Source organism: Anas platyrhynchos, chromosome 2, assembly GCF_047663525.1.
Source record: "Anas platyrhynchos isolate ZD024472 breed Pekin duck chromosome 2, IASCAAS_PekinDuck_T2T, whole genome shotgun sequence".
Lineage (NCBI taxonomy): Eukaryota > Metazoa > Chordata > Aves > Anseriformes > Anatidae > Anas > Anas platyrhynchos.
This window is the reverse complement of record NC_092588.1, coordinates 59,759,593-59,831,681: the sequence shown is the minus strand read 5'-3', so window position 1 is coordinate 59,831,681 and position 72,089 is coordinate 59,759,593. Positions and strand designations below refer to the sequence as shown.

The window sequence follows — 72,089 nt, the reverse complement described above, 5'->3', positions numbered from 1 at the left end:
TTTACAAGTAAGCAGATCTTAGTTCTGACCATACTTACTGTGATCAGGATGTTTCTAGTGGCTGTAATAAAACTGTATTATGGCAACCAGTCTGATATAGTTGCACACTCTGTAAGCTCAGTACCATCCTATAAAGCAAATTTGCAGTTCAGTACTTGTTACAGCTTTGTACTTCCCATGTCTGTTTCCTCTGTTCTTCCTAAAATGTATTATGAGAGTCAGTTTCTTCATAAGTGAGTTGCTCAACCCTGGCAGTCCTTGTTGGTGCCATTATATCTAATGGATGTCAAAGGAAGAAGCTCGCTGTGTCTGTATCTTGATAGAGCTAGGCACCTGCTCCCTCTTTTCTAGTTGAGCTTATTTCATGTTATTAAACTGTCTTATATGGTTATGGAGTCCTTCATGAATCAGTCATCTCTGTTATAAAAGCAGTGGTTGCAGATCAAAGGTAGTCATGACAATCAACTCATTCATAGCATGTAGATTTGAAGGTTTTGGTTGTAGTAATGGAGACTTGCAGCATGGTTAGAAACCTGCAGCTTTCCTGCATAGTGAGGTCCATAAAAAAATTATAGTTCTAATTCACTGTTTTCTACAGTGAATGGAGGCTGAACAGAGCAGATGGGTTTTACATAGCTCCATGGGATTTTGCCCTCGCTGAGTAGCAGCATTCCTCTCTCCAACTTTGTCTCAGTGATAACTTAATTTATTAAAACAATGAAAATATTCAGTAACAAGGGAGACTGCTTGAGACTGAACCTTCACCAGAGTCAAAATCATACGGTAATAATATATTTCGTAGACACTGAGATTAGTACAAAACCTAATTTGTCACTCAAGATTTCTTTTTTCAAGCACAGCAGTGTCATGGGTTGAGCAGACAGTTCCACATATACTTAATCTGAATTAATATCTTTTTCCTTATGAACACTAGTCTGATTATTTAGGATTTTTACTTAAAAAAAAAAATATATATATATATAGAAAAATAGTTCTCAGGAGACAGATTTACCTTGCTTATTTTCTGTCTTCCTTCAGGTTGTTTCTCTGAAAGTTATTCAGAATCTATCATTTTTAATCGCTTAAAAAAAAAAAAAAAAAAAAAAAAAAAGCTAAATTAGGAAAAAGTTATCCTTCCAATATTCTTAAAGTGCATCTAAATGTAACGTTTTCATATACTGTTGAAAAACTACTATTTGAACATGAAAATAGAACCTGTTTTGAAGCATGGTTAGGCATTTTTCAGCTAAGCTTTTGTAATGTTTCACCCTGATGGACAACTAAACTCCACCACACTGCTTTCAATCCCCCTCCTCAAAGGAAGAAGGAAAGAAAATATGATGGAAAAGAGGAGCTCAAGGGTATAAGGACAGGGAGATCACTCACCTTTTACTGTCATGGGCAAAACAGACCCAGTGTAGAGCAATTAATATAATTTATTGCCTATCACTAACAGACTTTAACAGTGAGAAACTGAAAGCAAAATAAAAAAAATCTTCCCCTCATCCTCCCACTTCTACCTTCTTCCCCTGTGTGGCAAAGGGGACTGGGGATTGCGGTCAGTCCATAACACTTCTTCGCTTCTGCTCCTTCTTTCTCACTCTCTTCCCTTGTTCCAGTGTGGGGTACTTCCCACAGGACAATATTCTTCCCGAATTGAACCTTGTCGTGGTTTAACCCGGCCGGCAGCTAAACACCACGCAGCCGTTCGCTCACCCTCCCCCCTCCCTCTCTGGGACGGGGGAGAGAAATGGAGAGTGAAGCCCGTGAGTTGAGATAAAGACAGTTTAATAAGACAGGAAAATAATAATAACAAAATAATAATAACAATAATAATAATAATGATACAATGGTGATAATACGAAAGTAATAGTATGTACAAACAAGTGATGCACAATGCAATTGCTCACCACCCGCTGACCGATGCCCAGCCTAACCCCGAGCAGTCCGGCCCCCTCCCCCCGGCTAGCCACCCCTATATATTGTTTAGCATGACGTCAGATGGTATGGAATACCCCTTTGGCTAGTTTGGGTCACCTGTCCTGGGTCTGTCCCCTCCCAGCTCTTACTGCACCCCCAGCCTGCCCGTTGGCAGGACAGAGCAAAAGGCTGAGATGTCCTTGGCTTAGTATAAGCACTGCTCTGCAACAATTAAAGCATCGGGGTGTTATCAGCACTCTTCTCATCCTAAGCCAAAACACAGCATTCCACCAGCTACTAGGAAGAAAATTAATTCTGTGCTAACTGAAACCAGGACATCTATCCACCCCTTATTCCATACCATTTATGTCATGCTCAGGTTACACTCTTTTCCATACATTCTAATTAGTCACCTATAGTAATCATGGTAGTGATAACATACAGTATAATATACTAATTAACATGGTACAATTCAGTTCATGGGCTATTCTCACCCAGTATTAAATCTCCTTGAGGTACACACCGGACCTCTCCGTTCTTTTGCATCACCCACCAAGTGTATCCAGGTCCCTGAGCGAAAACAATTCCACGAATAGGTTTGCCTTTTCCTGAGGCAGGAGTAGCCCAGACTGTTTTACCCAGCATATTTTTTACATGCACTACAGGAACTTTATCCCCATCTACAGTACGTAACAGGTTTGATTGGGCAGGTCCAGCTCGGTTGGTAGATCCCCTAGTATTGACTAACCAGGTGGCCTTTGCCAAATGCGTATCCCAGTTTTTGAACGTCCCAGCGCCCATTGCTTTCAAGGTAGTCTTTAACAGGCCATTGTATCGTTCAACTTTCCCGGAGGCTGGTGCATGATAGGGGATGTGATACACCCATTCAATACCATGTTCTTTGGCCCAAGTGTCTATAAGGTTGTTTCGGAAGTGAGTCCCATTGTCTGATTCTATTCTTTCTGGGGTGCCATGTCGCCATAGGACTTGCTTTTCAAGGCCCAGGATGGTGTTCCGGGCGGTGGCATGAGGCACAGGATATGTTTCCAGCCATCCGGTGGTTGCTTCCACCATTGTAAGTACGTGGCGCTTGCCATTGCGAGTTTGAGGGAGTGTGATGTAATCAATCTGCCAGGCCTCTCCATATTTATATTTCAGCCATCGTCCTCCATACCAAAGAGGCTTTGACCGTTTGGCTTGCTTGATTGCAGCACATGTTTCACAGTCATGAATAACCTGTGCTATAGCGTCCATGGTCAAGTCCACCCCTCGATCACGAGCCCATCTGTATGTTGCGTCTCTACCTTGATGGCCTGAGGTGTCATGGGCCCATCGGGCTATAAATAATTCACCTTTATGCTGCCAATCCAAGTCCACCTGAGCTACTTCAATCTTAGCAGCCTGATCCACCTGCTGGTTGTTTTGATGTTCTTCAGTAGCCCGATTCTTGGGCACATGAGCATCTACGTGGCGTACTTTCACAGCCAGGTTCTCTACCCGAGCAGCAATATCTTGCCACAATGCAGCAGCCCAGATGGGTTTGCCCCTACGCTGCCAGTTGTTTTGCTTCCATTGCTGTAACCATCCCCACAGGGCATTTGCTACCATCCATGAATCGGTGTAGAGATAGAGAACTGGCCATTTTTCTCGTTCAGCAATGTCTAAAGCCAGCTGAATGGCTTTCACTTCTGCAAACTGACTCGATTCACCTTCTCCCTCAGCAGCTTCTGCAACTCGTCGCGTAGGACTCCATACAGCAGCCTTCCATCTCCGATGCTTCCCCACAATACGACAGGACCCATCAGTGAACAGGGCATATTTCTTTTCATTCTCTGGCAATTGGTTGTACAGTGGGGCTTCTTCAGCACGACCCACCTCCTCCTCTGATGATATCCCAAAGTATTTGCCTTCTGGCCAGTCCATGATCACTTCCAATATTCCTGGGCGACTGGGGTTTCCTATTCGAGCCCGCTGAGTAATCAGTGCAACCCACTTGCTCCATGTAGCATCAGTTGCATGATGCGTAGAGGGGACCCTTCCCTTGAACATCCAGCCTAGTACCGGCAATCGGGGTGCTAGGAGGAGCTGCGCTTCAGTACCGACCACCTCCGAAGCAGATCGAACTCCTTCATATGCTGCCAATATCTCCTTTTCAGTTGGAGTATAGCGGGCCTCAGATCCTCTGTATCCCCGACTCCAAAACCCCAGGGGCCGACCTCGAGTTTCCCCAGGTTCTTTCTGCCAGAGGCTCCAGGTGGGGCCGTTCTCCCCGGCTGCAGTGTAGAGCACATTCTTTACATCTGGTCCTGTTCGAACTGGCCCAAGGGCTACTGCATGGACTATTTCCTGCTTGATTTGTTCAAAGGCTTGTCGTTGTTCAGGGCCCCATTCAAACTCATTCTTCTTACGGGTTACTTGGTAGAGCGGGTTTACAATCAGACTGTAATTTGGGATGTGCATTCTCCAAAACCCCACAACACCTAGGAAAGTCTGTGTTTCTTTTTTGTTAGTTGGTGGAGACATAGCTGTTATTTTGTTGATCACATCCATTGGGATTTGACGACGTCCATCTTGCCATTTTATTCCTAAAAACTGGATCTCTCGTGCAGGTCCTTTGACTTTATTCTGTTTTATGGCAAAACCGGCTTTCAGAAGGATTTGGACTATTTTCTTCCCTTTTTCGAAAACTTCCTCTGCTGTGTCACCCCACACAATAATGTCATCGATGTACTGCAGGTGTTCAGGAGCTTCCCCCTGCTCTAGCGCAGACTGGATCAGCCCATGGCAAATGGTAGGGCTGTGTTTCCACCCCTGGGGCAGCCTATTCCAAGTATATTGGACTCCCCTCCAAGTGAAGGCAAATTGTGGCCTGCACTCTGCTGCTAGAGGGATGGAGAAAAATGCATTAGCGATATCAATTGTGGCGTACCACTTGGCTGCCCTCGATTCAAGTTCATACTGAAGTTCCAGCATGTCCGGCACTGCAGCACTCAGTGGTGGCGTGACTTCGTTCAGGCCACGATAGTCCACTGTTAGTCTCCACTCGCCATTAGACTTTCGCACTGGCCATATGGGACTATTGAAAGGTGAATGGGTCTTGCTGATCACTCCTTGGCTCTCCAATTGACGAATTAGCTTATGGATGGGAATCAGGGAGTCTCGGTTAGTGCGATATTGCCGCCGGTGCACAGTTGTGGTAGCGATTGGCACTTGCTGTTCTTCGACCCTCAGCAACCCCACAACAGAGGGGTCCTCTGAGAGACCAGGCAAGGTAGATAATTGTTTAATGCCCTCTGTCTCTAAGGCAGCTATACCAAAAGCCCACCGGAACCCTTTTGGGTCCTTGCAATATCCTCTTCTAAGATAGTCTATGCCAAGGATACATGGAGCATCCGGGCCAGTCACAATACGGTGCTTTTCCCACTCATTCCCAGTCAGACTCACTTCAGCCTCCAATACAGTCAACTGCTGAGATCCTCCTGTCACTCCACAAATATAGATGGGCTCTGGTCCTTTATAGCTCGATGGCATTATAGTACATTGTGCACCGGTGTCTACTAAAGCCTTATACTTCTGTGCGTGTGATGTGCCAGGCCATCGAATCCACACAGTCCAATAAACTCGATTGTCCCTTTCCTCCCCCTGGCTGGAGGCAGGGCCCCCCTAATCCTGGTCAGAATCTTCTTCGTTTCTGTGTTTGAAGGATTGTCTGCTGGAAGTTGGAGCAGCAAACTTTTCGGAGAATCCTTTTTTCCTGATTGTTTTCTTTTGCAACTCACGTACCCGTGCCTCTAGGGTCGCGGTAGATTTTCCATCCCATTTTCTCATGTCCTCTCCATGGTCTCGTAAGTAAAACCACAGGGTGGCACGGGGTGAGTACCCACCATATCGTCTTCCTTGTGTGGGTGAACGCCTACCCCTGACAGCTGAGACACTGCTTTGTACAGGTGCGGAGGAGAATAATCTCTCTTCAAGTTGGTGAACCTTTTCAGAAAGTTTCTCCCAAGTGTTCTCTTTTGGTCGGTGGGCACTGGTTGGTTCAGGTGGGGAGGACAATAGATTCTCTTCAAGTTGGTGAACCTTTTCAGAAAGTTTCTCCACAGCTGAGACGCAGGCCTGTAAGGAAGAGGAGAGACTTTCTTCGTACTGCCGGAGTTGTTTAGCCGCTTCATCCACTGTGGGTTCCTCATCCTCTTTCCAGGCCATTATTGCCAATGAACTGGCATATGATGATGGTGCACTCCGTACAAACTTCCGCCACATGGGTCGTGTACACTTGACTTCATCTGGATCTTTGGATGTTTGTCTGAGGTCTGGATCCTCATAAATCACTTCCCGTACGGCTAATTCCCTCAGGTACTGGATTCCCTTCTCCATAGTGGTCCACTTGCCTGGTAGACATAAAATATCTTCCTTGAAGGGATACCTTTCCCTCACAGCTGAGAGGAGACGCCTCCAGAGGCTGGTGGATTGTGCTCCATCTGCAATTGCTTTGTCAATGCCGGCGTCTCGAGCAAGGGATCCCAACCGTCTGGCTTCCCTGCCGTCTAATTCCACACAATTGGCTCCAGAGTCCCAGCACCGGAGCAGCCAGGTGACAAGCTGCTCACCTATACAGCGACCAAAATCTTTTCGCACATCTCGTAGCTCGCGCTCGTTTAGGCTTCGGGTAGTTACTGTTGCTTTTTCGGCATCCTCATCTTCCTCCTCCTGAATCCTTGATGGCCCAGCGTCGTCATCATCTTCGTCATCTCTATACTTAGTTTTGGCAGAAGCCTTACCTGGATTGGCAGAAGACTCTCTGCGTTCTAAACGACTTGAATTTCTATACCATATTTTCACCTTCTCTACAGGGGCAGCTTGCACTGCTACTGCTCGTTTCTCTGACTTTGTTACAGGGTCTGGCACAGGGGTTGGAATGCCCTCTGCAGGGTCAACTTGCACTGCTACAGCTCGTTTCTCTGACCCCGTTACAGGGATTGGAATACCCTCTGCAGGATCAACTTGCACTGCTACAGCTCGTTTCTCTGACACGGCCACAGGAGCTGGAGCAGTTGCAGGAACCGGAGCTGTAGCGGCTACAGGAGCTGGAGCTGGAGCGGCTTCAGGAGCTGGAGCTGGAGCAGCTTCAGGAGCTGGGACTGGAGCAGTTGCAGGAACTGGGACTGGAGTAGCGGCAGGAGCTGGAGCTGGAGCGGTTGCAGGAGCTGGAGCTGGAGCGGCTGCAGGAGCTGGGATTGGAGTAGCGGCAGGAGCTGGAGCTGGAGCAGTTGCAGGAGCTGGAGCTGGAGCGGCTGCAGGAGCTGGGATTGGAGTAGCGGCAGGAGCTGGAGCTGGAGCAGCTTCAGGAGCTGTAATTGGGGCGGCTGCAGGAACTGGAGCTGGAGTGACTGCAGGAGCTGGAACTGGAGTGACTGCAGGAACCGGAGCTGGAGCGGCTGCAGGAACCGGATCTGGAGTGGCTGCAGGAGCTGGGACTAGAGTGGCTGCAGGAACCGGATCTGGAGCGGCTGCAGGAACCGGATCTGGAGTGGCTGCCGAGTCCACCGTAGGGGTCACAGTGGCCGTTGGATCTGTCACAGGGCTTGGAGTGGCCGCAGGGTCTGTCACTAAGTTGATAGCAGTATCAATGGCAGCTCGATAGGCATGAGCCAGGCCCCAGCACGTTACAATGATTTGTGTTACTTTGGAACTGCCAGCATCATGACACCTTTTTTTCAAGCATTCTGCCAGTTTTTGAGGATTTTGCCATTGCTCAGGGGTGAATTTCCAACACACTGGGGGTGCCAACTGCTCTAGATGCCTGCCCATATCCACCCATACTCCCTGCCACCCACAACTATCCTGCCTCCGGGCAGATCTCCAGATGAGCTCCCCAAGTAGTTGTTTAACTTTAAGCAGAATCTGAAGTGCATTCATGAGGCAGAACAACAAGACTATGGTATTCCGAGTATCCCAATAATATTCAATATCTTGGAGAGCTATTTTGACAAGCTCAGGGGATAAGAGGGTGGTGAAGGAGGAAGGCAGATATTTTGAGGGAGAAGGCAGAGTGATCCAGGAGGATACAGGGGTGGTGAAGGAGAAAGGGAGAGTAATCAAGTAAGAAAAATTATCTTCCCCTTTTCCCTCCACAGACTGACTCTCTAATGGAGAAAAACAATAGGTATAATTGCTAATAGTTCCCAAGATACTGTTTCCAAAGTACAGAGTCCACGATGTTACTGAGTATGAATACCAAGTTAGAGTCATGACCAGATATCTTATCGTCTCATAAGCCATTGCTATAATACTCAGTACCATAATGATCTGAAACCAGGGCCCAGAGAGGATAAACAACACGACAGAGAGAAAATACGGAAAATAATGTACTATAATACTCAATTTGGAAAACAGGCGCAGCAGAGTTGAGATTAAAGCAATCAGCATCATGACAAGTGACTATTAAGCAGGTCTAATCCTTACACCAATTTTAGTTTAACACACTCTGATCAGATCTGCCGTTATCTCAACCTTTCGGGCCCCACGTTGGGCGCCAAAAAGGCTGTCGTGGTTTAACCCGGCCGGCAGCTAAACACCACGCAGCCGTTCGCTCACCCTCCCCCCTCCCTCTCTGGGACGGGGGAGAGAAATGGAGAGTGAAGCCCGTGAGTTGAGATAAAGACAGTTTAATAAGACAGGAAAATAATAATAACAAAATAATAATAACAATAATAATAATAATGATACAATGGTGATAATACGAAAGTAATAGTATGTACAAACAAGTGATGCACAATGCAATTGCTCACCACCCGCTGACCGATGCCCAGCCTAACCCCGAGCAGTCCGGCCCCCTCCCCCCGGCTAGCCACCCCTATATATTGTTTAGCATGACGTCAGATGGTATGGAATACCCCTTTGGCTAGTTTGGGTCACCTGTCCTGGGTCTGTCCCCTCCCAGCTCTTACTGCACCCCCAGCCTGCCCGTTGGCAGGACAGAGCAAAAGGCTGAGATGTCCTTGGCTTAGTATAAGCACTGCTCTGCAACAATTAAAGCATCGGGGTGTTATCAGCACTCTTCTCATCCTAAGCCAAAACACAGCATTCCACCAGCTACTAGGAAGAAAATTAATTCTGTGCTAACTGAAACCAGGACAATGGGCTTCCCATAGAACTTCAAGAACTGCTCCAATAATGGGTCTGTACCATGAGGTCAATACTTTGGGAACACACTACTCCAAAATCGGTCCCCCATGTGTGCCAGACCCCCTGCTCCTGCATGGGATCCTCTCCGTAGGCTGCAGCTCCAGCCTGAGGCCTTCTCCTGTAGGTGCTCTCCATGGGCTGCAGCCTCCTCCAGGCCACATCCACCTGCTCCACCGGGGGCGCCTCCACAGGGTGCAGCGTGGAGATCTGCTCCATGTGGGACCCGTGGGCTGCAGGGGGACAGTCTGCTCCTCCAGGGGCCTCTCCACAGGCCGCAGGGGAACTGCTGCTGCGTACCTGCCCTCCTGCACTGAACTGGGGGTCTGGGGCTTGACTGCAGTTAGCTGTCAAAAGTAGTTACTCTTCTTTCCCACAGGTGATAGAACTGTGTTTCCCTGCTTCTTGAACCTCCTTTACCTACTACAGGAATGTTTACTGCACACCAGAATTAGGTGATGGGTTATTTTCAGATATTTGCTGTTTGTGACACTGCACGATTTTACAAAGCTTTCACTAATAATACTGTTAGATTTCTATTTTGAAAATTATCAATTATTTTTAATTTCCCATTAAACATGGAATTCTAATGCTTTGAATGGTGTTTTTTGTTTGTTTGTTTGTTTGTTTTCCTGGTTTAAACCTTTAAATATTCTTTATTCCCCCCCCCCCCCCCCACCACCACTTAATTATATACAATCAGTTGTCTGCTCGTTACAGATTTTCAGTAAGCCATGGTAAGAATCTTGACTCCACTGGTATTAAGTGAAGGAAAAGGATTTGACAAGTCTAGATATGAAATGAATGGTGACTTTCCTCTGAAAATATGTCAAATTAAAGCAGGTGAGGTGAGGAAAACAGCTACAGTATGTCAACTTTTACAGGCTTTGATTTATTTTTAATGATGCAGTGCACTTTAGGAAGCCTGAAGATTTGCTCATTCACAGCCCAGGTCTCATGGTGTGCTGTATTGTTCAGGTACTTCTTCTAAGTTGGGTGCAAGATGGTGTCATGACCTAGAACTCCTGTAAATAGCAATTACCTCTTTGGAAAAAGAATGATTATAGTTTAGTTGAATGTCAGCAAACTATTCACTCCTCTCTCTTCCTCCCTTCTGAAACTTATTTATATTCCTTAACCACACATCCTTCCAAAGTTTTTCTATGGCCAATTCTCTTGATGTTTTATTTATTTATTTATGTCTGATGGGTCACATAGAAAAATGTGAAAATATAAGACATTAGTAACTATTATATAAAAAATGGATACTTTCATGTTCAAGCTAAAAAATGGTGCTTGCAAAAGAAAAAAATAAATGTTTAAATACTTAATCAAAAGGATTTCATTAAAAAAAATAAATATGATGGAACCAAAAAAAAAAAAAAAAAAACAAAACCAAAAAAAAAACACGGTGATTCATATGTACTTCCTATTGACCAAATGAAAATCTTGGTATTCAGGTATTTAGGTATTGAAAATGAGAACACAGATAATTCAGCCAGGAAATGCATGGATTTTTATTTTTTTGGGTGGAGAAAACAAATATAATAAAACTCATCCATTTCAATGTCATGAAATAATTTATTACCAGAAATGTAAATTGGACAAGAATCTGGCTTAAGAACAGATTACTTTTAGTTACACCAAAAGGAAAAAGAAGTAGGAAAAACATTCTTCAGGATCTCCAAAAATAAAATATCTCAATACTGATATTTTGAAACATTCTAATTAATGACCTCAACAAAAAAATTAGAGTGTTCCGGTGAAATTTGCAGAAGATCATATTACAGAAAGCCTTAGTATTAAGAATAAACTGAGTGACCTTGAGAATTTCAGTAATGAATTGAGTATTCCTAGTTCAGGACTTTTCATTTAAGGCCAAAACTAATATTTCTGTTGTAAAGTGAGAGATCAAAGTAGAAAAAGGAGAACCCAGTATCCCAATTGACAATGATTAAGCAGTGATCAGAATACCTCCCTGAATACATAGATTTTTATGTGGTCATTAGGGATTAATATGAATCACCGTTGGTGAGACCTCATTAGAGGTGTAAGTAAGGTAATGATATTCAGGATTCTGTTACTAATGCTAAATAAAAATAAATAAATAAAAATAATCTGCAACAGGAACCAGAAAGCTTTCAGGAGAGCAGTGATTCCGTGTGATTTGTGTTCACCTTTCCTGCAGCAGGGACACACCTCATAGAGCCAAGGTAGAGACTGACAGAAGGGGACACAGAATCTCACTTACAATACAATTAAGTTTATTATTATTGTTGGTTTTTTGTTTTGTTTTATTTTCTCATTATCTAAAGAGATACAGTACTGCCTGGGAGTTACAAAATCAAATCAAGCAACTTGTGGAATTCCTGTAATCTCACACCTGATAGGCATGATGGTGTACCCCAGTCTGAGGATCTCATTGCCAGGCTCTGATAGGAATACATGTAAGTAGATAAGAGATAAATTGAAAAATAACTGGTATGAATTAGCATGACTGTCAGGAGTGTAAGGCAGAAGGATGTGTTGGGGTGCCATGTGAAGCATCAGATCATCACAGGAATGGGCTAGGGGGAGTACATCAGTCCACACCTCAGATGCAATAGTAAGAAAATTGCTGGGAAGTACCTAAAACAGGAGACGTACATGGAAGAGACTGAAAAAAAAAAACAAAAACAAAAAAGTGAATAAATGCATGTAGGCTAGGAAAGACAGAAAGCATGCATCTCTCCATTCAAGACTTTTAGTTAGAAATCTTTAGAAATGCTAGTTAAATTAATTGTTCAGTGAAATGATTATTGGACAACAGAAATTCCTGTGGAGTCAGGCACTTCTAACTGCTTTAAACAAGTAGCTTAAGATCTGTGCACAAATTAAATTATTCAGTATCTGAAAAGATGAACACATTATGACAAATAGTATTAGTGAGATATGATAGCTGCAACACAGTCATTCTCTAAATAACATAGTAAGGATTATCACGTTTCATTCAAAGCAGTATACATGTCATGGTATATAAGAAGCTTAAATAATCACAGCATAGAAAGCGAGAGTAAAAACAGCTGCACAGTTAGTGTTACATGAACATCTCTGAGATCATTTTTCTCTACTGAAACCATATCTGATCTTATTTTAGTGCTGTTTTCCTATGTGTTCCTGTCTAAAAAGATCTCGTGTTTGAAGATATATGAAGATTTGATGTCTTGAATAGAGAAACATAACTTAAGCAGAAGAAACTGTATACCTTAAGGAGCAAAGAACTTACACTGGAGAGCATCTTAATTGTGGGTAAGTCATAGCCAATGTATCTTAATTAAGGTCTTTTATCCACCTCTCAGCTGTGATTTGCAATAAGGAAGAAAATACATCACTTGGGCAAGTGAGCTGTTTAACTCTATGCTTCAGCATAAGCTACTATTCTCAGTAACTGCAGCATGGAGCAGAGCTAACTTTGTAATACATATTACTGACTCTTCTCTGTCATCAAACTGAAGAACAAATGCAGATTCAGTGCAGCTACTGATAAAAACCAACCAAACGCACAAACAAAACACACATATCTTTTAAAGAGAAAATTAAAATAATCAACAAAATCTCTTTTTAGAGTTGAGGAGGAAGGAGTTGCTGCTTACCAAAACAGTGAGTCAAATCATTGATAATTGCATCAGAAAAGAGAAGAAGGTTATTTGAAGTGTGGAGCTTTACTTCAGAGCAACCTAGATCTTATCATAGAATCATAGAATGATTCGGGTTGGAAGGGACCTTAAAGATCATCTAGTTCCAACCCCCCTGCCATACACAAGGAGGCCACCCACTAAGTCAGGTTTCCAGTCAGGTTTCCCTGACTTTGTTGTTGTTGTTGTTGTTGTTGTTGTTGTTGTTGTTCTTTCTTATTTCTTTGTTTTTAACTTTTTCATGATTATGTATCTTTTAAAGAGAGGAGTGACTGGGTAAACTGTATCACTTGTGAACAGAGGGGACTTGCCCTTCTGTATTGAGCAGTCAAGCAGGATGAAAAAACTTTGAGATGTAGCAAGTAGGAAATTCACAACATGGAGCTGCAAGCTTGCAGCTCAAGCAGAGGAATTGACAGCAGAATGGAGCAGTAAACCTTAGAGCTAATGAAAAGGACTGTCTGAGGGACAACAGGGAACTGCAGCACTGTTTAGCTCAGCTCAAAAAGTAATACAGTTATGTAAAACTAAGCCTGGGAGCAAACATCTGCCTGAAAGATCCCGATAGGCAGCTAAAGCAGGTACAGATCTTCTCTACTTTTATTCTCTCAAACCTGCTAACTTCAACTTTTTTTTTTTCTAAGTTTTCCTTTATGTTTATTTTATTTTATTTTATTTTATTTTATTTTATTTTATTTTATTTTATTTTATTTTATTTTATTTTATTTTATTTTATTTTATTTTATTTATTATTTCATTTTAGAAGCATTCCAGTATTCTTTAGAGCATACAGAATTAGGAAAAGGTCTAGACATATTCAACTCATAGTTGTAGCTGACTCAAGGTCCCATTCTCTAGGGTTAATGAACTTTGATTAACACAATTTGCCCTGAAGGCAACTCTGTTCAGCATTCCTACCAGTCTTCACTGAAACATCAGTCATCAAATAATGTTGCTGCAGCCCAGATACAAAAGTGCACAGAAGGCACCAGGAGCCTTCACAATGTGTGACCAATAAGGTATTGTCAGAGTTCCATAAAGACACTTTGATAAACCATAAGAATGAATTAGTGCCAAATCAGACCTATAGAATAAAAGACAAAAGAAGCTGCAAGTGACTTTGTCATTTCCACAGCTTGCCATGTCAGAGTTTTGTACATGTCAGAGCCCAAGAGATTGGTTCCAAAATAACAGATTTCATTATCAGATGTAGTTTCTGTAGGTTTCTTTGAAAAATCGTCACTTCATGTACATAATATATGATTACATAAAAGCATCTGTGGTGCTACACTGGACTACAGATTAATTTCCTGCTTTGCCAAAAACTTCCTTTATAGCTTTAAGTAAGTGATATTAAGCCAATGTATTGAAAGATATCTGGATGTCTGCCTACTCTTGAACTGATTAGGAGATAGACACATAATTTTGCATCTTATCTTATCTTAGTGCCCATCTTTTATATAAAATGTATTTTTTTATCTAGATTACTTCTGAATGTACCAAACTGTTATAGTCAAATGAATTTTCAGAAACATCTATTCAAACAAACAAACAAAAAACCACACAACAAACCATACAGCATCACAGAGAAATCTGTAGCTCCTTTACACTTTGTGCATTCATTTAACCAGTTGCATAATCTAAATACAGAATTAGAAGCCATTCTCAGCTAAATTTACCTTTAGTAGTTCACAGAGGGAAAAAAAAATATTCAAAATTATTCAGGCTTTTAAAACTGAATAATTACATCTTAAAATCTACCTGCAGATAATTTGAAAGCAGAATATTGACACAATATTGAAACCAAGTCAACCCACTGACTTTATGGTATAATACAAGAAGATACTTTTCTTTGATGCAATTTTATTTGTAAAATTTTCATGAGCTTTGACTTCTGTATTTTTTCATTTCTTTTCAAAATAAGGAATTTAAATTTACTTTTCTTCTTTTTTTTTTTTTTTCTGCAAAAATTGTCTTCATCCAGTAAATTTTGTTGTACATTTTTTTACATTTTTGACTAGGCAAATGTTGATTTTTTTTTTTTATTATCTCTTTTGCAATAATTTAAAATTATCTCAGACTTATACAACTGAGATGATTTTCAACAATGAAAAGAGATAATCTTCAATCTTAGAACATCTCTGTGTTTATTTTTTTTACTTTATTTTTATTATTTTTTTAATGGTGGCACTTTTAAACTTATGTATTATACTGTTGAGCCATTTGCTTGATACCATTGTAATGGCATTAGGTGTCTCTTTCTACCATCATAAAAATGTCTTAGCTTGGAATTCTGCTGGTAGAAGTGAGAAGATTGTTTGTAATTCCAGACATGACCAGAAACCTATCATATTTAGTGACTGAGACCAGAAACCTATCGTATTTAGTGACTGAGTCACAGTTATCTGTGACAATGAGATAGTCATGGTGTTTTTTGTTACAATCTTTTAGTTTTATTATTTTGCTTTTCCTTCCCAGTTCTGCAAAGCTGACATTGGCTTGTTCTGTGTTTGTCTATGATGTTTTTTTTGTTTGTTTGTTTTTTTTGTTTTGTTTTGTTTTGTTTTGTTTTGTTTTGTTTTCATACAGTACTTGATTTGGAAACCAACAATCCAAGTGTCTGTAGTACAGGTTAAATATTTACAGACACTGACCAACAACTATCAGAAATACTGGTGCTTTTTTTTTGAGCCCAAAATGTGTAATACTAAATCCATATTGTAAGCAATAACTGAAGTGTTGACATCAGTCCTTCAGTTTGTCATAATTTGTCCACTGTCACTTTGAGCTCTTCTGATGACTGAAGTAACAAATAAGCTGTCTCTTCTCCAGTTGATTTTGTTCCTTAGGGAAGAACTTGTCCTTTAGTCTCATTTAAAACACCTTAATCTGTTGCCAAACTAATGTTCGAGCACCTAGTTTTGCACTTGGTAGATTCCTTTTTCTTATACACTGTTTAGTACAAATCTGTATAACTGAGGTTAGACTATATGTCTGTATTGTATTTTTCACTGAACCACAAATATTTCTCACACTGAAGTTCTCTCAGAAATATTATTTTAAATGAAAGCTCATTTCCACAGCAGAAAAAAACTTAAACCAAAGTGCAAAATCATGTCTCAGTTTTGTAACAGTAGTTATAATTTGCTAAAGATTGTATGGTGAATGGTGTGCAGATTTTCAATGATGTAAGGTTATAAAATGATTTACATTATGTAAAAGTAGAATGGACTATCCATATCCCTATCCCCTTTCCCCCTCTCTCTCTTTCCTTTTCTCCTACTAGGCAAGATGATGAGTTTTCATCAGTTTTTTCCTCCAGTCATTTTGTTCCTGACCTACATCTTGTTAGTAAAGATTTTAGTTAATATGATAGATTTATACCACTCTTCAAGGTCTTAGCTTTAGGAAAAGATGCAAGCTTTTTGTTTTCATTCTTTCATTCTCTTCTCTCTCAAAGATGGATCCATCTTGTAAAACTTAAGAAAGTCTGTTTATTCAACTTCCATTATGTAGTGTTTCTGTGATGAGTAAAAAATTAAGAACTATCATATCAAGAAGAGAAAAAATAAAAATCAATATTTGGTTCAGCAGCAGTACAAAATGTTTAAATTCCTTTCATTTTTTAAAATGTGCCTACAAACAGTAGTTATAATTTGCTAAAGATTGTATGGTGAATGGTGTGCAGATTTTCAATGATGTAAGGTTATAAAATGATTTTACATTATGTAAAACTAGAATGGACTATTGTGATTAGATTTTTTGTCTTACTTGACTTTTGGATAATAAAAACCAAAGATTTCCCTTGGATTTTAAACTTTCATCATATCAAATTGAGTGTAGCTTTCTCTTTTTTCTTTTTAATAAATAAATACTTTAGAAATTAAATACGAGAATGATGACCTAGTATTGCTAAAGGTAACTTGTGGATCTTCTAGTAGATTTGCTAAGTAGCTTTCTGGTAATCATGAAGATCAATGCTAGCCATAAAGATGCAAACCTACTTTTCATCTAAACTAGCTGTGTGTGCTCTTATCATTGAATCAGAATGGTTTGGGTTGGAAAGGACATTAAAGGTCATCCAGTTCCAACCTCTGTGCCAAGGCAAGGGACAATTTCCATTAGATCAGGTTGCTCAAAACCCCATCCAACCTGGCCTTGAACACTTCCAGGGGTGGGACATCCACAGCTTCTCTAGACAACCCATTCCAGTGCCTCACCACCCTCAGAGTAAAGAATTTCGTCCTTCTGTCTAAACTAAACTGACTCTCTTTTAGTTTAAAGCCATTACTCCTTGCTCTTTCACCACACTCCCTGATAAAGAGTCTCTCCACAGCTTCTCTGTAGCTCCCCTTTAGGTATTGGAAGGCTGCTATTAGCTCTCCCTGGAGCTTTTTCTTCTCCAGGCTGAACAACCCCAGCTGTTTTCCTGTCAGCCTGTCTTCATAGAAGAGGTGCTCCATCATCCTTGTGGCCCTCCTCTGGACTCCTAAGTGGGATGGATGATCAGGAACTTGGGTGTGCAAGTCTTCTTCTCCATTCTCCCCAGTACTGATGGTGACAAGAACAGAAGTATAGCATCCATTAAAACGTGTCTCCATGGCTACTGTCATCACCAAAATTTCGGGTTCCTTTGCAACAGGAAGTCTTGCATAGTACCAGAGCTGGCAGGACTTATTGATCAGGCTTTAAACTAGATTCGACGGGGAAGGGGGATATCATCATGGATGCTGGAGATAAGGTACGGGATGACATGCCAACCCACTCGCACCAGCTGAACACCACAGCTGGCAAAGGATTCCCAGAACCTAGAGAGGGAACACAGGTTAACAAGAGAGCTACCATAGGCCCACATCGTTGAGTTATAGTTGCTCTATCCAGAAACACAGAAGTACTGGGAGCCCAACTCGAATGCCTCTATACATGTGCAAGTTGAGAGCCTATGGGTAAGGATTAAAGGGCAGGCCAACAGGGATGACTTTGTGTTGGGTGTTTACTACAGGCCACCAGATCAGGAAGAGGAAGTGGATGAGGCCTTCCACAGGCAGCTGCAAGTTGCCTGATGTTTGCATGCTCTGGTTCTTATGGAGGACATTAAACACCCTGATATTTGCTTGGAAGACAACACAGCTCAGAATAAACAGTCCAGGAGGTTACTACAGAACATTGTGGATAACTTCCTGATGCAGGTGATAGATGAGACAACAAGGAGAGGGGCGCTGCTGGACGTGGTACTAACAAACAGAGATGGTCTAGTTGGAAATGTGAAGGTTGAGGGTAGTCTCGGCTGCAGTGATCACGACATGTTGGAGTTCAAGATCCTGCAAGGAGAAAGCAGGGCAAGAAGTAGGACCACAACCCTGGATTTAAAGAGAAATAACTTTGACCTCTCCAGGGACCTAACTGGAGGAATTCCCTGGGACAGGGCCCTAGAGGGAAAGGGGGCCCAGGAGAGCTGGCTAATATTCAAGTACCACTTCCTCCAAACTCAGAGAAAGAAGTTGAGCAAGGGGGGCAGGAGACCTGTGTGTATGAGCAAGGAGCTCTTGGTAAAACCTAAACAGAAGAAGAAAGCATACATAATGTGGAAGAAGGGACAGACCACTTGTGTGGAATATAGGAATATTGTCAGAGAATGCAGGGATGCAATGAGGGAGGCCAAGGCCTAGTTAGAATTAAATTTAGCAAGAGACATCAAGGACAGCAAGAAGGGCTTCTTCAAATTCATCAGCAGCAAAAGGAAGACTAGTAAATATGTGGCTGTGCTGCTAAATAAGGTGGGTGCCTTGGTGACACTGTATACAGAGAAGACAGAGTTACTGAATGCTGTTTTTGCTTCAGTCTTCACTGCTAAGGCTAGCCCCTGCTCACTGCCAAGCCAAGAAACAAGAGAACAGGTCTGGAGAGAGGAAGACTTTTCCCTGTTTGAAGAGGATTGGGTTAGACGTTATGGAGGTAAGCTAGAAACTCACAAATATATCGACCCTGATGGGATGCACCCGAGGGTGCTAAGGGAGTTGGTGGATATGATTCCTAGGCCATCTTGAAGGTCTCTTCCAACCGTAATGACTCTATGATTCTATGACGATTCAAAATAGTACTATGTAAGTGATTACAGATGGCTAGTTTTTTATATTAGAAAAACTGAGTTTCTATATCTTACTAATTTTCTGTTATTACAAGTAGCATTGTGTGGTAGGTACCATTGTATTCTTTATTATTATTATTTTTATTACAAAACAGCCATTTTGGTACATGGTAACATCCATGTGCACATACCTGCTTACACCAGAAAGCACATATGCAAAGTGCACATGGGAATTAGGGCTGAAGATACATCCTGATTCTGTTCTTTTATATAAAGAATAGAATGAAATTACCTCAAAACCAATGTTAAAAATAAACCCAGAGCACAGGATGGGAAGTGGAGGGCAGTCCCTTGTGGCTGATGGGTAGCCTTTCTCTCTGGCAAACCAAATGGCTTGGGGGAGACAGCCCCAGAAAAGGGGTCCTTAGTCCCCCCCAGCCCTCCTCCTTCTTTCATATGAGGGCATCTTCCAGGCCACTCCCAACACAGCCGCCTTTGGCCATGTCTGGGCCACTCACGTTGTGCATCACAGAGGCTTGCTGAGGTCACAGTGGCCACCACTGCCCCACCTTTTCTCAGGGCCCTAGAAAACAGGACCCCTTGCAGCTGGCCCACCACTTGCTGAGCTCTAGGCCCTCTGACAGCCAGCTTGTGTGGCAGCAAGAAGCCCAGAAGCAGGAAGGCAAGCAGCAGCCCTTCTTGGCATGGGAGGACAGAGATGCAGTCCCAGGAAGCACTGAGAAGGAAGGCACCTAATGCGAAGGGAAGTGGCATTGGCAGAGGGATAGTGCCTGCAACACGAGAACAGACACCAGTGCTTGAGGGACCTCTGGTGTGCAGCCCATGGACACGTATGAGCGTGGCAAAGACACAAGGCCCTGGCATTACTACTGGCACTGCAACGGTGTGAGGCACGGGCTGTGATCACAGAAACTGCATTGCGGGAGTGCCCAGCCATATCCCTGCCTGGGGCTCAGCCTCTACTCTAAGCATTAGCTTGGAGCCACCAAACACTATGGACATACCGCAGGCTCACCTGCAAGATGTCCTGGCCATAAAGGTCTCTGTTGCCAATTCTCAGGGGTTGTGTGAGTGCATCCCCCAGCCCTTGTGCAAGAGGTAGCATCGATTCTGCACAGAGCCTTGAGGAAGAGCACAAGAGAGAACCCAGTTCCCTTCAGGCTGCTGTGCTGGGGTGACAGGAGGAGTCCCCAAAGGCCACCATGCACTTTTAACATTTGTGAAAATAGATTGAGGGGTGAAAATAGTAGTGTGTAAGCAATTATAGCTGGCTAATTTCTTATATTAGGAGTGAGTTTCTATATCTGAGTAATTGGTAATGACAGACATAGAGAAGGCTGAGGTACTCAACAACTTCTTTGCCTCTGTCTTCAGTGACAGACAGGCTTTCCAAATTTTTGTTTCCTTGAACCTGTAGATGGAGGCTGGGGGAGCACCCACTGTAAGTGAAGAGCAGGTTTGAGACCACCCATTAGTGATAATTCAAACTGGCAGAGATGAAATTGCTGAGAGAAGCCTGAGGGCTATCAAAAGGAACTTGAGGTGACTAGGGCAGTTTCTGGATGGAGTAGGTGCACAGGTGGTGTTTTCCTCTATCCCTTCAGTGGTGGAGAGGGATATTGAGCAGACCTGGAAGACCCAGCAGATTAATACATAGCTGAGAGGCTGGTGCTGTCGCAGAATTTTTTTGTTTTATTTTTTTTTATCACCGGGAGGTTTACTCAGCACCTGGTCTGATGGCTGCTGATGGGTCCCACCTGTCCCAAAGGGGGAAACAGACTCTAGCCCAGGAGCTGGTGGGGCTCATTGGGAGGGCTTTAAACTAGGTATGAAGGGGGAAGGAGGGGAAATAAGACTAGATAGAGTTGAGCCTGGGAGAGCAGTCCCAGGTTTGGGGGTGAGAGCAATGGTGTGACTCAAGAGCATCTACACCAATGCATGCAGCATGCACTACAAACAGGAGGAGCTGGAAGCCATTGTGCAGCGGGCAAACTATGACCTAGCCACCATCACTGAAACATGGTGGTGAAACATGACTGGAGTGCTGCAATGGACAGCTACAAGCTCTTCAGATGGTACAGAAAGCTAAGAAGGGGCGTTGTGGCTCTCTATCTTAGAGAGTGTTTTGGTTCTGTTGAGATTAGGTTTGGGAATTAAAAAGTAGAGTCCTTGTGGATAAGGATCAGGAGGTTGGCCAACAAGGCAGATCTGTTGGACAGATCAAGTGGGGATCTGTTATAGACCACCAAACCAGGATGAAGAGACGAATGAGGCATTCTATAAGCAGCTGGCAGAAGTCGCTCAATTGCCAGTGCTTGTCCTTATGGGCAACTTTAACCTCCCAGACGCATGCTGGAAATTCAATACAGCCCTGAGGAAGCAGTCTAGAAGGTTTCTGGAGTGCATGGAAGCTTCCTGGTTCAGCTGGCCAGTGAGCCTACCAGACAGGGTGCCTCGCTAGACCTGCTGTTCATGAACAGAGAAGGACTGGTGGGAGATATGGTGGTAGGGAGCTGTATTGGGCAGAGTAACCATGACATGGTAGAGTTCTCCATTCTTGGTGAAGTCAGGAGGGTTGTGAGTAAAACTGCTACCTTGGACTTCTGAAGGGCTGACTTTGAACTGTTCAGGACACTGGTAGGGAGGGTCCCTTGGGAGTCAGCCCTGAAGGGCAGAGGGGTCGAGGGAGGCTGGACACTTCTCAAGAAGGAAGTCTTAAAGGCGCAGGAGCAGGCTGTCCCCATGTGCCATAAGGTGAGATGGCGAAGAAGACGACCAGAGTGGCTGAACAGGGAACTTTTGCTGTTTATTTGGGAGAAAGAGTTTATGACCAGTGGGAGAAGGGGTAGGCAACTCAGAGAGATTACAAGGAAGTTGCCAGAATGTGAAGAAAAAAAAATCAAGAACGCCAAAGCCCAGCACAAGCTCAGCTTGGCCACTATGGTCAAGGATAGAAAAAAATGTTTTTATAAGTATATTAATGGAAAGAAGAGGGCCAAGGAGAATCTCCATTCTTTATGGGACACAGAGGGGAACATGACTACAGAGGATAAGGAAAAAAAAAAAAAAAAAAAAAAAGTTGAGGTTCTTAACACTTTCTTTGCATCTGTCTTTAATAGCCAGACCAGTTGTCCTCAGGGTACTGAGGATAAGGGCTGAGGTCACTGGGCCTGTTCAGCCTGGAAAAGAGGAGGCTGAGGGGGGACCTCATCACAGTCTACAACTTCCTCATGAGGGGGAGTGGAGAGGCAGGTGACCTTTTCTCTGTAAACACCAGTGACAGGACCCATGGGAACGGTGTTAAGCTGAGGCAGGGGAAGTTTAGGCTGGACATTAGGAAGAGGTTCTTCACCGAGAGGGTGCTTGCACACTGGAACAGGCTCCCTAGTGAAGTAGTCACTGCACCAAGCCTCTCTGAATTTAAGAAGGGATTGGACTGTGCACTTAGTCACATGGTCTAAACTTTTGGGCAGACCTGTGTGGTGCCAGGAGTTGGGAAAGATGAGATGTGGTGCTTAGGGACATGGTTTAGTGGGTAACATTGTTAGTAGGGTGATTGTTGGACCAGATGATCTTGGAGGTCTTTTCCAACCTTAAAGATTCTATGATTCTATGATCCTTATGGGTCCCTTCCAATTCTAGATATTCTATGATTCTATGAATCTGTGAACGTGAGCCGGCAGTGTGCCCAGGTGTCCAAGGAAGCCAACAGCATCCTGGTTTGTATCAGGAACAGTGTAGGCAGCAGGACCAAGGAGGTGATTGTCTCCCTGTACTCTGCTCTGGTGAGGTCACATCTCGAGTACTACGTACATCTTTGGGCCCCTGAGTACAAGAAGGACATCAAGGCCCTGGAACATGTCCAGAGAAGGGCTACAAAGCTGTTGAAGGGTCTGGAGCACAAGACCTATGAGGAGCGGCTGAGGGAACTTGGTTTGTTTAGTCTGGAGAACAGGAGGCTCAGGGGAGGCCTTATTGGTCTCAATAACTACCTGAAAGGAAGATGTGGGGAGCTGGGGGTTGGCCTCTTCTCATGGATAACTAGTGAGAACACAAGCGTGAATGGCCTCAGGTTACACCAGGGGAGGTTCAGGTTGGAAATTAGGAGACAGCACTTCTCAGGAAAAGTATTCAGGCATTGGAACAGGTTGCCCAGGGAGGTTGCGGATTCATTGTCCTTGGGGGGGGTTAAGGAATGTTTGTACCTGGTGCTTAGGGACATGGTTTACTGGGTGATATTGGTGGTAGGGGTATGGTTGGACCAGATGATCTTGGAGTTCTTTTCCAACCTTTAAATTCTATTATACTATGATTTATAAATATCTTATTTATGTATAGTGTGACCACTTCTGCAGCAGGGGCTGCTCAGGAGAACCATTGGAAACTTCACCCATAAAAAAATTAGATTAGATAGAGCAAGAGCATCTTCAGGAAATTTCAAGAACTGTCCAAAATTCGCATCAAGAGGGATCCTGTTGATCAGTTAAATACTTGATATTGAAGATTCATTCAGTCACCTTGTCTGTGATCCAGATCCTGTATTGTCACACCAATAGCGCATATTGCACCTTTATATTATAAATATAGTACAGTGGTAAAGCTAATTCCTGCTGCTTTCTTTATATTTATTTAGTTATTTCATTTTGCTCTGCTGCTCTTTAAAATGAAATGTAGTTCAGGAACTAATAGAGTCATTCTTGATCCTCAGAATCTTGAGAAGATTCTGTCTGTTTCCAAACATATTTTGATATATTTCCTTTGCTGTTTTAACACCAAGGCCAATGCTCAATTCAGCTATGTAGAAAAAATAATATCCATATGCTGTTTTTGTTGGTGTGTTGTTTTGTTCTTGTTTGTTTGTTTTTCACTATAATCTCTAAGTTGTCATTATGAAAAGTCACATTGATTCACTCACATTATACTTAACACCTGGAAAATCTTGGAATATCTAGAACCCAGAAAGAGTGAATTAACCAAGACTGAATAGAGCTTTACAAGACAAAGAAAGACAATGAGGTATTATTCTTGACTGTTCCTTCTCTGGGTACACAAAACTTTTACACACAAATGATCTCAAATGTACTGTTTTGTTGCTGTTTGTTTTGTTTTGATTTTCCTTGCTGGCAGTTCTCAGGGTAATCACAATACTTTTACTATTTTACATTTAAAAAAATGCTTTATCACAGAATTTTAATTGGTTTTAGGTATATTTTGGGTAGCTTGTTTAATTATTCTGAATCAAACTTTGTTACTGGTGTTGGAGAGAATTTACTACTGCAGGTAGTTTTGCTGACTTGGGAAAAGGTGGTGTCAATAAATAAGGAATATGCTTAACTACAATCCTCTACACCTTGTTCTGTAGATAAGCAAGTGTTGTATGTGGTGTTTTGTTTTTTGATTTTGTTTTTTAATCTTCTGTGCTCATACATCATCTGGGATGTTTGATGAAATAGTTTTTCTCTTGTTTTTCTCCAGAGACAAGTTATGAAATACTAAAGCAACTTTTTAGAATAGATTTAGGGGATAGTAGATATTCTTGCTTTCCCAGTCCTGTGGTGACTGTGTAGAGTGCATAACAGAGACCAAGTTCTGGCACACTGTGAATTTCAGAGACTGTATCTGTTAGAGCATCTCTTGTCAGCCAGTTCCCTAGAACTGTACTGATATTAATTCAGAGAAACTAGCTTTATCCTCTTGATTTAGTGGGATGATAGGAAAATGTTTGAAAAGAAGAAAGCAGTAATACAACAAAGGCAAACTCACAGTGAGCCTGTGAAAACAATGAGCTCTTCAAACTTAAATATAATAAACTAAATCCTCTTTTTGTGGAAATGCATACATTCAGTCACACATCTCTCATTTTTTTTTTTTTCTAGGAGACTCAGAGAGAACAATTTTTTCATAATTTGTGAAGAATATTCATGTTCTATTTTTGTGTATGACTCAAGGGATTTTGTGGCCTTCAGGACATGACAGTACTAGATGCCATGAACTATGCAACCTGATAATAAAAAGAAGACTGAGAAATTAACAGGTTGAATAAAATGTAAGGCACAGTCTCACGAGGTAAATATCTCCTTTCTGTTTCCCTTATCATGCCTTAGATCTGCCTAAATACTTAGGGAAGATGGTATAATCAAAAGGTACTTGAAATCCATGCTATTTATAGTTTTGCGTTTGCGATATTAATTTTATTTATTTTTGTAACTCCTAAACAGTGCCAGAAGGAAATTGTTCATTAGCAAACTGTATTCCTTGAATATACCACTCACTTAAAAAAAAAAAAAAAAAGTAATAAAATGATTGTGTGAAACAAACTAGCTCACAACTGTGACCAGATCCTTTCAGACTAGCACTATTAGCTCATTTTCTTTAGCTTTCTTTCACATAAAGAATGAAAAATCTGAATTTAAGATATCTTAAAAGATATATTAAAAAAGTTAAACAAATCTTAACATATGCTGGATTGTGGACACACAAATTTATCCCTTATTGTTCAGCCTAGGGCAAAGGAAGAGAGCAGAGGTTCTGTGAGGGTCAGAAAAGTCCATGATGTGTCCATTTCTAGCTTTCAGTTGTGAAGTGGAGCAAATTTTTGCATCAGTTCTTCCCTCAATAGAACAGGAGGTGTGAGATGCGTTGAAGACTTCAGTGAAGGTGAAAAGAAATGTGTTCAAGTAATCAAACAAAGTTAACAACAGATAGATAAAATAATGCTGGGAAGTAGTTTACAGTCCAAGACCTCCTCTGTTGTGTATGTTTTTTCCTGCTTTAGCATAATCTTTCAGAATTGCTGTGCTGATTACTGCTCATTCTCGTTGTCTCTGGAGATTGGTTTACTTCTGGCATATCTTTGCAGGAAAATTATTTCCTCAGGTGCAATAGATGGATCTCAAATTTGATATTCCATTAGTATGAGATTCCCTGTGGTGAAAGTGGGGAGGATTTATCTTATTTATTTATTTATTTATTTTTATTTTTTTTAATGCTATCAAAATTCCTTTTTATTCTGCAAAATAATATGACCAATGCATGAAAAAAGTCATATAATATTTGCTATGAAGTTGAAATACCTTGTAATTGATATACCAGCTATCAGTTCCTAAAATAAGTTAATAATTTCATCAAGAATTATTGTATTTCTATTACCTTAAAATTGTATTTCTATTACCTTAAATCAAAATAAATATTTTGGTACCTTCCGTTTATTCTGATTATTAATACATATCCTTACAATCTCTATTTATTCAAAACATATGCTACCCAGAATGTTTCCAAGTGCATGAAGACTGGAGGTTCTCAGATTTCTATCTTTTGTTTTATTTACAGTTTAAGCGTAGAATTAGAAATGCTCTAAAGCAGCTGCTTTTATTCTACACTTGTAACAATTTAACAATGGAATTTAAAAATCCTGTCTGACAACCTTTAATCAAATTATAACTGTGTCATGAAATCAAAAATAATATAAAAATATTGCTTTTGTCATTTAATGCTTGAGTGTGCAGCTATATCCGAGAGATTTTTGTAACTGATGAGACAATTCCGTTTCATAGTTGGAAAAGTCAGAAAAGGCAGTGACTTACCAAAATAATTGTGTCAGAGGGTAAATTCCAGTACCAAGCTTGAAAAGGTATGGTGTAATGAATTATTTCATTAAACTATGCTGTAAGAATATTCAACTCTGAAAAACAATGTTGAGTCCCTTCTGTATTTTTGGATGTCTAATGTAAAAATTATGCTTTTCCAATGCAAGAGTACAATTTCCTCATTTACACTGTACAAAACTTTATACTGAGTTAATAGGAACCCAAGATTTTAAACCCTGTGTTTTGTCAAATAATTGCTTTATTTTTACTACACTACTACACTGTATTTTCCTTGGATTTCATGGAGCTAAAAACTTAATAACTGTAACAAACCTTAGCTTGACAGCTATATACTGAATGTTATTGCTACTACTGTTTCTGCTTTATACTATCGGGAATACATTTTATGTGTTCAAAGCTCCTGTAATGTACTTCAGGGAATGAGCTTTGTGTGGTCAAATCTACCATAACGCAATAGCTTTCTAGAGACATGCACTTCAGCTCTCTAGAGGGTCCCTTTAATTTCTGTTAACAGAATATGTTCAAATACATCAAGAAATGCAATGGTATAGCAACATATTTTCAAATCAATGAAAATTTTACAGGTATTATTTCTTAGCTGACTCTTCTGTTTCAGCTGACCAAGGGTGTTTGGCAACTAATGTTAATTTTCAGTACTTTCTGATCACTGCAGAAAGAAACAAATATATGTTGATACCCTATTGATTCACTTCTGTGGGAAATTCTAGGAATTAGACAGAAATATGGTAAAATACGGTAAGTCTTTGAAATCTATAGCCAAAGGAATTATATAATTAAAATTTAACATTCAAGAAATTATTGTGAGCAACAAAAGCAAATATCATGTTAAGTACATGAGGTGGCTAAGAAAAAAATATTTTTACACAGTATACCAAATCTTAATTGAATCCTAATGTTGAGGGGTGGGGAGAGGTAAGATAAAAAGAAGTTAATTGAACAAAATGTTAACTTTTACATGAAATAGTCATTACCCATGGAAACTAGGGATCAATCAAGATATTTCATTGGATAATGTAATGGTAGTGAAGCTACTTAAATCAGCCATTAGCAAACTAGCTTCACAAGTACTAGATATTTTTCTTTGTGCATATCTCAAAAATCTGAGTGGATTTTAACTTTGGATAATAGAGATAAAACTCACATAGTGATCTGACATGACACCAGTGAACAACTGCAGAGTTTTCAGAGCAAGCAGAAAGACATTTTTCTAATCAGAGTTTAACCTCATGAGAACAACTTTCTTATTATTGCAACAATAGTGTTCTTTTAGTTGCATACTTCAGTGAATCTGGGAGACAAAACAATTAACAGTCAAGCTGGAGGTGAGCAACAAGAAACCCATGAGGAATTTATTCAACAGGATTTTATTTTGTTTTATTGTTTTATTTAGTTTTATTTTATTTTATTTTATTGTTTTGTTTTGTTTTCCATCTATTTCTACTCTGCCAGTTATCTTCCTATATAGATGACAGTAATCAGTGCAGTAACTGGTATTAATTATCCCAAGTACTGCCAAGAAACTCATGGTGCTATTGCAAAGAAAGATAAAGCATGAAAATTAAATGCAAAAGAAAGAAGTCCTCAGAACAAAGCACATTTGTTTTTAATTCCTTGAGCTCCTTTTCTACTTTTCATGTGTACAAGTCACTAATTAGTGTATCTCAGTAATAGGGGACTTATGATCAATAAATCTTTCCACATTGCACAAGGAATTGAGAAACATCCATAATCAGAGAAAAGATTGCCTGTTTTTCCACAAGGTGTTCATATGTTCTATCTGCATGATATAAAGTCCTCCTCTTAGCTAACAAAAGTGACATTAACTTTTAAGACTTTTATTTTTTTAATTAAATTTTAATTAATTTTTATTTTTAAATTAAAAAAAATGTAAACAACAACAAAAAAACATAGGCATGACAATTCTATAGGCAAAACTTTCTTCAAAACCTTGTAAAATAAGAATATAGACGATCTACAACAAAAAGGTGGCTCTGCTGCTCCGTAGATAGAATTTGGAGATAGAATTCAATGGAAAACTTGTGTTCTTCAAAAACAAAGTGTTGGTTCTGCACAGTACTTTCTGCCATGTTTATTAATTGTTTAAGGAATAACTGGCAATTTTACAAGTAGTTGATTAAAGATGTAAATAGTAAAAAAGAACTATCTTGAAAACAAGTTGCAACTTCCTAATTAGATACTGACATAAAACCAGGTTCACAATTGCTTAGTTAAGAGCTTTTGGTGTGTAGCAATTGTAATGTAAGGTGAGGTGGAACTTTTCAAGGAGAGTGAATTGATTCAGATGTCATAATTAATGGGGGGGGGGGGGGGGGGGGGGGGGGGAGAAGGGGGAATATGTATCTTATTATTTCTTTATTGTCACTGCTCTAATAACAGAGCTTTTCCCAATCTGAAGCTGAAGAGTCATCTGATTGTTGCAGCAACATGGGAACAACCTTTCTAAAACAAACCAACAAAATAAAAGAATGTCGGTTACAAAGGAAAAACAAATTTGTGAAAATGATCCTTTGGCAGCATTTCTCTCTCAGTCCACCTGCCTTCTAGTTCAGGGCTCCTCACTCCTGCTATAGAAGATGAGTTCTGGCACCAGGGAGCAGCTGCATTGACCTTTGCTCCCAAACACTTCATGCAGTGCTCATGCTTAGGAACTGTGCCAGCATGTTACAGCTGCTTTCTAATGCTGGGAAGCTGAGGTCATTTTCTGCAGAGGACAGGGGAATGGTGAAAACAATAGCCATCTCCATAAAGGGAATCTTCTGCAGTATTGTAAGAGGCATCCATGCCCAAATCTTAGTCAAGATTAAAACCCACACAAACTCACAAAAAAAAAAAAAAAAAAAAGACAAAACAAACAAAACAACAACAAAGCAAACAAAACAAAAATGGGGGGGTGAGGAGGTGGAGAGAGAACACAACAACACCAACAAAAAAAAACACAGAAACAAACAAAACCAAAACCAAAACAACAAAACCAAACCAATCAATCAACCCCAAAAAAAAAACTTAAAAAAAAAAAAACCCAAAAACCTTACAGCTCATTTAAAAGATGAGGAAAGTGGTAAGCAGTAGACAGCATACAGCACTGGACAGGATTATTTTGTCATGGATGTGCCTGCTTTTCCATTTGATTGCTAGAATAAATCCTTGGCATCCAGTCCCAGGTGCCTGAAATGACAGAAACTAAAGCCCAGATGCCATCGTTTGGTCCTAGTTAAAAATCAAAACAAGGTTGTAAATTGGTTCTTTTTTAGCATCCTCTCTTATTTTTTATATTAGTAAAATTGCTATTCTAGAAAATTTCATTTGATGAGTGTCCTGTTTTTTACTCAGATGTGTGATATTTTTCCCTTCCCTTTGTTATTTTCTAGCTGTATTTGTATATTTAAAGAAGTTGCTCCTTGGCCCGTGTTCAGCATATAGATGTTTTAAACAGAGAATGAAGAACAAACAGCAGCAGAAGTGATCTAATGTACTACAGTCATATACATAATGACTCTTTTAAACCTGGGAAATGCAGTTATCATCATTCTTAGCCCAGTATTTTGTTGCCTTAACTCTCTATTTATTTATTTATTTATTTATTTATTTATTTATTTATTTATTTATTTTCCCAGTTGGATAATTATCATTCTGAAGGTTGGTTGGCTTTTCTCTGTTCTCCATTTAATTGATGATGGGTGTGGGGGACAATGATGAGAATCTTACTATTTGTTCTCAGCAATACCTCTCACCTACTGTAAACTACACTAAGTAGTTTCTATCCGTTTTGAATTTACACTTTCATCTGATGACACTCCCCATAAAATTCTCTGTCATAGCAGTATATTTATTTCCTGCAAATTAACTCAAGGTGACAGGCAAATGTCACAGATATTTTACCATTTGGTGTCCAGCCTGAAAGAAGTGTTGCAGGCATGTAGCCACACACAAAGAGGTGCTGGTTTTCCCTTGCAAGGTTCTTCCAGACAGCACACTAGCTATTAAAAACTCTACACATGCATAAATTTATTTTCTTCTTGTAATAACCCTTTAGTCACTACTGTGAATGCTTACAATGAAGCTTTACTTTTAGGATTAAGAATCAACAGATCAAAGCATTTATTAGGAGGTTATTCCACTGTAGGGGCTCCAAAGTAAGGTTTTTATTCTGTTTTTAAGTCTGTGTTATATAATAAGTACTTTTTGTTAAACAATTTTGAGTGCCTTGTTTTAATTTTTCTAGGCTTCTGTTTTTCCCTTTGCATTTAATTAGCAATGTTTGAATTTGTGAGAGAAGAAACAACCAATCACCCATGAGTCTAATTTTCTATGAAACAGCTTAAATGATCACTGAAGTGGGGACGTTTTTTATATAGCTGGCTGGAGAGTTTCCTTTTTAGCTATCATTTATTGATTTATTTCTTTAAAAAGCAATATAAAAAGTTATAAGTTAATGTGTTGGAGCAATTTTCAAAAAACAAAACAAAACAAAACAACGCAGAGATAGTTAATGTAGTAATTCAATGTAGATGTTTATATATATTTAAATCATTTAAATATTGTTAGAAACTTCAGTTTTATTATAAAAAAAAAAAATAAATGCTTACCCCATAAGCATTTTATTATAAATTATTTATACATTCTCTCTCTTTGCTCTTTCTATTTGTGTGGGAAGTTGGGTGCTTGTTGGATTTTCTTCTACACAGAATAGCTTTCTGGATTCCTGTAACATATATTATGCATTAGTTGAAAATGTAGTTTCTGTGGCTAGTAACAGTCTCTTAAGAATAAATTCACTACTCAAGATTAAGACTCAAACAGTCTGGATATGAATAGACCTAAATATTTGGGCTGCTTTGATTTGCGATATTGTTTAGACCCATATGTATTATTAAATTCTGAGTACTGAGAAGTACTGTAAAATTTGTCTCATGTCAGTCTGATCACTGTTTTAAGCCAAACTGCTGTCTCTCAGATGGGGAGAACCTCCTTTCTATGTTCTCACCACTTCATCTGAAAGATAATTGAACACTTTAGATGTTCCTCATTTTCTTTACTGTGATAAATCACTTGTGATCTAAAAACATGTGCAACAGAAATCACATTCATCACTTGCATGTGACATGTCATATCAAAGTATTTCAAAGAAAGAGGATCAAAGTTTATAAACTTTCATGAATTTGAACTGACATTCTGTTTTGTTGCCCGTTAAGTCCTACTAGGTTATAGCTATGGAATAGATCTATATCTGTGTATGTGCAGCTGTGAAACTAAACACTGCCACCATTTGGGACTGGAAAGTAGCACTGACTTCCTGAGGCAGGTTTCACTTTCAGAAGAATTTATGTATTAGGGATTACTCCAGAAAGATCCATAAAGCATATTTCTGAGGCATCAAAAGCCAAAAATATCTCCAATATCCTATTGTGGGATTAAAACATAGGTAAAAAGAAGTTATCATCTATAAGTAACAGGAAAAGAAGAAATGAAGGTTATTTCCTGTGTTCTTGTTACACCAAAAAGTCTACTTGGAATAATGCCTGGAGGAAACCATGTTCTTTTCTACAGATTAAGGCTAAAAATCTAATCCAATGAAGACTCCCCCCCCACCCCCAAACAGGTCTCATCATCACTTGAATACTAAGTGAGTGAACAAGATACACCAGCTAAGTACTTGGAAGGAAAAGTAGTACCTTTGGGAGTTTTCTAGGACCATCCTGTCCACAGCTAAGACTAGTTTCTATCAGAGAAAAAAAACAAAACAAAACAAAAAAAAACCTCTACATCAAATTATGATGGTTGCTCTATAAGGTGTGAAAATTTCCATTCCAATCCTTGTAAACAACAAGCAGAAGCTCTGAAGCCTGTAATGAATGCAGTATAAATACAGTACAATAAACCCAAAACAACAAAAAAGAGACAAAGCTTCCATTCAACAGCAATGTGGGGATAACGAATTGGAGAAACTAAAATGCAGACTGATTCCAAGGTAAGGACTAAGCAATTCAAAACTCTAATTCCAGGCTTAATCTTTTACTTTGCCATTGTACTTACATTTATTAAAGGGCAAAAAATCAATGCCTGTTTGGTAAGTCTGCACCTTTCTGGCTGAATCAGAAAATATTTTTGATTATGGAAGGAGACAAAGGAAGACATAAGGAAATGTCTTCTGTCAGAGATCTCCCAGGGTTTTGGAACTCAACATAAATTGGACTAATATTTATTTATAACATCTTCAGGTCATCCAGCAAAGTAAAATTGTAATGTATGAATGCATATATGGTATGTCTGTGCACATATCTATTTTATATTTTATTTTTTTGTAGTGGTGTAGAAAATAAAGGATAAACCTTCTAAGGGTGATCCTCACTGAGACACTCAGTGTTGTAATAGGTTGTAATTGTGTCAACAGGTGAGAAAATCTGTGCAGAAAGTCTGTGTTTTTCTTTTCTTTACAAGCTAGTGGATCTTTATGGATTCATCATCATTTTGTTGAAGTAATATGATTAATACTTGGCAAATTAATAAATGCTATTAACTTTCATAAGGATTATCCACAGTACTGGTGAAGGTCTGCCAAGATCTCTCTCTCTCAGTCAACTGCATTTATTTTTTTGCCAGCCATCACAGAACAAAGAGATCTGCTTTGTTTTGAAAATCTGAAAATATTTTCAAGTGTTTTCAGATAAAGGTTTTGAGTTTAATCGACTGTTCACTGTGTCCCATGTAATAATTGCTGTATCCCTGAAAGTTACCCAATAATGAATGAGTGAAACAATAGAATGCCATTAAAAATGGCAAATCCATACCTGTTTTCAATTTCTCAGCCAACGTTTACAGATTGACTGCTGTTGATTCATCACAATAGTGTATTAATTAGGGCTCTCAAAGAAGGAAAATAATGTGTTTATGAGAATGGCTGTGACATATCAAGTGGCAAGCAATGTGATAAATAGGTCATTGAGTACTTTTATAACATCAGGGTATTCACAACCTAAACTAAGTTGGCAATATTGACTGAATAATTTCATATTGACATTTCACAAAGTCATGGTCAAATTATTGGTTTGGAAATGTTCCAATATTTCAATTTCTTTAGATTAGTAAGTTATTGAAAACATTTTACTCAGGATACCTATGGATTTAAAACAGTCTCCTACTTCCCCATTCCTCAGCAGTGACAGACACTAATGTGTTCATTAAAGCCTGCCACTCAGTGTTGCGTATGCATACTTTTTACTTTACTGATTGTATGATAATGGCTGTTACTATAATTCTACCCCAAATCCATGAACATATACCTACATATATATATATATATATATATATATATATATATATGTGTGTGTGTGTGTGTGTGTGTGTGTGTGTGTATATATATATATATATATATGTTCCTATATATGTATATATGTTCCTATATATATATAGGTATATGCTATATATAGCTATATATCTTCTGCTATAGAGTCTACAAAGAGTACATTACGTAATAGCTTTCTGTATTGGGTTTATGTGGCAAAGGCCTAGTAGCAGGGTCTGCAGGGGTGGCTTTTGTGAGAAGAGCCCAGAAGCTACCCATGTCAGATAAGAGCCATCTCCAGCCAGCTCCAAAAGAGATCTGCCGCTGGCCACAGCTGAGCCAATGAGTAACATTGGTTGCACTTCTGTGAGAGCAGATTTAAGAAAGGGAAAAAAAAATGCTGCCTAACAGACGCTAAGTGAGAAAGGAGTAAGAAACAGCCATGCAGACATCGAGGTCAGTGAAGAAAGGGGGAGGAGGTGCTCCAGAAGTTCCCCTGCGGCCTATGGAGAGGCCCCTGGAGGGGCAGGCTGTCCCCCTGCAGCCCACGGGTCCCACATGGAGCAGATCTCCACGCTGCAGCCTGTGGGTGGAGAAGCCCCCAGTGGAGCAGGTGGATGTAGCCCGGAGGAGGCTGTGGCCCATGGAGATCACCTACAGGTGCAGGCCCCAGGCTGGAGCTGCTGCATGTGGAGAGGAGCCCACACAGGAGCACGGGGTCTGTGGAGAGCTGCTGCCCATTCTTAATGCCTTCTGAAAGTCTACTTCTTCAGGTCTGGGAGAGGGGTAAAAGATGATAAATTTGGGATTTGCTGCTTTGAAAGTTTAGAAATCCCCCTGGAATAGTGAAAATTCAGTGTTCATGGTGGATATTGTTTGAAGAAATATTGTGACATTCCACTAACTATGCTGAATAAGGAGAAGACTAGAACAGAGATTTTCATTTTAAGGTCTTGCTCTCCCATCCTTCCACCTTCATCTGTGGACTATGGCAGCAGTTTATTTAAGCCTGGACCTTATGGGCAAAAGCATCCTACATACATCATTGTGACAACTGAGACAGTGCAGTCTCTTTTGTAGGAGCTTGAAAGGGCTGCCACATCAAACTGACTCCAAAGTGACACAGTCAATTTTAGCTGGAGAAACTGAAATCCCCCTTCTCCCCTCCCTGCCACCATCCTGTCACACACCCAAATGTCAAAGGGTTCATGGTATTTGAGTGAGAAGTTATGGTAGACATTTGTTTTTCTTGATTCATCTGGAAGCTCAGCATGCTGAATATTCTGTTTTTGAAGAAATAAGAGAAGAAATTTGTTGATTAAAACAACTGAAATGTCTCATACAGTAGGAGTTTTCCAAGTAAGGTTAAACAAGTCAGTATTGTTTTATAGCTACTTATTTCACATATTTCCTGGAAGCATGAAAGTTGCTGCTTAATAAATGAAACATTTCCTAAATAGTCAGGAAAGCTAGTTGTTGTTATCTCCATGTGGAAATGACTGCTAGGAAACAGTGACTAAAACAGACAGTTTTTATTTTATCATTTGAAGAGTGCTTTCCAGATTCTTTATGGGCTATCAGAGATTGCTGGAAGGGGATCTTCTGGTTATTCTAACTTAAAACTGTGTTAGTAACAGATGACCGTAAAAAAACAAGAGGGCTATTTAAAGAAATCTCCACAGTGAATTTTGACTGCAAGAAAATGTTAACTGGCAAAACTTGTATTTGACTAGACTGGCCTAGGGTCACTGTCAGCAAAGACTGTAATGAGCAAGACTGCTGCAACAGAAGCCAGAAAAACATGAATTTGTCTTTATGCTTGTCTGGAATCAGTCATTAAGAGAAAAAAAATCAGCCTAACATTATGAAGACATGGTGAGCCTTCACCACAAATTGAAATGGATGTTAAACTGAGTCTGCAGAGCTTATTATGTGTTTAGTTCTAAAAGTGTTCATGGAACATTGCAGACATATAAGACATGGGCCTGTTGGAGTGCGCCCAGAGGAGAGCTATGAAGATAATCAGAGGGCTGGAACATCTCTCCTATGAACACAGGCTGAGAATTAAGTTTTTTCAGTCTAGAGATGGAGAGGGGCTTTTTACAAAGGAGCATAAGGACAGGGACAGGGGTAATGGCTTTAAAGTAAAAAAGGGTACATATAGATTAGATTTAAATTAGACATTAGGAAGAAATTACTTACAGTGAGGGTGGCGAGACAGTGGAACAGGTTACACAGAGAAGTTGTGGATGTTTCGTCCTTGGAAGTGTTCAAGCCAGGTCAGACGGGACTTTGGGTAACCTGATCAGGTAGGAGGTGTCCCTGGAAGGGAGCATTGGGATTAGGTGATCATTAATGTTTCTTCCAAACCAGAATGTTCTGTGATTCTGTGAAGATGAACTCCTTACCCTGAACAGCTTGCAATCTAAGTTATATAGCAACAGACAATAAATATGGGCCCTGATGGCTGAATGAACAAAAAGGATTGACAGGATGCCAGATAAGGAAAAAGGGGATAGCACCCTCAGGTGAACTTACTTTATTTTATCTTTTTTTTTTTTTTTTAGTTTTCATGTAATTCTTATATTTTTATTAGCATTTTTTTTCCTTTTTACATGTTAATTTTAGACTTTTTTAATAGTCCAGATCTAAGTGTTATATAAATTATAATACCAGTATAAAGTAGAGTTATTTCTTTTTTATGTCAAAATGCGTATTCAGAGGCAGAAGAACAAGATGAGATTGAAAACTATTCAGGAAAAAAAAAGCCTTTAAACATACAACAAGCTCTCACTCACCTCCCCCTGCCCTATCCCCCCCAAACAAAACAAAACAAAACAAACAAACAAACAAAAAAATAACACAGAACTTTGAGATTATTTTTCTGTTTGGGTTGTTTAATATGCTCTATGAGTTACTTAAGATCTTGCGTCTTACTTGTAATGAGATTCCTTTTCCCTAATCCCTTTTCAGTTATCCCATATTTTACAATAAGGGTAGAAAACACGCTCATAAATGCTGAAAGACCAATTCAAAAGTACCCCAAAGCGTGGTTCTGTATCCTGCTTCAGACTTGACCAATGCCTAACACGGGCTTCAGGAGTGCAGCCTGCTTCCACCAAGGCTGTGTACATGAGACTGCAGGTTTCTGTTTCATCAGCAGAGTCAGGCTCAACCTTGGATAAAAAACTGGGGCTGGCAGATGCAGGAGCACTTGCTGTCTTTGGCTGGTGCAGTGTCTTCCCCGACTTTATAATCACAGATCATAGACCCATAGACTCATCACAGAATCACAGAATCATATAATCATAAAACGGCTTGGGTTGGAAGGGACCATAAAGATCATCCAGTTCCATACTTCCTGCCATAAGCCGGGATGCCACCCACTAGATCAGGTTGCCCAGGGCCTCATCCAACCTGGTCTTGAACACCTCCAGCGATGGGACATCCACAACATCTCTGGGCAACCACCACCCTCTGAGTGAAGAATTTGCTCCTAATTTCTAATCTTAATCTCCCTTCTTTCATTTTAACCATCTCCCCTCTTTTAGTTTAATCCTCTCCCTTCTTTTAATTTAACATCCCCAGCTTTCTCAGTCTTTCTTCATAGGAGAGGTGCTCCAGCCCTCTGATCAACTTCATAGCTCTCCTCTGGACCCACTCTACCAGATTCACATCCTTCTTGTGCTGGGGGCCCCAGAACTGAATGCAGCACTGCAAGTGGAATCTGACTGTGTGAGTGGAGTCTGACTTGGACTAATGCAGGATCTATAAGTTAGCATTGTTTTAAATAGAATATAGTACTAAACAAAATAATTTTAATGAAATTAATCACCTTTCACTATCAACTTTAAAACTGGTAATAATAGAAAGACTCAGTAAGACATGTGGTGATAAATTGCCCATAATTTCAGGTAATTGTCTTTTTAAATTTAAATTCTAACTCATTTTTTAATCTGAATTTATCTAGTTTCAACTTTAAATTCCTAGCTGAAAGAATCTCAAATTCTTTACTAATAATTTTGTTGGATATATTTATCAAGGACATATCAAGACATTTGTGCTACTGAGTGTATTCATAATCATGAAAATTAGGTAAGTGACCAAAGTTGCTAAATTTTTTTATGTTGGGTTGGTATAACTGACTGCAAAAACTTGCAAAATAAGGCTCAAATTCTTGAATCATCTACTGATCTATCAAACAGGGATTAAAAGAAATGCATGCAAGGGGAAAAATGATACCAACTCTTCACACAAAAATGTAGACCTTAAAAAGGCTCTTTTTCTCAGGAAAGAGATTTTGAAGTGACAAGGAAAATCTTCTGAAAATATGTACTCAGTTTGACAAGTCAAAAAAACAAAATTAATGTGAGATTTTCAGGGGAAAGAAATGGGAACAAAATATAATTATTATGTCAGTGTGTCTATAGTGATCCACAACTTGAAACTGTACCATTTCTGCCACCCTTCTCAACAGGATATGGCAAAAAGTAAAGAAAACAGCAATATGTATCACAGAATAGCAACTGGAATTCTTAAAACATAAGTTTACAAAGCTCAGGACTCTTTATTCTGCAAACTGGTAATAGAGCTCTATAAAATCAGGACTGTTACAGCAAACTTGGAAGAAATAATGGGTGGTACTTCTCAGAGCAAGTGAATTATTGTTGGCCAATAGTTTGCTCTGAAGCAATAGGTTTAAAGCAAACAAAATATAGCATGAAAGATTCTGTGAACTCCTGTGAGACCCTTTGCCGTGGGATTCCATTGAAAAAGCACAACCTGGAAGATGCAAGAAAATTGTGGTTGGGAACAGCTGCAACAATGGGGAGGCAGAGAGGGAAAGAGACTTTATTTTCCCCTGGAAATGTGGCAGTTGCTGGTACTACAGGAGGGTTTAGGCTGTTTGCAGTACAGAGATGCCTGGAAGGATGGAGAGAGAATCTGTCACTGCTGTGATTGGAGAAAAAATCCAGTTCTTTGAAGTCATACTACCTGCAGCTGAGTGCATCATGAGTGTTATAATGACATATTTATTATGGAAAAGTATTAAGCACTGTTCTGAATTTCTCAATGCATATATAGAAATGTATTTATTTTCTGCCAGAAGCCCATTCATCTGGTTGTTTCCCTGTGAGTGGAAAGCAAGGTATCGAGTATAGTAACCCAACTTTGAAAATGTAACCTGCTCAGCCTGTTGTTGCTAAACTGCACAAAAAGAGGTTTCATGCTGTCTTTCATGTTGTCAGGCCAGCCACATGGACAAAGTGACACACCAGGTAAGTTTGATCGTTTTTGTATTTGGGAGGTAGGAGATACTTCCATAAATCAAGGTCAAGGTAAAAAGCTTCTTTTGCTTCTTTTGACAATAGGAACAGAGCAGGATGATTGGATTTGGAAAATGTTGCAGAGGGATTGCCAGCTGGATTTAATACAATGCCAAAATGAAGGGATAAGAAAGGGGGAAAAATGACTTATGCCTTACCTCTTATCTGACATATTCTGCAGTCAGTCTGCTCTAAGGAGTGTGCACTTCCTCCAGATAACTCCTCTTTCAAAAGACAAATCCTACCATCTGGTTTATAGGTTAGGTCTAAAGTAATTTTCTTAATTGAAGCAATCTAGACAGAAATACAGAGATGTTATTTATGGGATTCTTTCATACTTCTGACATGATTTAGCATGAGACTATTTCCCTGTAGCAGGGACCATATGTGACAGAACAAAAAGACTGTCTAAACTAACATAAATCCATACAAACACAGATGATTCCAGAAGCATGTTGTGCTATAAGGTAAACTTTTCTGTAGCTTACCATTTCTCTGCCTTTCTAGTACACCTTTTCAGTTTTGTATCAGACATGGTCAGCTTCAGACTGGAGGTTGTTACTGGTGTGTGAATGAAACATGAACATCATCTGCACATCACACCTCTGCACATCTAAGTCAATAGGATCAAGAACATGAGAAAACGCAAGATACCATTATCCTGCTCTTTTAGTTGAGATGTGTGTGTGAGAGAATACACATGCGCTATTTGCGTCTCATAACACTTCTGCCTATCCAACACACTATGATCAACACTTCTGCTTATAGCGAGGATCATGTCCACTCAGGCAAAGTTAGCCTTTCTCCTTCCTCCTCCATCCAGTCTTATTCCTGTACTTCCCAGCCTATAAATATGTCTAAAGTAGCTAACTATGCTATGTGAGTTACAAGTGATGTTACTAACAAGCTTTTAATTGTGGAAACATCAAAAAGTCCTACAAGAGATTTAGATTATGTGGTATAATGATGTTGAGTTTAATATGTAAATTGCACTGTTTCACTAAATCTTGTTGTTAACAAAGCTATGGTCTCTCCCCAAAGAACCCAGTCTGTAATTTAATACATTGATGGCATGTTTCTTGGGACAATACACAAGAATGGAGAATGCACTGTGTTTTAATATAATACAGAGTGATACAGCTGTGGTAATCTGGCATTACATATTGTTGACAATTATCAACCTCATTTAATTTACGTAATAAAAGCATGCCAAATAGCTTTGAAATTGCAGTGCTTTCTGTGCTAGATACTAGACGGTAGGTCTTTTGTAAAAATAATCTAACTACTTCGAGAAACAGACTTTTAAATATATTTACTGATAAATTTGCATTACACAGAGTTACACACTATTCCTTTATTACATTTGTCTTTGTATTATGAATAAAAAGAATTAATTGTTTAATTTTGAGCGAAAAAAATGAAAATGATTATATTAAATAACTAATTATGCACTTCATTATTATCATTTATTATTTTTGCTATATTTATATAATCTGAAAAATGAAGAGAGTTTGGATTCTAAGGCTCCCCATGCTGGGAAACTGTATTGCTGCAAATGAGCTGGTATGCCTTAATCTGAGACCAACCAGAAGAAGACTTACAAAGTGTAAAAGTTAGGTAGTGGATATTATGGAAAATATTTTGCTTTTTATTTTTATTTTTGTTCCTTATTTGTTTTTTAGTATATCTATTGAAATTTATCTGCTACACTGCAGTGTGGAAGAAGGTAGCCCCAGCTCATCTGTTCTCTGATAAACTGCAGGGCCAGGTCAAGGACGTTTTGTCTTTACTTCAGCTTGTGCCAAAAAGCAAACAATACAGTGATCTTATTGTCTTGTTTGTTGTTGCTGTGTTTTGTGTATGCCTGTGTAAGTTACAGATATGATGCTTACAAGCTTGAGCAATAATAATTTGCATCAATCTCTATTTAGGTTGAACACCTTTCCTTGAATCTGTTCATAAGAGACTTTAGGTCTCTTTTATGAAGCTTGTTGTTTGGCTTCTCATGTTATCATTAACTTCACTTATATCAATGGGTAGAAATAAAATAATAGTGATATAGGAAGCATTATTACCCTATATATCAAAAACTTTTGATTCCCTCCTGTTTCTTTTTTTTTCTTTTTTTTTTCTTTTTTTTTCTTTTTTTTTTTTATTTTTTATCTCTAAATGATTTTATTTTCATTGATCATGTCACTATAATTTTTAAAAGGAATTTTATTCTAGGAAGTGCACTTATCTATTAAAACATAGGTTTTGTTTGTTTGTTTGTTTGTTTTGGTTTGTTTGTTTGCTTTCCAAGAGAAGAAAAATTGCTGACTTTTTATTTATTTATTAATAACTGTAAATAGACCTCATTACACCTGCTCTATGAGTACTTTGGAGGCTTTGTTTGTGCTGTGCAATTTTTTCCTGTGCAGATACAATTGTTAATGTTGAAATTATTATCCCTAGAAAATCACTATGGGCTAGCAGATCACATTTTATTATACTATTGTATATGCAAATCTAAGATTAGTTTTATAGCAGGCATTATGTCCAGTGTCTGTAAAACCCATTAACTATTAAAAATAAGGGTTGCAGTAAATATCTTGTGCTATTTCAATAAAAGAAGATTTGCAAGAAAGTATATCTTACGATATTTTTCTGCTGTTAAAGGTATGTTGTTGCTCAGCAACAGCATCTATTTGGATTATAGAATTGGAGTTTAAATTAAAAGATTCAAAGGAATTGTTTTTTTTTTCATGCCAATAAGTGAATAAGGCTATACTAGTCTATAAATGTAACCTTAAGCATCTTATATGTGAGTATAAGCAAAAGCTTATGCATAGGAGCAATTTTTGCAATATACATGTATAATAGAAGATCATTCCTGTGATTAAGCCTATCAGGTTTGCCTTCTTGTAGTAGACTGTCTTACAAAAGACACAAGTGTAGTATTTCTACACTTATTTCTCTTCAGGATTATTCTTATACATAACAGTTGCTAAATCTGATCTTTATGTTTCTATAAATTAATGTTTTATTATTAGCATAATCATAGTTATTATTAAGACCATAGAAATTTCTTGTGTATTTTTAAATGTATGAATGGAACTTGTAACATGAATTTAAGAGTCCTTATTGATGGCTACCATTAAAAACAAACAAATAAACAAACTAGCAGTGTAAATTAGCGATTATCACCCTGTCAGATTAACACCCTTAGAAATTTAGTAACATACAATAATCAGTGCAGCTGAGCTTTGCTTTGAATATCTAAAATAAACTTTCAATTTTCTATTATCATTTTCAGTATGCATATGAGTTTTTATTAGCTTAAGTGAAATGAAGAAAGGTGTTAAAAACACCTTGCGTATTATTAAATAAAAATGATAATATCTCTAATAATCATATCTAAAGACAAAAGTTTCAGAAAAGATGCATTTGTCTTTATTTGGATTATAAAAGAAAGCTATGTAAACATCAGGAAACACTTAATATTTTAAAATTACTTCCTAAAGGTATTTAGTAATATAGCTGTATTTTATTGTGCAAGTTCAAACAATATATAGCAAGTTGGTAGCCAGGATTTCAAAGAGATAATCTTCATAATCTAGATATTTCTCATTCTTTCACATCAATACAAAATATTTTTTTTTTTTTTTTATACTAAATTAGATACTAAGGAGTCTTACATTATGAATACAAATCATCAAAAATTTATAAAAAATATAGTCTGTCAAACTACCTTCATGCTTTTTATTTAATTATTTATTTTTCTAGTTAACAAAAGTAATATTGATGCAATAGTTTTATATAATCAGTTGGCTTTATGTTAGAATGTGTTTTTTGTTTGTTTGTTTGTTTGTTTTGTTTGTTTGTTTTTAAGGAAACCACACAATTACAAATCAACCTGGCTTGTAATTGGTGGATTATAAACTGGTTGACTGAAGGCCACAATTGTAAGTGGGATATTAAGCCACTGCATTTTTTATGTGATTGTGCAGATAGTACTTTTTGGATTGTATTTTATATATATATATATATATATATATATATATATATATATATATATATATTATTTATGTTGAGCTCTCAAAAAAGTAGAAGTTATGTAAAAGATGGAATAACAATCTCATCTGTTTATTTGGAAAAATAGAATTTACAAGGAAAAAATACTACTTATAATTGCCAAAGAAAGCTATGTCCCAGTGAACAAAACACAGATGGCATTCTTAGTAGAAAAGGCTGCTGTGAGATGCCATGGCTCCGTGATATTCTTGGTGCCATCTCACCTGAAGAGAATGATTCAAGTATGTGACTGGTGCAATAGACCCTACAAATTTATAGGTGTCTATGACACAAGGTATCTTGAAGAGGGTTACAGAAGATTGTATCCCTCATATATTTGTACTGCGTGTCACCAGTAGGATGTAGGAAGTGGATTTTAATATCAAGTGTAGAAAAAAAATCAAAGGATTCATTGTAGGGACATATTTTAGTGGGTGATATTGGTAGTAGCGTGATGGTTGGGCCAGATGATCCTGAAGGTCTTTTGCAACCTTAATGATTCTATGATTCTACAAACTATGCAGTGATGGCATGAGAATAAATTTTTGGCAGGTATGCATCAGGACCAGACAGGGAAACTCTCCACCAAACCCTTTTAGCCTTTCATGTTTGCTTTCAAAGGTAGGTGGACAGGACTTGATTCTGCTCATTTCCTCTCCACATTGCTTTTTGTGCTGTGAGAAGGACTTTGTTGTCATTTCTCTGGTTATATGCCATCACACAATTGGGAAAAAGAGGTTTCTGCCTCTTCTGATATATATATATGAATTTTATGTTAGGTTCAAAGAGTTTATTTTTGAAATACAAAAAATATTCCAGCTACAATTATCCTAAAACTCCCTTGCTACTCACCCCTCCCTAAAAAAACAAACAAACAAACCAACAAACTTCCTTTTTAGACACTAATTTTTTTTTTCTAGATTATAGAGTTTAATTTTCATAGAGAATGTCAGTAACACTTTGAGAGACTTCTGAGAGAAACATGATTTTATTTTCAACAGTAATTTTATTTTGACTAGACCAAAGAAATCTAATATATAGCTTTGTAATAAACAGCCTTCTTTTCCTTCAAAAGGTCATAAAACAGTCTTACAGTTCTCTTGAGGTATCCTCTAGATCTCAGTATGAGACACAGTATTTGTTTTTGTATAGTTTTTAATTAAAAAAAAAAAAAATATATATATATATATATATATATATATATATATATATATATCCACAGATTCAGACACTGTCTGTTCCAGCTGAGTGGATAGGAGAGAGACAAATATTTTGGAAGTTATCATTTCAGTTTTTAACCTATTGATAGTGCCTAGTGTTCATGATCACCAGGGAATCCATATACTAACATATTCTTGCTGGAGGAAAACATATATATACAAGCTTATCTGGACACTAGTCAGGAGCAGTAACAGCCAAGAGAGAAACTATTCAACAGAGAATGGAACTATGTTACCTGTTTATTATTGGTGTGATGGTAGTTCTAACATATATAATGTGAGAATAACTTCTATTGTCTTCTCAAAACCTTATGTACCATTTTTTCAAGACAGTCCATGGACATCAGCAGGTAAATTCTGAATCCATCTGATGAAAGAGGGGAGAATGCATAACTTATCTTAGAGCATGTATTTTAAGCATCCTTTGGTGTAATCTTCTGTGTACTGTGTATTGCTGTAAGCAGATGGAAAACCTACAGAGGTACCTTCACGTTGGTGTTCTTTAAGTTTTTTGCTGTATTGGGAGATTTAGCAGTGCTTATATACATGTATACTCTTCTAGGGACATGTAAACAAAGCTGCAAAATCTTGCTACTAAAAAAGTAAACAGTTCCTGTGCAAAAAATTATTTGTCAAGTGTCTGTTGCTTAAATACCCACTAGTAAACTTAACCCATCACTCTTGATTTAAGCCAGACACAGTACTAGGGAGTGATTATGGCATTAAAGTGACACTTCAGGTTTAAAGGGCTGATGTATTCATTCTAGTGCTGTCCAACATAGACAACAGAGTAAATTAATCTCTAGTGCAATTCAGGGTGACACTGAAGGTAAATTTGGCCTATTGTCTTTAGAAGTTAGAGTCTTTATTTTATAAGATATCTTTTAGCACAGATTAAATTCAGAAGAGTGACTTTCTTTGACAAGGTGTTATAGCTCTTAAATTACTTTGCTTTATAACGTTGAAAATTTTGTCAGACTAATTTAACCTTGCACTTCCATGCATACAGATCTTTGTGAAATGGTTTCTTAAGCACCACAGTTAGGGATCCACTAAATAATTTGTATGCTCAAGAGTCTGTTTGCAAAGTGTTCACTTTTTTTTTGCTGTATTTTTTATATTGTTGATAGTGTGTGATTGACAGACATGGCTGACTACTTAAGGTTCTGTCCTCTGACTGAATAGGTACAGTATTCATTTTTATTTATTTTTTAATAGAAAAATGAGTGAAAATTGAACACTGACTATCACTGCGCATGAATATCACATTTCACTTGAAAAGCAGGCCTTTTTGTTTCTATTTGCCATCCCAGATACTTGTTCAGAAAAGCTGTTCTTGCTGATTTGAGTCCATTAACTAAATATCTGTTGCTGTGATGATCTACAACAGAGGTAGACAATGAGGATTTTCCAATACCACTTTTTGTACCACCAATTACAAGGATACATTGACTTTTGGAATCAATATTATGTCAAATTATCTTCTATTTATTTGTGTGTCGATGTGTTTCTGTGTGTATAAGTGATACAAGGATAGTTCACAGTTTTAAGTATTGGATGGATATAGAAAAATGTCTTTTACTTCTTAATGTTGGGAGAAAATTGTGCAGACTTTGGGGTGTCCAAAAGCTACCTATTTTTCTATTTGTTTGATTGACACCAGAATGATATTAATAAAATCTAATGTAAGCTTAAAGTGTGCTGTTCGATTGGTCTTATTACCCGTGGTTCTCTAAAATTAATTTTAATTACCTTTTAAATGCTAACCTTTAAAATATTTATATATTTTTGTGAAAAACATACATCTATCTTACTTAAGGATTTAGTTTTCTTCACCATGTCCTATCATTTCTAATATTAAAGACAACAAATGAAGTGCTGTTGTGGCGTTTTAAGCTTTCTTTCAAGTATATTTGAGTATATTCAGATATATCCAGCTTCCTAGCCTTTCCTCAAACCTGTCCTCATCTCATCCTTTATCGCTTGGACTTCTTCTTTGTTAGTGAAAGCTCCAATAACAATTATAACTAGCCATTTCCACGTAGGACACCTTGAAGATTAAAAAATGTGTTAAAAGTGCTTTATTAATAAAAAGAAAAAAGTTAACCACCTCCATTTCTCTAACAGATCTTTAGAAAAAAAAAAAAAAAAAAAAAAAAGGACAATAGAGAAATGTGAATAAAAATAATTTATAATAAGACAAAAAATGTTTGCATATTAGGAAAACCCTAGGAATGTTACTTTCATTAATGGGGATCAGGGGGTAATATACCTTTCTTCAAGACCTGAATGGATTTTTATTTATTTATTTATTTATTTATTTATTTATTTTCTGAAACATAAGTGCATGGGTTTTAGTACGGATCTTCTTTTCTTGTGGCATCTACTCTTTTTTTGAAGTAGAATTTGATTAAGGGATCAACCATCTGGAAAGATGTTTATTAACTTCAGCTTCCAGTTTCTGAAAGGTATTATCAAGTCATTTCCAGCTACACCAAACTGGTAGCAACACTATAATTAATCATACATATACACATACAGATATAAGCCTGCAAATCCTTAATATATAAACAAGTCAGTTTTAAACTAGTCATCTTGTGCACAACCCACCAGCAGCTTGCAGCAGTACTGGTTAACATGTTTTCCTACTACAGATTTCCCGTTAATAAAAGACAAAAGCTATTTCTCTGTTAATATGCACGACATAAAAGTAAACAGGCCAGTTAACAGAATTTAAGTCTGGATCTGAACTTTTTCTCTGCTGGAGTAAAGATTACCAGTATTTAAAATGAGGGTTTCCAGTCTCATGCTAATTGGGGTGGTATAGAGATAGGCTTCAATTAAAACACTTTGTCACAATTAAGCTATACAAAAGGCAATATTGAGTTTGCAAAGCAATACGAAACCAAATTATGAAAAAGGGTAGAGTGATGCATATAGTGGTAATTGGGATACTGCATGAATTATTACTTTGAGTATACGATCATATAATAATCTTTCCATCTGACAGGAGTCCTTCCTCATTCATTAGACAGAATTTGCTTTATGCCTACTTGACAGTAATCAGAGAATCATAGAATCATTAGAGTTAGAAATGACCACCCAGATCATCTGGTCCAACAATCACCCTACTACCAATTTCACCCACTAGACCATGTCCCTAAGTACCAAGTCCAACCTCTCCTTGAACACCCCCAGGGACGATGGTGCCACCACTTCCCTGGGCAACCCGTTCTGATGCCTGACCAATCTTTCTGAGAAGAAATGTCTCCTCATTTCTAACCTAAACCTCCCTTAGCACAACTTGAGGCCATTCGTTCTAGTCCTATCACTAATTATCTTCTTTCTTTCAGGTAGTTGTAGAGAGCAATATAGCTTCCCCTGAGCCTCCTTCAGACTAAATAATCTCAGTTCCCTCCTCATGGGACTTTTGTTCCAGGCCCTTCACCAGCTTTGTATCACTTCTATGGACATGTTCCAAGGCCTTGATATTTTTATTGTACTGAAAGGCCCAAAACTGAACACAGTACTCGAGATACAGCCTCACCAGAGCTGAATACAGCTGATCCTGCTGGTCCTGCTGGCTACACTATTCCTGATACAAGCCAGGATGCCATCAGGCTTTTTGGACACCTGGGTACACTGCCAGCTCATGTGCAGGTGAACATTGACCAACACACCCAGATCCAGATTTCGAGCCAATCTCTTCCAAGCCTGTAGCGCTGCATGGGGTTGTTGTGGCCAAAATGCAGGACCCAGCACTCAGCCATGTTGAGCCTCATTCCACTGGCCCATCCATCCCTCCTGTCCAGGCCCCTCTGCAGTGCCTTCCTACCCTCTAGCTGATTTGACACTTCCCCCCAACTTGATGTCATCTGCAGACTTACTGAGGATGCAATCAACTCCCTCATCCAAATCATCAATAAAGATATTAATGAGGATGGGCCCCAACACCAACCCCTGGGGACACCATTGGCCAGCTGGATTTCACTGTGTTCACCACCACTCTCTGGGCCTGGCTGTCCAGCCAGTTTTTAACCCAGCGAAGCATGTATCTGTCCAAGCCATGGGCTGTCAGCTTCTCCAGGAGAATACTATGGGAGACCATGTCAAAGGCCTTGCTTAAGTCTAGGTAGACTATATCAACAGCCTTTTCTTCATTCACCAGGTGGGACATCCGGTCATAGAAGGAGATGAAGTTGGTCAGGCAGGACTTGCTTTTCATGAACCCATGCCGACTAGACTTGATACCCTGCAAACACTGAGTGATTGCATTCAAGATGGCCTGTTCTGTCATGTTTTCTAGCACCAAGGTCGGACTGATAGGTCTGTAGTTCCTCAGGCCCTTGTTGCAACCCTTTTTATAGATGGGCATCACATTAACAAGTCTCCAGTCATCTAGAACCTCACCAGATTAATATAACTCTTGATAGATGATGGAAACCATCCCAGGAATCACATTTGCCAACGTCCTCAGCACCCTCAGGTGTATCCCATTTGGCCCCATGGACTTGTGACAGTCCAGGTGGAGCAGCAGGTCTCTAACTGTTTGCACCTGAACTGTGGGGGGTTTCTTCTGCTTCCTGTCCCAGGCTTCCAGGTCAGGAGGAAGAGTACTTTGAGTACGTGTGATCGGAATCTTTAATAATTTTGATATCATTATTTAAAATATGGTTAGGAATTTTATATCCTGTAATTCCTATTCTTATAACAGGATGAATTAATTTTCTCCCCTTTTTTCTATATTATTGGTCATGATTGAATCTAAAAAAAAGTTAATAATTACCGTCACGGAGTTGGAGCCTGCTGTAAAAGAGAGAGAGAAAACATTAATAAGTATTCGCTAAGGTGGACAAACCCTCATTTTTATAGATGCAAACTGTAATTTGATTGGTATGGTTTCTGCTGTGAGTAGAACTGAATGAATCTTTATGTTCCAGTGAAAATATCAATATATGAAAAATAATTTTCATTCTAGTTTAGAATGTACTTTTATTTATTTATTTACTTAATTATTTTAATCCTGCATCAAAAGAAAAATTCTCTTAGTAAAATATTTTAAAAATTGTCTTTCTGGATTTTCCCAAAGCTAAAGGGACAAGCAAGCTTCCCCAGCTTGGGTAAGCCTCACAAGCTGCTTTACACAGGAGCAAGAGAGCTTGCAAGCTATCAAAGCCTGAGATGCAGCTGGGGCTTCCTTGAATCTCCAGCCCTAGTGGTGACCCCACCAATAGGGTGGTAGAGCCCTGACCTCTGTGATGAGAGCCCTGACCTTCCAGCTGTGATGCTGCTCTCAGACAGGCACCACAGCATCCTCAGGGGACAGATCTCCCTGGTTATCCAGGCTAGGAGCTTGGTGAAGTACTTCTCAGCTCTTGTCCTGATCTTTCTCTTGTATTTCCTTTCTTTGTAAACCAAAGTGTTCAGGAGGTGTGGAAAGGAGGCCCAAGCCTGAGCCTGATCTAATGTCTCCAGCTCTTGTACCTATGTTTAGACATAGTTTGAGGCTTTCATGTCATTTTTCACTGTCTCTTGAGGTGTGCACGATGATGAGCCTAACCACAAACTCAGGTTAGCCCAAGTATGGGGAAGTTTTCAGACAATCCATAAAATGATATGATGGTGAAAGAAGCAAAAAAATATTTTTATTTGGGATATTCTGGTGTAATATTGAATTAATTTGAAAAATAATGTGAAAATTTAGATGTGTGTTTTAACTTTTTATATATTTTAGTATTTCCACAAACTTTATTAAGATCTCCATTATTATCTAAGTATGGGACAAGAGGGAACAGTATTATATATTACTTCAAAGAATGGACCTTCCAACTGTGATTGTCCATTGTGAAAAAAAAACAGAGAAACAACCACAAATGAAGTGAAAAGTACTAGATCTGCAGGAGGCGTAAGTATTGGGATTAGTAGTAGTATAAACTGACAGGCATTTTTTGATAACTGCAAATTGTTTTTCAAGTAGTGGATAAATTACTGGGAAGAAATCAAGTGTAAATTTGGTGTATGTGGAGGGGAACTTTCACCACTCAAGAGTTCTTATAAAATATTTGAACACCTTTAGTTTTTATCTACAGCTTTAATTCCCCATAAAATGTGTTCTACCAGTGTTTACCTGCCAAATATTGAGATGCCTTAGCTTTGTGTTTTATATTAAATTTTCATGTCTGTAAATTTGTATTTCAAGTTGCAAATCAAGAAGCTTTCAAGATAGTTTTGATTAATTTGGGGTACAACGTGCCTTCGCTTCTTTTTTTTATGTTTTGATAGTAATTTACCATGGCATAAAATTGCTTTGCATTAAACAATATTCATGAATCAAGAGTCCTTTGCAGTAACAAGATTCATTTAAGGATTAAGACCACCAACAAATCAACTATTTTGTGTCAGTTTCAGTAATTATTGTTTAACAAGTACTGGTACAGTGGCACCATGAATTATTTCAGCACATAGATGACAGCTAAATAGAATGCAAATGTTAATTCAACTGGCAGAGACTGTTTTAGGGTCTTTTGTGTTCCAAAGTGCACAAAAATAAAATAAAGAAATAAAAATAAATAAGCTTTAGATTATACTGTTTTAGATTACAACAGTATTTCTTACAAAGAGCTCTATTCATTAGGAAATAATACATGGCTATTTTAGCTCTCCAGCTGGGAAGTAAAGTAATATCTAATGAACGGAGCCCTGAGGTACCTTAACTACAGATAAATATATATTTTTGTATATATACTTATATATATATTTACATATATATATATAAAGGGTGAATTCTCTTGCTCATTAAGTTGTTTAGAAAGACTGGTTGTCCTGGTTTCAGCCGGGATAGAATAAAATTCCCGCATGGTAGGTTTTATGGTGCTGTGTTTTGGAATTAGGATGAGAATGTTGATAACATACAGGTATTGTAATTGTTGCAAAGCAATGCTTATACTAAGCCAAGGACTTTTCGGCTTCTCTCATCACCCTTCCAGTGAGGAGGCTGGGAGTGCAGCAGGAGCTGGGATGGGACAGCCCCAGGACAACTGACCCAAACTGGCCAAAGGGGTATTCCATACCATACAGTGTCATGCTGAACAACTCATATGGTGGGAAGGACCAATGGCTGCTTGGGCTTAGGATGGGCATCGGTCAGTTGGTGGTGAGCAATTGCATTGTGCATTGCTTATTTTATATCATATATATATCACATGATACATATCATATTTATATGTATCATATATATATAAATATTATTATTAATTCCTTTCTGTCCTAATACACTTTTATCTCAACCCACAAGATATTAATATTTTTCCAATTCTCTCCCCTATCCTACTGGGGGAGGTGGGGGAGAGAATTGCTGTGTGGTGCTTAGCTGCTGGCCAGGTTAAACCACAAAACACACACACACACACACACAAAAAAAAAAAAAAAAGAGAGAGAGATCAAGTAGTATCCATTCAATCAATGACAACTTTAAATAATGTATCTGTGACAACATTTGTTCTAAATAACCTTATTGAGATTATTTCAATTGATTTCAATGTGAAAGATATATATACTATGCATTAATTTACAGTATTTCTATTTGTCACATAAGTATGAATTCAAAAAACGAATACCTCTTGTAATTTTCAAAATGTGTCTGTGTTTTTGTCTCCATGATTTCAGTAGATGTCATCAGTATAACAGACGAAATCATCTGAAGGTGTGCATGAAAATCAGAGAGTAAATTTTGGGCTTTCAGCAAATACCTCAAATTCAGTGGCTGAGTCATTAGAAATATTTTTCTGTTCCTCTCCTTCTTGTAACCCATCTCCTTATCTCCTTGGGGTTGTCCTAATGTACTAAAGAATATTCTTATTAAGTGTTTTAAATTTGATATTTAGAGCATGCTTATCAAAATTCTGACAACTGAATTTGGCTTCCACCATAAACATTAGTAAAGGTACAACTTATTCTAAAAGCAAAAAGCTGGAGAAAAAAAAAAAAAAGCAATATTTATAAGTGATGATGGAAAGTGTCTTATGTTATGCTGTGATTTATATAATTTCAGCAGCTGATGATCAAGTTAAGACTATTTTATGTCAATATATGAATATAAACAAGCTCCCTTTTAAAGGGCTACTTTTACAAAGAAGTCTAAGACATGAAAATTTGCCAGCTCAACCTTACCTTTAAACCCTTGTGAAACTGCCAGTTTCTGTCACTTCTGTCTGGTGAATATATACATTTTGCTTATGAAATATTGGTGGGGCTTACAGATAGATATCTCTGCAAAGCTTGCTTAATACAGAAGGACAACATCTCCATTCCATTTTATTTAAGTTTGCCTCTTTAATGGCTACAAGTATTTCTTGGTAGGAGTAAAATATTGCTTAGAATATGTCTCAACTGGACTAGCCTTCCTCCTCTCAAAGGAGTAATTGGATCGCTCCTACCACTTGAAGTGATTAATAAAACATGTATCTGACAAGTGAATGAAGTCAACTGATCCCCCTGAATAGATAAAAGCTTTTAAGCACCAAATTCTGAAAACTTTAGGAAACCCTCAAAAAACAACCAATCTTTTTGACACCTCAATTTGAAATGAGATTCCTGAAGTGTATGACAATTAACTATAATGAATGTTCTTTCCGAGTCTGATACAGAGCACTTTTTTTTTTTTTTTTCCCTTCCCTTACAATGTTTAACTGCAGGTAAATATACCAACCTGACATTTGCCTGCAATTATCATGGATCCATATTGAGTTCTTCACTCTCTAAAGAGAATTTGAATGACTGCAGCATCTTCATAGGGTAACATATCTTGTTTTCATTAATCTTTGTAGTGAATTTCACTGCTAGCCACCCCTGACCATAATCTAGCTCTCATAACATCTGAACTACTGTTGTCTTTTCTGACTTCTGGCTTCCTTTGGAAGCTCGCATAACTTTTTCTATGAAATAATAAATAATAATAATAATAATAATAATAAAAAAGTCCTGACTGAATTTACCAACAGTAATCATTATTAAATAATAAAGTGATTTAAGGTCCTCAGATAATAGGTCCTAGCTGTATGCAAAGTTACTATTTTATGTCCTTTATTACAGTGTTACCTAATAAACTGGGTAAAAAAAAGAAAAAAAAATCTGAATATTATCAGATATAAACCACCATCTGGTCTCTAAATAAGTGTATATCCTTACTGTAAATGAAGTCAAGATTGATGTCATACTCTCAAATTATAAAATGGTCATGGGGAGAGAACAGAAAAAGATTTGTCCAAACAGCAGTTAGCAATTCTTTATATTCTCCTCTGCCCAGACATGCTCAGAATTTTGAATCATGGAAATAACTTTTTAAATTACTGAAAAGTCAGACTAACTTTGTGGCAAAGGTTGTTATTTAATCCTTGTGATTCAATAAGTGTTTATTCTGAAAGAACAAATAAAAATGCTAGTGGAATTATAATTGTCAAGGGAAACATCTTGTTTTAGTAGTAGTAGTATTTTTTAAAGTGTCTTGGAATTTCTGTTAGGTGGTTGTCCATAGTGCTTGTTGATGATTTTACAATTTTACTTGAAGGGTGAAATAGAGGACAACTATTTCTAATCAAGGATACTTAGAAATATAACAAACCTGACAAAATGCAGACATGAATGAAACAAGCTATGTAATAAAGGTATTACACGCTTGTATAGGTGGAGGGTTACATTTTTAGAAAGGAATTAAAGCTTAGTAGTACTCATTGTCAATGAATGTCAATCACCATCTGAGTGCCAGCAGTTTCAGGAAGCATGCTTCCATTCTTCAACCATAGACATTGATTTGAAGGTCACTAATAACTTCCTCTCTCCTTTTAACATAAAGCAAAAAAAAAAAAAAAAAAAAAAAAAAAGCTAAATCCCAAATAAGAACTGTTGACTTCTACTTTAACAAAGAGAAAATGCAAGGTTTACAGAAGCAACCTGATATGTGGTAGAATTGGCTGTTTTATTTATTAATAAAGTAAACTACAGACTGGGCATGATTTGGATTTCTCAGTTTCCTAGTTGAAGGAAATAGGAAGTAAATCATAGTTATTCTGTACCTCACTTCAAGAAGTTGAGGATAATAGGTTAAAGATGGTGAACTGCTCAGGTGGTGAACTGCTCAAGCTGTACAAGTACCACAGAGAGAAAACACTCTCTATTTCTGAGCAACAGTTTCAGCACAGTTTTCACACGCTGAGACATTTCTTACTAACAAGTTGTGACAAGACCCCAATTTGGCCTGATTCTTGAAGTGGAACAATCTGTGTCTTTTCCTTAAAGTGAGAATGCTGAAAACCACCAAAGGCTTTCCAATTATTAAAGCTCTGTCTTATTAGAGTGCAAGGAACAAGGAAACTTTTGAAACATAGAGAAGTCAGATTTGCTGGGTTAGACACATTAAAATAAAAAGGTCTGACATTTTCTTTCTCTCCAACCCCTCCTTCTTGTATTCTTCTAGGGTGGGATCTTTCCTCAAGCCCTTATCTCAGTCTAACAGTTTCCAATAACTGTTTTTATTTATTTATTTATTTTTTCCTGTTCCATGAAGATGATTACATTGTTGTACCCTACTGTTTTTGATAAGCTTTACATCTTCTTTTGGCAATAAGATTCCTCTCCTGCTGTCTAGAAGGCTTCTCCCAGCTGACCATGCTCAGTGACTTGCATGGATGGCTCCATTTTTCCTTCCCACAGTTGTGTGGCTCTCACTGATCTAGAAAAAGCAGTGAGCAGGCGGCTTTCATGATCAACAGAACATTTAAAAATAAAATATACAGCTTTCAGGCCCCATCACATGCACTAGATATGTCACCGTAACTGTCGTATTACTTCACCTTGACTCTTGAATCAGCCAATGTTAGCAGTACTGAGCTTATTGAAAGCAAGATTGGATGTAGCTGCACACAGAAATTTCTGGAGCTTCAAATAGCCCAGAATGAACATGTCAAATCAGGCAGTGCATATCTAGTGACTATGCAGCTTATTTATTAATTCCTTCTGTAAACATTGCAGACAAGTAATCATCCTGTACTGAGGTAGAGGTTGTCTCTCCTGAAAAACCTAGTATGGGATCATGTATTGTACTGTAATGTGTTTATGTATGAGACCATGAGGAGTGGAACAACTGTAGTGGTGGCAGTTTTTCCTAACTGGTGAGATCTTGGTTTGTAAACTGCATGATTTCATAAGATTTTTTCCTGTCAATACTACTGTATGTACTCAGATTGTATCTTCTATGCATGTACATGTGGAGGCTGTAGCAAGGTGGGGGTTGGTCTATTCTCCCATGTGCCTGGTGAAATGATGAGGGGGAATGGGCTAAAGTTGCACCAGGGGAGGTTTAGGTTGGATATTAGGAAAAACTTCTTTACTGAAAGGGCTGTTAGGCATTGGAATGGGCTGCCCAGGGAAGTGGTTGAGTCACCATCCCTGGGGGTCTTTAAAATATGTTTAGATGTAGAGCTTAGTGATATGGTTTAGTGGAGGACTGGTTAGTGTTAGGTCAGAGGTTGGACTGGGTAATCTTGGAGGTCTCTTCCAACCTAGACTATTCTGTGATTCTGAGTAGCTGAGATTTTTGGCACCATATAAGTGAATCAAAAACGTGGATGCAGGGTTTATAGGTGAGCATGGAAGAAAGAAGGAGGCATTACAAGGCAAAGTAAGCTGCCTAGAGTGGCACGTAAGGCTGGAGACTATATATATCTACTATAAGAACCGTTACCCTTTGTCACATTCAGGACAATTAATTTTGGAGAGAAAATACACCTAGAATATTACTAGCTTAGCTATGTCAGTCATAAGCATGTGTATATTTATTATTATTATTTAGTTATTTAAGTCCCAATAAATCTGAAATTTCAAAAAGTTTAGTCTATCTTTTTAAAGGAGTGATTTTGTGGGTGAAATTTTTCACTTGGTGAAGCTGTGTAACTTCAACAACAAAATGGGGATCTTGCAGATTCACCCTTACTGATAAAGCGCTTTACCTGATGAGTATGTTAGTTATTAGTTCTAGGGGCAAGAACTACCTTGGCACTGATTGTTTATTATGACACAATGGGTTCCTGAATATTACATAAAGTCTGTAGGATAAATGATTGCAGTGGAGGAATAAAGAAACAAAAGTAGTCTTCTGTAGCCTAGATGATGCTTCCTAGGAAAAATCTGTTGTGCTATAAAAAAATAAAATAACAGTTCTCATCCTTTCTAGTATGCATTGATCATCCACGACACTGCAGTTGTTCATGATCTAGTTACACAGATTTCCAGAAAATGACACCTTTCTTAAGAAGTAATTTTGTTAGATATTAATGGTATATTATATTAAAAACTCATACTAATATGATATTTAATGCATGGATATATTGTTTTATGTATGCATTCATTGATATGGGAATAAAATTTGTTATTTGTGATAGGAGGGGAGGATATGTTTGTTCTCAGAGCAGGAACAGTTTGGTAGACCAGACTCTCAGAAGCATGAACAGAACCATGGACAGAATTTATGTGTGTTTGTTTTGTTTTTTTTTTTTATCCCAAGAATGAAGGTTGTGGCTGATTCATTCCTGCACAGAAATGAGTGAGGAACATAAGAAAAAAGATCAAAAACTTGTGGGTCGACCTGGAAGAAAGAGCAGGTTTGTTCTCTTGTTTGTATAGAAGTGATTGCTGACTTACATTTTATATTTTTTTTTTACTTTTTTTAATTTTTTTTTTAATGCTGTGATATAAGCAAAACAGAAAGAGGATAACAACTAAGCCTAATTTTTCTGTGTTTAAAGTGATCCTAGGTGACTTAAATCTGAATTCAGAGCAGCAGAAGCTTTAAAATTGTGCTGTGCCATAACCATAGTATGTTTCATATATTATACATAGATGCACACACACACTAACTTTTAATTACACCTACACCCTTCCTCTCCACCCATCATGCCCCAGAGTTTCAAAGTTTTAACTTACTGTGTGCCAAATCATTGTGATAGAATCATTCTACATAGACATATAACCTACGGGGCAATAGGTTCATGACCCATGATCAATGTTGATCCTTCTCAGTTTGCACAGTTATTTAATTCTCCTACTCTCCTCTTGCTGGAACAAGAACATAAATTATCAAAAGAGGACTAGGTCTATGCATTAGGCATATGATTTACCGTTAAAATTCTTGGTTTCCCTTCGCTATGGGAGGTTGGTAACTGACGGTTTTCCATCCAGTTGGGCTGTGAGTTCCAGTGAACAGGGGATCTCTACCAGCAGCTGAATATTCATACTATTCCATTTTGCCTTTAATGGGTGTTAAGAAGAATTTCTAGTGTCCGGAGGCACTAAGGTAAGTATGAAAGGTGCTCCTATTCTACCTTAATCTTTTGATCCCAAACCAAGTAGAAATGCAAGTTGCCTATATTTCAAATGAAATATTTTCTGGCTTGCCCACCATTTCAAGCCCTCATGATTGCATGGTGAATGGTCAGAGTATGAAAGATCCTGGCCTCACTTGATCCTCTCTGCTGATTTACAGGCTCTACATTTAGTTCCTGTTAGAGGAGTTAAACGTGGGGAAGCTACTGGATAGTACTGTTCTATGTGCATTTCAAAATAATTGGATACCCCACCAATTTTTAAAACAGTATCATGGTGTGGCTTTACAATTGAGATACTTCCTCAGACTCTCAAAAATAAATGCAAAATAAACAAAATAAAACAACTAAAGATAATTTATTACTTCAATTTCTTGTTGGACACCAACTATTATAACATGATCTTAGATACTGGGAAACTTTGTGTAGTTTGATTTACCTTTAGTCCACAAATACTGGATATAAAGGCTGAGTAATTGTAAAGCAATATGTTGAGTGTGCAGAGTGTTTTCCTGTGCTGATAATCTAGGTATGTGCTATGGGAATTCACTCAAAAAAAAATGCTACAAATGAACAATATAAAAATGACTATGTTTTCATATAAATTGCAATTACAACTATGTAAAAAAGCTATTTCAAGTATTATTTCCTTTTGTAAAAATGAATTCCCAATTAGACACCAAGCATGGTGGTTTGTTAATGAAATCTTTGCTAAAAGGTACATGCAGTTCTCAGGGCTTGAGTAGAGAAGAGAAGGTATCAGGCTGTCCAGAGCTGCTGGCCCCTCTGCACCTGTTGGCAATTTCAGCAGGGACACCAATTACAAAATAAACCTCTCACCCCTAGATGTCTCCCAAGGTCAGACTTAAGAAATGATGGCAAAAAGTTTTAATCTGACATTAACCATTCTTACTTATTTTATAGAAGAACATTATCATCAACTACTATTAGATGTTTGAGATAAACTATTTATTTATTTATTTGTTTGCTTGGTTATTTATTTATTTATTGTCCAAAGACATTGTGAGGCTAATCTGTAGTCTCTGCTTTTCAGAAAACATTACATTTTAAACTTGGGATCCTTTCCTTTTCTATGTAGTATAATTAGTTGTGCTTTATCTGTTGAGGCTTTGTTTCCAGTGAATTGTTAAGATTCCTGATTTCAAGTCTAAACAAGAAGCATCTTTCAATTTCATTTTCTGCAAGAGGGACATGTAGTCTGATAGTATATTAATATAAAACAAAAAATGCCACTGAGAACAGTAAAAATCATAGTTTCTTGGTATGTATGAAGAATGTTAAGAATCAACATTAAATCAGAAATTAGAAAAGTGAGAAAAAGTGCTTAATTCTGGAAAAGGCTCAGATGCATTCATCAGTGTAAGAACCTGAAGACAGTAGAAAAACTGATATTCTGATGTTTTTCCAAACAGCAGGTGGGAGAGGGAGGCACAACTTGTATTTGTTTCTAGAAAGATTGATTGTTTGATGGCAAGCTGCAGAAGAGTAAAGCTTAAGAAAAGTGTTAGAAGGTAAAAAAAAAATAAAAATAAAAAAGCAATAATACTCTTGTCTGTTACAGTGATTCAAATAATCCAGAAACTCATATACCTTTCAATATTTAACTACAAAAAAAAAAAAAAAAGGAAAAAAAAAAATCATTCAAAAATGCATCTGCTGAATTAACTCCATAGTCAGATCTGAAAGAAATTTAATTTCATATTCTGAATTGCTCTTCACTTGCAGCGGGTTTGAATACATGGTTCTGCTTCATTAAGTGAGACCCATCACCTAGCTTATATATTCAATTTATCTTTTCCTGTAGCACTAACAATCAAATTTTCAAATGTAGGAAAGAAGAACACACAACAAAAACACACAAAAAATTGTTATATTTTTCAAAGATTTTTTTTTTGTTGTTGTTGGTTGGTTTTTAAAGTGTGTGTGGAACCTTGATATTTTAGCCTAGCTTTCCAATCAATAGCTTAACAGAAACTGCTGCAGCCCTGAGGTCCCGAAGTGAGAGTTGGCATTTAACTAATCTAATCAGCTGAGAACATTTAGATCCATGGAGTTGAAGCTATCATACTTACTGAAAAACAGGATATATAGTTGAAACAAGAGACACATCCATCATCAAGAGCTGTTTCTAAGGTAGGGCTTTGGATCTTACATTTACCATGTAAAGCAATATTGGTGGTTTGTTAATAAAATCTTTGCTAAAAGGTACATGCAGTTCTCAGGGCTTGAGTAGAGAAGAGAAGGTATCAGGCTGTCCAGGGCTGCTGGCCCCTCTGCACCTGCTTTACATGGTAAACTTTGCTGCTAAATAAAGACAGATTTATTCTATCATGAATTTTGCTTATTGAGTGTTTATCTGTAAGATGAAGAAAACATTTTTTTTCTTTTTTTTTTTTTGGGGGGGGTGGGGGTGGGGAAGGTGAGGGGGGGACCTTTTACTTCATTTCAGAGCTTTCCTGGCAGCAGGAGAGTACATTATTATTCCTGTCTTAAACACAACTGGGGTTTTAAGGATTATAGGTAGAGTGTTTCTTTCCACATCATAAGAAGTTTTTGGTGATTAATTTTGATTTTATACTGTGGGCAGAATAAGGCAGTCTTTCATTTTATTTCTCTCTGTTCCCTTTTCAACCTTGGGCGGGGGTGAAAGGAGTGGAGAGAAAAATGAAATGGTTGTATCTCAGTCAGTCTTTCTTTCCAATGACCAGATAACTTCAGAAGAAAACTTTTTTTTTTTTTTTAATTTAAAAAAGTTCTTTTTTTAAAAAAGAAAAAAAAGAAAAAAAGAAAAAAAGAAGCTTCCTTTAATGGTACATCAGGTGAAGCTACAAACCTTTCAGATTTTAATCTTACTCTAGGAAGACCAACATTAGGATCTCAGCATTAGTGTCCTTTTAGTATTGAACTGAAACCATTTTGTAGTTTCTGCAGTTCACCTTTCTTCTTCCTGTTGCTTTTCTGTGTTAGGGATCTAGGAGTTTGCAGCTGAGGAATCTTTTTTTCTTCTTGTAGCTACAGTTTACAAAAATGTACAGTTCAGTGTTGTAAGGTTTCAGATTGTGGCTTCTTCCCTTTGTGCAGCCAGATGGTGTTTATCATCAGGCTTATAATTTTCCATTGATTGGTAAAAACTGTATGGTGTTTTATGCAATTCCTTTTAAATGGATATCCTACAATATCCATTTTTCCATTTCTAAATCCTACATTTAGAACATTTCTAATCCTACATTTATCCATTTCTAAACATTACTGTTTAGAAATGGTGCATTCTGGATTAAAAATAGTGGTCAGTCATAAATCCTAGTATAAGAATGTTAATAAGTATGCCAGTTATAAACTAGTATTGACAAATAGCAAATTGCAAAACCTATTTTTTTTAGGAAGCAATATAAAGGTTCCCAATATAAGAGCTGTTTTGTGAAAATGTTACATAATACCAAAGTTTTCTCAATGAATATTAAGTGGATTATTGTGTCTTTTGCCTTTTGCACAGTGTAAATAGTTAAAAAAAAAAAAAAAAAAAAAAAAAAGTAATTCATTGAAATTGATCAATATCCCAAAAGAAATGCAAATGCTTGTACAGCTCACCTGTATGGGTAGGGGGTATTATTGTGTTTTTACACAATATATGTTTTATAGGGAGTTGTTATTGTGTTTTTATTTGATTTGGTTTTAAGGATAGTCACGAGGAAATTCTGGAAGTTCTCAGGTCTGACATTAATCCAGATTTGTTCAGTTCTAATTTTTGTGGCCATTCTCTATTTAATTTACCACATTAAAGATGTAAAATTTTTTTAGAAGTTTGTTATCTAGACTGCACTGTGATATTGTACTACATCTCCCTCTTTACACTAAATTAATTTTTCATTTAAAATGTTCTGTGTTATTCATTAGGTGAATATTGATCGTTAGGTGATTTCACAAACGATCTCAAAACCAAATTTATTTTGTAAGTTCTGGTGTAGGTTAATATCCACTTGTGCTGATTTCAGCTAGGATAATTTTCCTCCTAGTAGCTTGTAGGGTGTTATGTTTTGGATTTAGGATGAGAATAATGTTGATAACTCACTGATGTTTTAATTGTTGCAGAGCAGTGTTTATACTAAGCCAAGGACTTTGAGCTTCTCACTCTGTCTTGCCAGAAGGCAGGTTAGGGGTGCAGCAGTAACTAGGAGACCCAGGAGATCTGACCCAAACTGGCCAAAGGCATATTCCACACCATCTGGCATCATGCTGAACAATTCATATGGTGTGGCTGGTTGGCGTGGGGGGGTGGCTGCTCGAGGATAGGCTGGTCACTTGTCAGCAGGTGGTGATCAATTGCATTGTGCATCATTTGTTTTGTACACATTATTATTAGTAGTACTATTATTATTATTATTATTTTATTTTCTGTCCTAGTAAAGTGTCTCTGTCTCAACCCACAGGCTTCATTTTCCTGATTCTCTCCCCCATCCCAGAGAGGAGGGTGAACAAACAGCTGTGTGGCGCTTAGCTGCGGGCCAGGTTAAACCACACCACCATTCAACGACTAGAGGCAGTTTTATATCTTCTCTACAGCAGTTAATCAAAAATGCTTCAATTTGTTTCCTCTTTCTCCTCAGTCCCAAACCATGCAGCATTTTTTGTCATCTTTTACAGGAATATAACAGTATGATTACTAAGTCTTACTTGAAGACAATTCACACAGCAACAAAACGATAGGAGTTTTGAACTTTGAATATGCACTGCACTGACTCCAAAAGAGCTGCTGATAAACAGTTATTTAGCTTGCATATTTGAAATATTATCACTAAATTTTTAACTGAGAGCTTTGTATTTGTGTGTACTGTGTTCCAATATTTAGGATGGAAGATGCTTGAACAGCTGATCCTGGTAGTTTTTTATTGTTAAATGCATAACCCTTCTTAAAAATGGAAATGAAATGGAAATGGTGCTAGTTTTTTTTTTTTATTATTATTATTTTTTATTTTTTTTTTCAATAAAGGATTGGTTTTATTAATTTATTTTCATTTATTTATTTATTTAAGGTTTAGGATTTGGGCTCCTGTCAAAACATTTTGTTTTTCTGTTTCACTGAAAGTTACCTTTACTAACACTTCTAGGATGATAAAAGTAAATCAGTCTTGGCATTTCTTTTGAAGAAAACTATTTATGCAAAACTGCTGAAGCTATGCTGGGCCATTTAAAAGTTAAGTCTTAGAATATTTGTCATCTTTTAGCTACTATTTGACCATACAAAACTGTTTCTTACTGTTAGAAACAAGAAAGTTACAAAAAGTAGTGTTGATAACAGTTACTGAGACCTTATCCTAAGAGGGACAAAATGATTTATTTCCTGTAGCTATTTTCCTTTGCCTGCTGGAGGATCCCCTAGTGGTATTGGCTGCTGGTATCTTGCAGGGCATGAACTGCAGTGTTTGTATGACAGTTAAGAAATCTTTGGTACTGTATGCAATGGTTTCCTGTTTTCTGCATATTGTGGCATCCTATACATGATGGGTGCCATGAAATAACCATAACCTTAATGTCCTTTTTCATCGTGGTAGTGAAAATAGTAGTTCAGATAACTGACTCCCAAAATGCAAAATTTATGTTACGTTTTGTTTTTAATTTTACTGGAAGCATATCTAATAATAATAATAAATAATAACAGTTAAAAAAAAAAAAAAAAAAAGGTTAAAATGTGTTAGAGAAAAAGTTAGCTAACTAGTAGCAAAAATCAACAAATTGCAAAAGTTTAAAACATGCAGACCATTTCTACATTTAAGCTTGAAGCTTGTCTGCCAGTTGTCCTAGGGCTGAACTCTCTGGGAAGGATATCAGTATGGATTTCTTACTGCTGGTTCTGAAGAGTGGCACTCAATGAATGAGAAACTGTCACTCTGAGCACCTGGAACATGATCCATTGCTCAAGAGACACTGTGCATGTCTATGTCAGATGAAACAGTTGAGCTAAAGTCTGTGCCATGGCAGTGGAAAGAAATGAGAGAGGAAAAAAAAAAAAAAGGAGGAATTGTCACTAAATCTATAAAAGCACATTGATTTCAGGACAAGGATGGGACACAATATCTGTGCCTTTGTCTCAGTTTATGCTAGAGGGACATTAACGTTCTGCAACAGGTTTCTGTTCTGTGTGTTTGAGGCATGGGGACTGTGGAGTACATGTACATGTACATCAGAGCTCCTGTAGGGGGGGCTACACCTTACAAGCACAGATAAATGGCATGGTTATAACTATTTTCAAAACATGTTATGGAAAGAGATTCAAGAGATCATAATTTTGATGGAAAAAGCAACAACAAAAAGTAGTATACTTAAAGGGAGCTTTGTTTTGCTGTTTTTTTTTTGGGGGGAATGAAGCACACTAGTAATAGTTTGAAATGTTATCTGTATTCAGAAACCTCTAGAGGATAAGAGGTAACTACATCAATGAGAAATTTAACTGTTCCATCATAGGTTAATATGCTTATGATTTTTTTTTTTAATTATTTTTTCCTCTTCCCTTCACTCAATGTCTTTTCCTGTCTTAGCAGAATGAAAGATGTTGGATAAGTCATTGCACACAGTAGAGAGTCAGTATTTTAGAGGGACTGTAAAGCTTTTTTTTTTTTTTTTTTTTAACCTTTACTACTATGGAGAGAATATTAGAAAGCCTCTGTGATTCACTTTGTTTTACATTCCCCAGCTCAAACTGTTGAAAGCAGTACACAAAAGAAAGTGTGTGCTAGAAATTCACAGCAGTTTCATTTAGGCTCAGCATGTCAAAGTTACAGGTGTCAACATTTTTTTCAATTCTTTTTCTTCTCTTTTCTTACCACCAAATAGGGGGTAAAGTGCATGGAAAACTACTACATATTGTAAGTGGAAATTTTGCTGAGAATTTTTATTATTATCATTTTATTTTTTACTTGGAAAATTTTCTTTGGTGTCCTTATTTGATAAGTCTTCATTAATGTTATGTAAACCTGTGCTTGGTTTCTGGTAACCAAGGTATTACTTAAATTAATATAAATTAATATATTAATTATATTAATACATTAATTTAATTATTATTAATTAAATTAATATTAATTAAATTAATATAGAATTCCTGTTCATGGGGCACCATGAACAGGATGCACACACAGGACAGGACTGGCTTGGCAGTTTGCGCGGGCAGTTTGCATGGGGCAGCTCAAGCAGGGCAGGGAGAAGTGCAGGGAGGATCTTCTCCTCCCTTTACCACCTCCTTTCCCCTTCCTCTCCTTTGGGAGCTCTGTCTCTTACAACTTGTAATTCATCGTGGTGGGTACCCATCACAGAGGCCGGGCCGAGGCAGCAAACCATGCTGAAGGGACAGAGCCTCTCTGGGCTCATGTGGGCACCCAGGTGGATCCCCTGAGGGGTGAAGTGGCAGTCCAGACTGGAGACTGTGAGGAGTTCTGGAATCTGGAGGCCCCCCTGGGTACTGAGGGAAGAGAGGATTGTCATGTGTGCAGGTGTGCCCTGTTCAAGGAACTGTTTGAGCAGATGGCTGGACTGCAGCAAGAAATTGACAGCCTGAGGGGCTCCTGGGAGTCTCTGAGGGAGACAGATAGGAGGTGTCAACCTTCCCCTACTGAAGGCCAGCAGTCCCTTCCTAAGTCCCTGTAAAGGGTAGTAGCTGATCCAGCTGCTCACCTGCAGGACAGAGGGCTTGACAACCCATGAGAGGAAAGGGATTGGACTTGTGTCTCTGCTCAAAGCAGAAGGAGACATCTGCCCCAAACACCCATGGTGCCATCAACTCCCACAGTGTCCCTGGGTAATAGATTTGAGGCTCTTGGGCAGGAAAAGGATGAGGGTCTGGACAGCAGTCAGAACCCAGGCCTTGACAAGCATGTCAAGTTTGAGAGAAGTACAAAGCATAGGGAGCAGGGCTGGACGGGGTGCTGTCTCCAAAACAGTGCCACAATAAAAAAGGAGAGAGAGTCTTAGTGATTGGGGACTCCTTTATCTGGGGCACTGAGGCTCCTGTTTGCCATCTGGATAATCTCTACAGAGATTGTTGTCTTCCTGGAGCGTGTCAGAGACATCCTATTCTTGCATGCATTAAAAGGTGTGTAGCCAGCAGGTCAAGGGAGGTGATCCTCCCACTCTACACTGCCCTGGTCAGGCCTCACCTGAAGTACTGTGTCCAGTTCTGGGGGCTCCCCGCTACAAAAAAATCTCCAGGGATCTCCTGGAAAGAGTCCAGCGGAGGACAAAAAAGATGATATGTAGCCTGGAGCTCTTTCCTATGAGGAAAGGCTGAGAGACCTGGGTTTGTTCAGCCTTGAGAAGAGAAGACTGAGAGAGGATCTTATTAACATTTAAAAATATCTTAAGTGTGGGTGTAGTGGGTTCACGTGGCAAGGTTTTGGTAGCAGGGGGCCATAGGGGTGGCTTCTGTGAGAAGGATCTAGAAGCTGCCCCATCTTTGGGAAGGGCCCCACTGCTGACCAGAGCCAAGCCAATAAGCGATGTTGTTTTGCACCTCTGTGAGAGCATATTTAAGACAGCGAAAAAAAACACTGCACCACACAGCAGCTGGGAGAGTGAGAGGAGTAAGGAATAGCCTTGCAGGTGCCAAGGGCAGTGAAGAAGGAGGGGGAGAGGTGATCCAGGTGCCAGAGCAGAAGTCCTCTGCAACCTGTGGTGAGGACCATGGTGAAGCCGGCTGTCGCCCTGCAGCCCATGGAGTACCACAATGGAGCAGGGTTCCACGCTGCAGCCCGTGGAGGAGACCATGGTGGAGCAGGTGGACCTGCACTGACGGAGGCTGCAGCCTGTGGAGGACCCCTGTCAGAGCAGATTCTGGGCCAGACCTGTAGCCCTGGAGACCACGCAGGAGCAGGTGACCTGGCAGGAGCTGCTGTCCATGCGGGACCCAGGTTGGAGCAGTTTGCTCCTGAGGGATGGACCCCATGGTATGGACCCATATCTGGGGCAGTTCTGGAAGAGCTGCTGCCTGTGGGAAGCCCACACTGGATCAGTTCATCAAGGACTGCATCCCATGGGAGGGACCCCACAGCACAGGATATGAGAGTGATCGAGAAGGAGCGGCAGAGAAGCACTATAGACTGACCATAATCTCCATTCCCCCGTTCCCCTGTGCCACTCGGGGGGACAAGGTGTAAGAGGGTAGATGGGGGGGGAAGGTGCTTTTGGTTTCTTTCCTTTGTTTCTCACTTCTCTAGCTTGTTAGTAATAAGCAATAAATTTTACTGTCTCCTTATGCCAAGTCTGTTTTGCCCCTTACGATAATTACTGTGTGATCTCCTTGTCCTTATCTCAACCTTTGAGCCTTGTTCATCGTATTTTCTCCCCATTCCTCTTTGAGGAGGAGGAGTGAGATAGCGGCTGTGGTGGAGCTCAGCTGCCCACTTGAGCGGAACCACCACAGAGGGAGACATGGGGATTTGGCCAACCTGTTTTCAGTGCTTTGTGGGGACAGGACAAGGGGCAATGGACATAAAATGGATCACAGTAAGTTCCGCACCATCATGTTAAAGAACTTCATAGTAAGGGTAACAGAGCACTGGAGCAGGCTGCCCGGGGAGGTTGTGGAGTCTCCTTCTCTGGAGATTTTTAAGACCTGTCTGGATGAGTACCTGTGCAACCTGCTTTGTCAGGGGGGGTGGACCTGATGATCTCTTGAGATCCCTTCCAACCCCTACAATTCTGTGATTCAATAATATAATTAATTATACAATAATTAAGAATATCAAAGGAATTGCTCTAACTCTCAGGGAAACAGGGAAACACCAACCTTCTTTTCCTTCTTCTTGTCCCTTGACACCATTCACATAGTTTTTAAAAAATTACTATTACTTTTTCTCTTCTCTTCTCTTCTCTTCTCTTCTCTTCTCTTCTCTTCTCTTCTCTTCTCTTCTCTTCTCTTCTCTTCTCTTCTCTTCTCTTCTCTTCTCTTCTCTTCTCTTCTCTTCTCTTCTCTTCTCTTCTCTTCTCTTCTCTTCTCTTCTCTTCTCTTCATAAACACTACTCTTACTGATGCTAATGCTCACACTAAATCAATTATGTTATTATATCTGTGTCCCACTGATTTGGCTAACTTTTAAAAGACTACAGTTGTTTCACTTAAGGAAGATCAGAGGAGATGGAGCATTTTTCACTCTCCATATTTTACATGCTTCACTAAATCTCCCCAGAACTGGGAAATAAAGATAGATAATTCTGTATCTTCAATACAATTTCAGGGAGGAATTAGCTTTTGTTCCTTGTTTTTCTTCATGCTATCTTGACAGGCTTCCCTCTTCTACTTGCAGAAGCGCAACTCAAAAAAAAAAAAAAGGTGCTTTAAAAAACGTTATTTGGGCATATGCATATATTTATGTATGCTCTTTCTGGGAGTAGTAAAGCCATAAAAATACTATGGATGCTTAGAAACATGAAATCATAGAATAGCTTGTATTGAAAGAGAGTTCCAGCCCTCCTGCCATGGGCATCCACAGCTTCTCTGGACAACCTGTTCTAGTGCCTCACCACCCCCAAAGTAAAGAATTTCCTCCTTACATCTAATCCAGACCTACCTCGTTTAGTTTAAACATTACTTCTTGTCCTATCGCTGCACTCCCTGATAATGAGTCCCTCCCCAGCTTTTCTGTAGGCCTCCTTCAGGTACTGGAAGGCCTCTATAACGTCTCCCTCTTCTTTAGGCTGAACAACCACAACTATCTCATCTTGTTGTAGGAGAGGCAGAAGATAACAATCAGCATTATGTTATTAAATTACAATCAGATTATGTTATTAAAGCTTGGAATTAATTTCTTTGTGATCATTCTCTCTTGTCAGTTTGAAAACAGAAATAAGTTACAATAGTTCTGGATTGCCATCGGCTCTGCTTTTGTTCTTGCAGAGAAGGTAAGAGCTTGCCTGGCACCCGTTCATGGACTAATTGACTTTGAGAGACCCTGGAGGTTGCAGCATTTTTCCTTACTGTGTTTTTAAATATGACTTCTGAATCCAGAACAGAGCTGTAGAATTTTTTTTCTACTATTATATTTTTTTCTCTTTTCCTGTTAAAGTTGCTCTAGCAGGACAAAGAAAGCCTTTAAAAGCACAAAATGCCCATCCTATGAAATACGTATTTTGTTTGCTGATTATATACTTCATTTTGTTTTCCTCAACCATTATTTTTGAAGGAGTAACTGAAAAGGTGAAAATGTTTAATATAACTGAAGTTTCACAAAGTCAAAATGCCAATGATTTCTTTCATCTGTACTAGGATTTACAAATGGAATGGGGCAATACAAAATGAAACAAAACAAAAGTGTTATTGCAGGAAAGTACAAATCCTTTGTAATTCTTACCCACTGCATTTTCAGCAGAATGCCAAAGTCAATAGCCTACAAATTATATTGTACTCAGGGTACTATATTTAATGGCCCTTTCTGTGATAAGAATATCAGTCTACGAGCAGATGTCCATCATGCTTTGCCTTTTACTATAAAAAATATGACATATATTGTGCCTTTATAATTTAAAAGACCAGTATAAAAGGTAGTAAATGAACAAATATGGCTTCATCATCAAGAAGATCAGTAATTAATATCATCCTTGGTTTGATGATATGGAAGCTGAGGTGTTAAAACTGTACCCAATCCACAGTCAGATTCAAAGATCCCATTGGGGCTGAAGCTGATAATTCGTGCATATCTACCTAACAGTTTCAATACAGAAATCAAATATCCATTTAAAATATCATCACATTTGACAAAGCAGAGCTTTCGTCTTTCTCCTGTTCCACTTGTGTTGATGCAGTTAGGGAGTGCATTTTTATGCACTGTGCCAAGGAACTGCATGTGTCACAAAGTTAGGTAATTCATATCTAATAACATAGATATGAAAATATGAAATTCTGGAATTCCTCCCCATGTGACATCTTTTTTCTTTGCTTCCAATGATGGTCAATAGCTTGTTTTGCTTGTTTGTTTATTTGTTTGTTTAGTTGGTTGGTTGATCAGTTAGGTTTTGTTAAAGCTGACTAGCCTTAAGAGGTAGGAGAGTGCATTAGATAGAAAATCAGACAACTGAGTTGGGATTCCTGCTTTCTTGGGGAATTTTAGTCCCATATTTAACATTATTTTAACACACTGCTTCCCATTTAATTTATTTATCATTAAGAAATGGTAAAAGGCAGTTAGCAGTCACCCTTCCTTCTTTCAGCTTTTTTATTTTATTTTTTTTTTTCTAAAGGAAAACCTTTTCCTTGCTGCTTTATGTATCATTTCAAAATGATATATAATAAAAAGTCTACTATGGTTGATAGATGAGTTTTTCAGCTAGTGAAAAATAATGAAATTCCTTTTTACCTTCAGACATGCAGAAAAAAATGTTTAAATAATTCAGTTTATTTAATTGAGAGATAAATAATTAATATGTTCTTGTTATTCACCTTTTCATGCATTTCTATTACTGCAGCAATTTGTAGAGTGGAAAATTTACTCTCATCTTTTATTTTATTTTTTTTCTACTTTCCTTATTTGGCTTCTTTTAATTGAAATATAAGCTTTTCAAAAATAAATTATGGAAACTTTAATAAAGAGAAAAGCTTGTTAGATATTTAAATGTATAAATCTTACTCATATGACATCAATTGTATCATTTTATTTGTGACATCAGGTTTGTCTGTTGGAATTTCATATTTCCAAACAGAAGGGAATGTAAAAGTTCTAATTCAAAGCATCAATCACAGAAAATGAACATAACCTAATGTCACTGCTGAATCAGGCCATCAATTTATTGCTTTGTAAAAGCAATCAGCAAGCTATCAAGCAATAAAGTGTATGAGATAAGTGCTTCTTTTGAGACAGCACAGCCATTGACAATGATATACTGATGGAGAATAGCAACTATTATCCAGCATAGTATGCCTATTACTTGTAAAAAGCTCTGAACTGTTCAACAGATGTGAAATATGTTTCTTATTATTATGGACCAATCTAGTTTGCTTAATAGCCTTGTATGCCACTTAGATTTGCTGCCTTATTTAATGAGGTTATATTTGCACTTTTTTTTTTTTTTTTTTTTTTTGAGGAAAGTATGACTTGAGAACTGATTTTCACTCAGTTTTCTGAGGAACAATGAATATCTGAACAGTGTTTATTTCAGTGTCTTTTGATGGAAAGTGCTAAAGGGCAAAAGCAGAGCTATTCAAATCCTATTGCTGTACTACAAGAACAAATATTTTAACATCATGCTAACAAGATGCACCTGAGTATTTCATAGACATCTAATATGCAGGTATTTGATAGTGATTTATTTTTCTTTATTTCCATCTTCTGTTTGCTCTTGATAAAAGAGGGAGCTAGAAAAAGAGTAAAATAGCATGTAATTAGCTTAATTAGTAATTAGTGATGACGAGGTTTATAAGCTATGTTGGTACAGTGAACACTGGAACTGTTATCTGTGCTGGCCTAGAACTAACATCTCTAGAACTAACAATCATGTCTCTGTAATTGGTGCTGGGAAAAGAAGATGTGGCCTGTGGGACAATGAACTATTAGAAATAAAATATTTTAAAAGTCTTCACTACTCTGAAGGATTACTTTGGTAGTTGGCACCACATAGGTAAATTAAATTAAATTCTGATAGCCTCTGCTATCAGAAAGTCTGATGAAATTTCCAGTAGAATTTTTAATCACTACTATTCTCATTGCATTAAGATTAGCTGCTAGAGGTTTACTTTCTTAATGATTAGTAAAAATCTCCATAGATTTACATTTCATCTATGATTTTACATCATAGAATCTCCAGCATATTCGTAAAATGGTTTTGATCCTGTGGAATTTGTTGTCCCATTTTAAGATCATATATTATACACCTGTCTAAATGACTGTGGATTGACTCACTGTTTTGTTCTATTTTTTGGTAGGATTTAATGTTGGAGTTTCTATATAAAGAAACTTTAAATGTATTAATAATAAATAAATGAAATATTTTCCCATATAATTAATACATGGGTTTGTTAACTTTGAAACTAAATCTTTTTTTTTTTTTCCATTTCTGCTATAAAAAACTAAAGTGTATATTCAGCTTCCATTTGCAAATATAAATGAATTAAGCATTACACAATTCCATTGTGAATAAACAATTACTATATAAATTAAAAAAATTAAAACTGAAGAATAGATATGGTAACATTTTCTTATAGTGGCATAATTAATGGTGGCAGGCTACGAATTACTGATGCTCACATTAAGGAGCATTAATGATGCTCCTTTTCTTTAGTCATAAACAGTTCTTAAAACACA

At 38.1% G+C, this 72,089-nt stretch overlaps 1 long non-coding RNA gene across 2 annotated transcripts; it reads left to right on the top strand.

Moving 5' to 3' along the window:
- Positions 1-12,048: 12,048 nt before the first annotated feature.
- On the top strand, positions 12,049-62,742 carry LOC110351368 (uncharacterized). Of its 2 annotated transcripts, XR_003495592.3 has the most exons (5): positions 12,049-12,393; positions 24,765-24,954; positions 56,976-57,072; positions 57,650-57,764; positions 62,241-62,742. It is a non-coding gene; the product is annotated as an uncharacterized lncRNA (long non-coding RNA). The 2 variants fall into 2 exon arrangements; XR_011807213.1 differs by lacking the exon at positions 57,650-57,764 and having other exon boundaries at positions 12,105-12,393.
- The last annotated feature ends 9,347 nt before the right edge of the window (positions 62,743-72,089 follow it).